This window comes from Panicum virgatum, chromosome 3K, assembly GCF_016808335.1.
Source record: "Panicum virgatum strain AP13 chromosome 3K, P.virgatum_v5, whole genome shotgun sequence".
Taxonomy (NCBI): Eukaryota; Viridiplantae; Streptophyta; class Magnoliopsida; order Poales; family Poaceae; genus Panicum; species Panicum virgatum.
The window spans coordinates 57415539-57487627 of NC_053138.1; the positions used below are offsets into that span (position 1 = coordinate 57415539).

The following is a 72089-nucleotide window of genomic DNA, read 5'->3' on the forward strand; positions in this document are numbered from 1 at the left end:
AGTTTGAGAAAGAAGATAATAGCGTCAAAGATTTAACAACGGAGAAAGCATCTTGTGGAAGGCAACGTATGCTATGCAAATCACCTTTGTATGTAAACTATGAAAACTTCATTCTGAACCACCGGATCGAGATCCAAGGGGGGGGCGCAGGGGGAGTGGGAGGAGAGATTTGCAAAAGTGTAATTACCTAATTCAAGGGTGTGCGGTTAATTGTAAAATTACTCCCCCTCCTCTTGCTCCTTGGATCTTGATCCGATGGTTTAGATTAGAGTTTTTATAGTTTGCATACAAAGGTGGTTTGTATAGCATACGTTGCTCTCGTGGAAATGCTAGCTTGATCGGAGTCCCATCGGTAGGAGCCACATTGGTCCTGTTTTTTTTCTCACGGACATGCATACGGCCGGGTTTGGTTGGGAGGTCATTGTAGTTGCACACAAAGTGGCATTTGGCAAACCCCCACTAGTCGGCGTCCCTAGTCGGCATGCACCACACCCGGGTCCAGTCAGAAAGCAACATGAATACCAACCAATGGGCAGCTGCCCACGCGTCGATCGGGGCTTGGGAATTACTAGGAAGCAATGCAATCAAGCAACTAGGTGTGCAAGAGCGGGCCTCGTCACCTTGTCACCAGCTAGGCACAGTCCCGTGTGGCCGTGTGACAGATAGGATCACACGTCACTTGACCCCACCAATGGCAACTTGGTTGTTCTAGGATTTGCGTGTGGGCCCAGACCCAGGAGCGCGTGGCGTGCAAATCGGCCTCTCTTTTTTTTTCTTCCTTTTCTAGAGATTTTTTTTTCTTTTTTTTAGGCTAACAGAGATGTACATGTGTATTTAATTTTTCTTCTATCAAGCAACGATGTTTTTTTTTCAAAAATAATACACATATTTTTTCCTTCCATAAAATAATGATGTCAATTATTATCCTTCCAAAACAAATAACGACACGAATTATGGGTGAGTACATGTGCAGAGAAAAGTAGAGTGTGTGCCAAAAGAAAAAAAATATGCGGGTATAAGAGGTGGGTAGATGAATGGTTGGTGTAAAAAGTATTAGAATTTTGGTGAAACATTTTTCTTATATCAATTTCGTAGGTCTACACCCTTTTTTGTTAAACATTTGGCCTGACAAGTGAGATCTCTGTGAGGTGTACGGTGGGTCTAATTTTGATGAGAAAGGGTTCAAATTATTTCAACTTTTATAGTATAGATATAGATAGATAGACTAAAAAACTATATATGTGTGTTGCTACGAATAAAGTAGGTATAAGTATCGGATACGTATTGGTGCCCGTGCGTTAATTTTTGTGGATCTATGTGATCGAGTCGTGGACGGAGGGGGTTGGTCCGACTCGCATACAGGATGAACAAAGATCTACCTGTCAATAATACGAGACGAATCAAACCAAAAATTTAGGTGAAAACTTTACTCGCATTAAAAACAGGTATAGATTGGGTGTACATTTCTATACTTGAACATCGTCAAAGAACTACTCCAATAATAAGCACACTCCTCTCTCTGCTGGTGTCACCAATAAGTGACATCTTAGGACAGTCAGTCATTTGAAACTATAGTTAAACTAGCACATTAACTTTACGATGATGGCATTAGCAGATTTGTCACGAAATGCAGCTTCAAAAATGTGCAGTTTTGCAAAAAAAAATTATAATTACCTTGTAATGAAAAGTCTTAGTCAGAACTGTTTTTTAAAGACCGGATCAGTGCTCGAAACGTTGTGTGGCCGGAAATTTTACTTTTCTAATTCTGATGTCAACATACGGTGACAACATTGTCTTTAGAAAGATGAGACAACATCTTCTTATTTGGCTCATTGCGCATGTTTTGGCTGACCTCAAACGAAGAACATGATACCACGAGACGGTACACGCGGCGTCAAAGTCAAAACAAACCACCCAAAGCACGGGTGCTACTGACAAATTGTTTTTTTAGATTAAACTGAGAAATTGTTGGGTGGCATATTCTTATTGATTTGAGCTGGAAGATTAATTATTTGGTCATTTTAGGCCCAACCAACGTTGGTTGGGCCTAAAATGACTAAGCCTGCATGTACTTCCATGTTGCTTTAGTTATGCGTTTATAATCAAACGATTCAACATTCTTTAAAAGTTAAAACATTAAAAATAATTAAGGAACCAATTTCCAAACAAAGAAATCCAAAATGGAGAGATGATGATGATGATGATTACCAAATCTAAACATAATTTGCTCAAAATAACAACTTTGTTTATTCGGTCATGCCAGGTGGAGGCGCCCGGCCGGGTTGGAACTCCACGCCTCGTCATGCCTGCCTTGCCAGCTCGCTAAGGAACGCCTCGGCGTGCTCCTCCTTTACCGCGAGCGCCAGCACGTTGACCCCGTCCTTCCCCCTGCACGGCGGGTACACCGTGCAAGTCGGCACCGCCGGCGGCCCGTTCCACCGGCAATGGGACATCACCCTCGCCGGCGGCCCGCTCCCCAAGTCGACCCCTTCGAAGCCGATGTTCCTCCATGACGACACATGCAGCATGTCGTACCGTCCCCCAGCAAATAATCTCGGCTGGGCGCCGCCGCCGCTCCCGTGCTCCTCCTCGAGCTTGTCCGTCAGTCGGGCCTTGGCGCGCCTGGCCATCCCGACGAGGTCCGCGAGGCCCGCGCTCGCCACCGCGCCGCTCGTCGCCGCGGCGAGCGGCTGGTTGGCGATGCAGTTGCCGTAGTAGCCGGGCCTGGCGCCCACGTACCCGCGCATGTTGGTGGCGAACATGAGGAGAACCGAGGTCGTCGTCCCCGAGCCGGGCATGGTGGCACGGACGCGGCACCGCCACAGCACGGCGAGGACGGCCTCGAACGTCGTGCACGGCCGGCCGTCGCCGTCGGGGCAGCTGCTGCGGTATTCTGCCTTGACGCGGTCGATCAGGGCCGAGGGGACCATGACCTCGAGGGGGACGAGAAGCTCCATGTCCGGTGACTCGGGGCACGCCAGCACGGCCTGCACTAGTGGATCCGACAGCGGAGAGAGGCACGAGACCGCGTCGTCACACCTGGCCGGAAGGATCGACGGTGACGGCAGCCCGCGGGCGAGCTCGCCGACGGCGGCTAGGAACTGGGCGATCCCAGCACCGTCGGCGACGGCGTGGTTCCATGTCACCCCGAGGACGACCCCGCCGCAGGAGAACTCGGTCACCTGCACGGACAGCAGAGGGTCGTCGGAGCCGTAGCTCCCAACCGGGTAGTAGACGGCGAGCTCGTCGAAGAGGGCCTTCCCGCCGGACAGTTCGCCGAAGATCTTGGCTTCCGTCAAGCCGCAGTCGACTGATCCGGTGATGAATTCCACACCCTTGCCGGTGCACCGGATGCTGAATCCTCCATCGTCTTCGGCTCCTGATGAAGAAATGCGACCTGCAAATGGGTAGTAGTGGACAAGTGCCTGGGACAGCGCCCTCCTTACGCCCTCAACGGCCTCATGGCCCAGATGCTCAAACACGAGCAACACTGTGAATGGAATCTCGACAAAAATCCTGTCGATAGATGTGAGCTTTACGGCAGCTCTCGTCGTCGTTGTCACCAGCTCCGGTGGCCTGATGACCGCCGGCGAGGACTTCCTCACTGCAATAATCATTGTTACAATGTTACTGTCTGTGCGTGTAGGGTGTCGTGTGTGTGTTACAATTGGGTTATCATAGCTCTTTAATTTGTACTGACTTCCCAGTTGTTTTTTAGTTTACGATTCCAACATTTAACCTTATCATATCCAAGTCAAACTCACGATCGAGATGCTTTGGTAGGGAATGATAAAGAAGCTAGCAATTAATGGTCAACATGTGTTGCATGCTCATATAATATATTCAAATATCCAAAACATGGAGATACTATCATATTCAGGTTCCCTTCACCACTGTTGAGTCTTTATATTCGGCTTGAAGCTGTGGAAACAAAGGAATGCTCCAGTTTTCAAGCTCACTAGCGCACAGGCTTCACTTCTCTGAAACTAGTTGAGTGCCCATACGTTGCTATAGGTGATAATTTTTTTCATAAAAAATATTTATTATAGTTGATTGCATTGAGTACATATGTATAAAAAATAATACACAATTTAACACCAAACACTCCAAGCTATTTCGATTAATGTTCAATATGGTGTAACACATTTAGTCAAATTGGTCTATGAGAAGTAAAACTCTTGCCGATAAAAGATTGTCCAAATTTGGGCATCCAGTTACTTATCTAAAATTTTGTATTCGAAAAATAGTATTTAAAACTTATCACTCCAAGAATAGTATTTAAAAAAGTCAAAATAGTGTCAACCTTTAGGCATCCAGTTACTTGTCTAAAATTTTACCATCGTACAACAGTCAATATAAACATCAGAAGTAATTCAGTACCAACCTACATCGTCAGGGTAATAGGGTATCCTACCAATGCTGCAATGCTTATATGGACAAATTTCATGATGATAAAATACCTTTGCTTTATGATCAAGTGAAATAGTTTGAGACTCCTTTTGAAAGTTTTAAAGGAACACTTCCCTCCTCCATATAATACCCATCGCATGTTCTATGCAGCTATTGGATGTACAATTGTCGGGCAAAGACTTCAGATCTTGGATTAAAGATATGAAAAATGAGCATGTGTTAGAAACTGAAAGCCTTTTCTACAGTAAAACCATAAAAGCCTTATTTTGAGAAGGTCAAAAAAGTCAGTTAACTTGGGATTCGATTTGCTTGAACTTAGAGGAGACCAAAACCTAAGTTATTTGATTAACTGGAGGGCAAATAAAACTTATATGATCCAAAGAAATATACAAATCAAAAGTTTGCAAGCTGTCGGTTTAATGTCAAAACCTTGTCCGGATTGTTTGCAAGTTGCTGCAGTGCGAAATCACTGAGAGTTCAGGCATGACCAAATAATGCATATGTTTCTACCCTTTTGGCAGCAGAACTATATGACTTCGCCAAAAAGGAACTATATGCTAGACAGACATGTTGATGTTTACCTTTTATCTTCTTTTTAATATTTTATTTTCCCTCATTTCTTATATAATAATTACTTTACTTTATCTTTCTATTTCATATTAAATTGCTTATTTGTTTGTTACCAGTATTTTTATTATATTCTTATTTAGTTTACATACTCCTTTACTTTCTATACACAACTTCATCCATTTAAACTTTTTCAAAGATTATAAGAGCTGTTGTTTGTTCATATAGTATTTGTTCCATGTATACAAATTATTGTTCCATAAATTTGTACAATTTGTTCCAAATGTACAAATATTTGTTCCTGAGTTCATACTATTTGTCTCTGTGTAACTAATTTGTTGGCAACGTCAAATTATTTGTTCGCTTTGTAGAATAAATTGTTTCGAGATGTTGACCACTTGTTTGCGATGTTCATATTTTTGCTATTTATCTTATACAATTAAACGTACGCGATGTGTAATATTTTGTTCGTTGTACATTATTATTTGTTCCTTATGTTTAATATTTTGTTGCAGAAGATAATTGTTTGTTCATGTTCTTAAAATACTTGTTTCCAGTTTCCAAAATCAAATATTTAGCACTAAAATAAGCTTTTAAAAAATATCATGCAAACATAGGCATGTGTCATCTTGTTTTAAAGATATTGTCATAAGAAAGATAATGGTGCAATCCAAATTTAATTTGGATGCTCGATTTAATAGTTATAATTTTTTTATTTTCGGACTTGCATGCATGTGAATGATGTGAGCACTTTTGTCAACTTCTTCATGCATTCACAGATTCTCTCCTGTTTAGCTGGACGGGCCCAAAACAATATACTGGGACACCATGGGGACCATGCGCCTCAGTTGATGGTTTGCGAACCATCATCTGAAGTGATGGATAACCGCACCCTAAACTACCACCAAAGCACGGGCGCTGCTTAGGAGTTGGGTGGCTTTGATTTGACCTGGAAGATAGTTGGGCCTAAAATGAACGTTGGTTGGGCCTAAAACGACTAAGCCCACGTGTACATGCATGTTGGTCTGTTAAGCGCCTATCTCTATCTATACATATTTCTAATCTAAAGCGAGTAAGGTTTCCACCTAAATTTTTAGTTTGGTCACCTAATTTTTTGGTTCGGTCTGCCTTATGTCATTGACAGATGGGTCTTAGTCCATCCCGTATGAGAGTCGGACCAGCCCTTCATCCACGACTCGATCACGTAGATCCCTATAAATCAACGGGCAATTATACGTATCCGATATTTATACCAACTTTGCCCGTAGCAATGCACGAGCATAATTACCAACTTTGGCCGTAGCAATGCACGGGCATAACTACTTCTCTATCTCTATCTTTACTATAAAAAGAGGCTAACCTCATTTTTTTTACCCTTTGTCATCCCCCTTGGTACGTCACCCCCTCCTCCCCCTTCGTGTGTCGCCCCTCCAAATCACGGTGCCCCCTTCCCCAGCGCCGCACGGTCGTGCCACCGACGTCGATCCGTTCGATCGGGCTTCTCCCACATCCTCCCCTTCCACTTTTCCCGCTCCGGCGGCCGCTCTGAAAAACGCTACCCTCCCCGATCCGCGTCCCCTCCTCGCACAACCCCCTCCCTCTCCCACCCGCACGCTGATCCGATACCGTGTCCGGATGTCCGCCATCCTTGTCCGCGATGCGCCGCGTTGAGTCCGTCCCTTTCCCTGCTCGCACTATACCGGAAGGTCGGTTGCCCCGATGGCCCCGCCACATCGTCGGGAATGCTCGACGTTGGGTGGTATAGCCACGATCGCGCCATCATCACCTACGACCACAAGTCGTCCCTGCCGCCATCTCCTCCATCTAGTCGCGATGTGGCCGTCGAGCCATCCCCAACGCTCTGTTCCCATTACTGCCGCGTGCCTCCGGCCAGCCGCACCGCCGCGGTCGCGTCGCCGCCATCGAGCCGTCCCCGACGCACCGTCCCTGCCGCCATCGTCTCCGCCCATGTGATCCGTACTTCGAGGGCATTATTGATACTTAATCCAGGGGAAGGGGCTCCCCGCTCCTGGATCTGCGGGCTTTGTGGCAACGGCGTGGCGGATGGATTCATGAGGCCTGTCTCAGTGGGAGTGTCATCGACACAGTTATCTAGACTAAAATCTTAAGAACTGTGCCAGTGGAGGGTCATCACCATAACACTCCTCTCACATTTCATGACACTCCTCTTTTTTCTCTCATACTATTGGTACATGTTACCAAATTTAATGTCATGACACTCTTATGACCCTAGCACTGAGACTGGCCTGACGACTACTGTGGTATTCATGCTTGCCCGCTCGAGTTCCTCACCGGTGAATCATCATGTGTTGTTTGATTGAGGTCCCCAATAAGATTTGAATACATCGTGGTACTATCAGGGCAGTCCCAACCCAGACTCTACCCATAGAGTCCATACCTCGAAGACTCTATCACAAGAAACTATGATCCCCAATGCAAAATTTGTAAGACTAGTTTCTATAGATGAAGACATTAATTTATCAGCACAAATGGAACCGATCAGCTCACTACTATAGAATAGGCCTTTGTTCCAGGCCATTTGTCCCGACAGCCTTTGGGCCCGGGACAATAGGTGGCTTTTGTCCCGGGTCCAACGGCTAGCCGGGCCAGCGGGGGGGGGGGGACAGGGGACTTTTGTCCCGGTTGGAGCCACCAACCGAGACAAAAGGGTGGCCTTTTATCCTGGTTGGTGGCTCCAACCGGGACAAAAGGCCCACGTGGCCTTTTGTCCCGGTTGGAGCCACCAACTGGGACAAAAGGCCCCCCTTTTGTCCCGGTTCGTGTCTCCAACCGGGACAAAAGGCCTTGGCCCCCTTATCCCCTTCCCTCCCGCCCCCCACCCGAGCCATTCAGCTCACTTGTTTCTTGCTGTTCTTGGCTCGGGAGAGAGGAGTTTTTGCTTATTTCTTCACCACATTTGTGAAGATCTTTGATTCCCCGTCCATCCATCGGTGCTAAAGGTTTGGGGCTTGTTTTTCTCTTCTTCCTTGGCTTGTATAGCTCATTTCATGCTTTAGAAATAGAGAAAATGTGTAGCTAGCTCATTTCTTGGACATTTAGCTAGATTGCATATGTAGGTGTGATTTTCTTTTAGATTTAGATGAGTATGTGGATAGTAGAAATTTTTAGAATGAGTGTAGACACTTCATGTGATGTACTTGTATATGACCATATTGTGGATAGTTGATTTTTGTATTCATGAATGAATTAATGAAATGAGTATATTAGAATTTTTTGTTTTATGAATGGATTATTTTGACACTCTAGTGATGTATTTATTCAGGCTCACATTGAAACCATCTAGAAGCTAAAAAATCTTTATTTCGAAACAAGTATACGTCGTTAATCTCCATCCAACGGTGATGGCACTACCTTTCGGGGATACACGATGCGCTATAAGGATGTCGCGAATCGGTTGGTCGCATCACCAGCACTTCCGATTGATAAGAAGACAGCATTTGACGCAGTCAGCATGGCCGTTGTTGTACTGAGAGCATATCAATGAGCACGCTGCCTGTGCCAAGTGTTGTGCCTATTAATCGTAAATGTTGGTGCTGCGACTGGCCGATTGGTGACATCCTTGTACCGCACCGTGTCCCCCCGAAAGGCAGTGTCATCACCGTAGGGTTGAGGTTACTGAAATATACATTTTCAGAAATAAAGATTTATTTTTCTTCTAGAGGGTTTCTGGATATTGAAAAGAGTGTACTACTGGAACTGAAGGGTGTCAAAGTAATTAGAAGTTATAGAGATTTCTTTCAATTAATTAGAGATTTCTTGAGGATTAATTATACATTTCGTCTTTTTATATGATTTCATTGTTATTTGCAAGAGTTATTAATCTGATCATTGTAATTGTAATAGTAAATAATTTTTGCATTGTAATGGTAAGAATTTATAATTTTGTGAAAAATAAAGGTATTTTTCAGTAAAATATGGCTTCAGCAGCTGAAGGGAGTGGCGCCGGTGGGGGTGATCGTTGTCCTTCTGGAGAGAAGGGCACAACTCGAGTAGGTCGTCGGTCCAAAAAACCTAGTGCTTTTCATAGGGCAGCGCTCCGTTATTTGGAAAAATAATATAGAGAATGCATGGCAAGGGCGAGGAACCTCCGTTTGATCTTGACTATTTATTGCAGCGTTACGGTTTGTCACCACCAAACTCGAAGGTTTCAGCTCCGCCATCTTCTTCTGCGCCAACTAGAAATCCGTTAGAGCATTCTGCGTTCCAACGCAAGGACGGTTGAAAACCTATGTGTTGTTGTCCGAATTTTTAAGTTTCATGTATAGTACTCCTTTGTTAAGTTCTGTAATGGATTAAGTACTCCTTTTAATTAATCAAGATGTATGAGGGATATTGTATATCTTTTAATTATTCATGTTATGTTACATTTAGTTTAATTTAGGAGGAGGAAGTAAGTAAAAAATTTGTTAATATTTGAACTCATATTTTAATTAGTCGAAATTAATTATCCCCTTTTTCACAATCCGCGGCACATGGTGGCCAGCCTTGCTCCCAGCTCCAGGCATGGGCTTTGGCCCACAAGGGCAAATCGATGTCCGACGTCACCTACAACCCGGAGGACCTGCCCGAGGCGTACAACAATGCGACCATCCACAGCCGCCTCAGTGAGTACAGCTCAATGGCAAGGGAGGTCCATGGGCTGAATTACGATCCGAGCACCCAGCCCCTTGATGGGGAAATCGTCATGAGGGTGGGAGGAGACAAGAAGCATGGCCGGTACTGGATTGGCGACAGCACGCTCGACACGACCAGTACTCCTACTCTCTCGCAGATTCGAGCTAGGAGCACCAGCTCAAGCCCGGCCATACGTCCACGGCCAGACACTGCACAGACCCAGATGGAGGCACTCTAGGTTATTTCTATTTTATCCATTGTTCATTGATTTTTACACACGTTTGCTTTGTATTCTAACCTTGGGATCAAATATTGTAGGCTCGGATGGAAGCTAACTTTAAAGCCCAGGAGCAGGAGATAGAGGAGAGGTGGCGGGCCGAGCGGGAGATGATGGAGCAAGATTTTCAGCAGAGGCAGGAGGCCAAGCATCGTGTACTGGAGTAGGCGCTTCAGTACATGCAAAGTCTGGTCATTCGCCACCATCGTTCACTCCACTTCCACCTCCACCTCCTGCAGCTACTCCTGTGAGTGACTTGACAAACTTGTAGTTTCATTTCTCATAGCGACTTAGCACTTTGAATGATGGATAAAGCTACAATGACTTAGAACTAATGACTTAGGATAGAACTACAATGACTTAGTTCGAATGTTTCTAACCTAAATATTGTCTAACACATGCCATCTGTTTACCTTTGTGCACAATCAATCGCCGGCATCCAATGATGAGCCAGTCAATCCAGACATGTCACCTCGGTGGCCGCCTCAGCCGTCTCAGTGGCCGCCTCACTGGGCGTGGTCGCAGCACCCGCCGTGGTTGCAACCGCCGCCACCGCCGTCGCCGGCCGAGTGAGTGGTTTGGACTTGCTTAGTATGGACATCTATGCTTGCTTTACATTTGGACTCGTATGGACTTTGTATGGACTTGTACGGCTTATTGTATGGACTTGTATGAAATTTGTATGTGGACTTGTATGGCTTGTGGTTGTGGATGCTTATTGTTATATATGAACTGCCTGTGATGTTTATTTGTCATATATATGAACTACATGTGATGAATATTTGATTGGGGGTACCATATACATGACCGAACAAAAAAAAACAGAGAAATATGGTCACTTTGCCGTGTGCTATGATCAATGACACGGCAAAGAGGCCATTCTGGCATTCTGGAAAACTCCTTTGCCGGCACACGGCAAAGGAGGCGCCTTTGCCGTGTGCCTGAAGGGGCACACGGCAAAGGAGGCATCTTTGCTGTGTGCCGGCATGACGTGGCACACGGCAAAGGAGCCATCTTCGCCGTGAGCCGCGCCGTCAGGCACAAGGCAAAGACGATTGTGACCGTTTAGGGCTGTTACCCTATGTTTTTTTTGCTGTGGGCCCATGAAGCACACGGCAAAGCCTTTGCCGTGTGTTCGAAAAAAGGCACACGGCAAATGTGGTTTTGCCGGCCGGTATTTGCCATTAGCTCTTTGCCGTGTGCAACACACGGCAAAGTCCCTTTGCCGTGTGTTTTAGAGGCTTTGCCGTGTGCTTTGCCATGTGCCTCTGGCACACGGCAAATGAGGTGAATCTTGTAGTGATCCTAGGATGTTTTTAAAACGAATTATTTCCTATTGGTTGGGGAAGAATAAATGGCATACAAATATGCTTCAAATAAGGTACTAAATGGGGGTACATGCGTCATTTCCTCATCTCCTTAATTTGCCGTGAAAATGCTAGGACGCACGTTTAAGGACGGAGGGAGTAAGGAGCTACTAGCTAGCTAGTATACTTTGGTGCATCTTCATGGTACATTTGTAAGAATTTTTTACCTGCTCTCGATGCAGCATACTATAGTTACCTTGTGCCCGGCCAGAATATGACTGCTTATTATGGAATGGAGAGACCACGGATCAATCAGTTTCTACTACATTCAGCGACCTGCTGTGGGCTGTGGCCGGCCGCTAGTTTGCTCTGACTGTCATGTATTAACTGCTTGTCCTTTCTCGTCTCTGCCCCGCCGTAGCATGGGCCAGTGGCGCGAGTACGAGAACGGCGGCGGCGTATGCCGGGACGCGGGAGGAGGAGATCGCACTCCGATCCGGAAGCACGTACGCACAGGCTCATACACCTCTGCGGGACGCGTCGCGACGGGCGCGCACAGGGCGAGCGTCACCGTCCTCGCCGCGGACATGGTGGCCGCACCGCACGCCCGTCCTGCGAAGGCGTGCGTTGGCACGTCGGCAAGGCTCGGCTCGGCTCGGCGCGGAGACGACGAGCAGGCGTCGACGCGTTGCTAGGCTCGGCCATCTCGTTTCCCTCCGCGTGGCACGGATGCACTTGTCTCCCGGCGCCCTCCTCGAGCAGCGGCGCCACCCGACCTCCGGCATCCACCATGTGCCTCCCGAGATCGGAGGGCGACCGAGTCACACCGCGGTTCATGTTTAATTCCAGTTGGTTCATTCTTCCGTTAGCAGAGGCAGGCTGGAACAAGCTTTCTGAAGCTCAAGTATCACGCGGAGCTCATCCTCACCGTTGCAAACTTCGGCCTATGGGAGCAGCGAGGTCGCCATAAACAGGAAGAACAGGGAATCAAGGGATGAGAGGTCCGCCGGTGCGTGGCGGTCAGCGCTCCGGCGAACCGCGGCACCAAGCAGAGGAAAGTTAATTTCCCGTCATGCGGGAGGAGCATTGCAGTGGGGTGGTAGCTACCTACGGCCGTGGGCGGGGGACCGCCGCCATGGCTGGTCCTGCTACAGTGCTACTTATGGGTAGACGGGGGCTCGCTCTGGCTACCTGGCCGCGGGGATGGCGGAGGACGCCGGCGCCATGGGCCTGAGCGTTTGGCTCGGAATATATATTCGCAGAAACGTTCCTGGATTGGATATATATTATTTCATAATACCTCTACACTTTGCAAGTAGACCCCTCATTCGGATTTTTGCATAATACCAGAGTGTACTCGAGCAGCAGTCGTCATGCGCCACCCGAACTCCGCCATCTGGCTCCCGGGATTGAAGACGACGCAGTCCGACTTCTACGGCGCCGGCACATGTCGGATCCAACGGCCCCCACGGAGGCACGGACTCAAGGGGTGGACGGTAAATGAAATACCGTCCACCCCCGACCTGTGCAGGGCCTTCACCAGCGCTCCGTCTGCTTGGTTCCTCGGCTTGCCGGAGCGCCGCCGCGTTCCAGCTGCTACCCTCCTCCGTTTCCTTGCTCCTAGCGCTCCGAATCCATGGTTTTCCCGCTAGCACCGGCCGAGGACTTCCCTGGGCAACCGGCCTCTGATGAAGGCTCGCCACGGCCCACTGGCCTCCAAGAACACGACGAACGACCCCGCCACGCCACCAACGAGGCCTCACCGGCACCGGACGTCCTGGACCACTCCCCAACTCATGTTGCTGCAGCCACGTTCAGTTATAGGTTCAGTTCAGAATTGACCAGCACCGGCCTTGGTGTTCCAGGCTTCCAGCCTGCACAAACATTCACGCTCAGTTCAGAGTGCTTCGTGTTCATTCTTCAGTTAGCAGAGGTGGGCATTGCTGCGAGTCACGTCTTTTGCTGGAACAATCTTCTTTCAGTCTCGATCGCGCACCAATCCCTGCCGCATCAGCTTGCACTAGCAATATCTCCGGTCCGCTGCTCCTCACTACTAGAAAACGGGCCTTGGGCATCGGCTGAGAAAGTCCAAAGGCACCGGTTTCCCAACCGGTGCCCCGCAACCGCGACCATTGCCCTCTACTTAAGACACCGGGTTTTTCAACCGGTGCCTTAGGCCTCCATTGGTACCGGTTGGAAATACCAGCCGGTACCAAAGAGGCTGCCTCGCTGACGTAAGGTGGCAGCCCCTTTGGTACCGGTTGGTATTTCCAACCGGTACCAATGACCTTTTCTTTTTTTTCCCAAATCTAGTTTTGTTTGTTCTATTTATTACTGTTTATTCTTTTATAATTGCTAAACGCACTCAAACTCTACAGAACTCTACGTTCATTGGTTGTTCGTGTTCGTTTTCAGAGAATATTTGAAACTAACTAAAAGTGAAATGCGAGCATATAATTAAGCTAATTACATGAACTAATATATTTACAAATTTACAAACATCAAGGCATAATGTTTAAAAATATTTACAAATGTACAAGTCATGTTAGCCGTCCAACTACTAGTCCCCTCAGGATGTCGATGAAAGTCCTCTATCGATGTGACCGTCGTGGTAGAACTCGCCTCTAGGATCTAAGATCTCGTTCAAAATGAATCCGGCGAGCTGCTCGCACACGGCGTTGATCCGATCAGTAGAGTAACATTCATCCCCCATTTGAGACATCTATCATTTAGTAAAAAAGCATTAACATTCTGTGCTTTAGTACAATTATGAAAATATACTAGTGAACGGTTTGGACGTACTCTCGTTTCTTCATCAGTAGCCTTCCCGCATGGAGTCATGATGTGCAAGTAGTCGCATACGTAGTACCCGCACCAATCAGTTCCTTGTTGTTGTGTTGCACACTTAAGGAGAAACAAATAAATTACTCAATTTAGAATAATTTGGGATTATATACTTAACTAGACAAATCTTTATGAATGACCATACCGGATAATCCATGTTAACGTTCAGTTCGGGCCTCCATTGACCACGTCCTCTGTTATTTTTCACAAATTTTTTCCAAACCCTACGCTCAAAGTTAAGTTTGATATTCAGGAATTGTTATTAACAGAAAAAAGATTTGATTATGCAAATTGAACTTACCTGTTCAAGGGGTCTATGATATGTTGGATTGCGGAATATGGATTTCTCATTGAGTCAAAGACTATAAGATTGCCGGTCTCTACGGAAAATTTGAGTAAAATCTAATGATAACTGCAGATATAGATAGGATATATACATAACTGTATTAGACAACTTAGTATTTATTTAGTAATATAACAGAGGTTTGAGTCGATCAAGGCTTACCCAAAGTTGTATGGTATGAATATATAGGATTTGTAACTTTGCCTAGTCAACGAATCGTACATGTTTTCGCACGTTTCCTTGTAACTTTCGTTGATCAATTTCTGGTTGACTAGCAAAGGAGACATGAAGCCGATCTGATGGTGCCATCCATGTTTTCGGCTTCTTTGGATCTCCTGTCTAAACGATGCAATACAAATTTTATAATGCACACATATAATTATATTCTTGTTAACAAAAAGTATTAATGTAGAGGTAAGTGATACTTACAAAACCCAAATGGTGATGATAGAGGCGTCGAGGGCTTGTCGATGGTAAATGTGATATAAATTTTGGAAGTACACCCAGAAGTCGTCCTCCCCGCGGAAGAAATCATGGTCACGATACTTGACTCCAAATATTTTTCCTTCGTCTTTCGCCATTCGCAGGTATCATCTATGCAAATTGAACATCTGCGTGCCTAGACTTTTCTCCTCTTCCTCAGTGACAAACGGTTTTCCATGCTGGAATGGAGTAATAGTGCGAGCGACAGGGATTTTTGCCTCCACATGCCCCGTTGCCTCCTCTAGCGTTAATCCAGTTTCAGAAAGAAATATTGCGGCCTGTAGGTCCACCTGGAGTTGTACGTCCGTCGGGTGTAGGAGTGGCAACCCTGGCACCCGGAGGGGCTCGAGTTCTTTTTGTTGTGTGCCAAGCTGAGGAATGGTCTTGCCACATTTTTTCTTCAGATTTCTCACCTTGTGTGCCTTTGTCAGAGTACGATCATAGTCCGAGGGTAAGCTTTTCGGTTTTGGTGGGTTGTCTAGGTTTGCGAGAAGCTTTTTCCCTAGTTCTAGAGGTACCTTTTCCCTCGGCGGGGGGACTTTAGGCTTCAATTGTTCTTTTATATATCGAGCAGTCTTCTCTTCCAACTCCTCAGCGGTTTTCTCGTAGGTTAATTGTCTTTCGACCGTTTTCTGCTTCTTCTTTGAGGGTCCAGCCGCTGGGAGGGATGCTGTCTTTTTCTTTCCCTTTTCTAGTGTAGGAGGAGTTGGAGTACTCGTGGCCCTTTGCGCCGGCGGAGACGGTGGTGAAGGAGGTGGTAGTGGGGACGGCGGTGAGGTAGGCCGCGGAGACGGGCGATCGGTCTGCACGGGAGCCGTTGTGCTTGCAGTAAGTTTGATGTCGGCCTTGCGCCATAGAACGACCCCGTGCAGTGCGTCTCCCAATGTCTTCTCTCCATCCCCTCCAACGAAGTCGAGCTCAAGATCCTCATTGTTTCCAACTATCTGCTCGACTGTGACGGAGGTGTAGCCAGGAGGTATCTGCCTTCCATGAATTGTAGTAGAAGGATTCAGGGGCAGGGCTGACCCGTATGCGACATGAATGGATATATTTCTTGCTCGCACATGAAGTTCGCACGGTGTCGGCATGGTGACATCATCCACTGGATACCTCTGGTCATCTACCGCCGTTGGCTCAATCTGGGGTTGCTGTTCCGCTTGTACGTCGGGCGCCGCCGTGGATGCACAGCTGCTGCGTCGCTGAGAGGCCGAGCTTATCACAACTTCCGGGTGCGACCGAGCAGTGCCCCTTTGGCTCAGAGCTAGCTGCACTGCCTCATTGACCCTGGCGTCCATCTGAGATTCCAAGGACGCAACCTTCTCGTTCATCTTTTCTTCTATGGCACGAAGTTTCTCTTCCTGTTCGGCTTTGCTCTTTCGGTGAATCTTGTAAGAGGGATTTCCGGCCCAAGCAACTTTCCATGGGACCACGCCGATGCCGCGGGCTCGTCCAGGGTGTTCCGGATTCTTTAATGCCCTTGTCAGCTCATCATTCTCCCTTTGAGGATGGAATGTTTCTTGTTGAGTCTCATCTATTGCAGCGACTAGATCGCGGGACACTTCTTGCATATGCTCGGGCACGACCAAACTTTCATCCAACTGGTTTAGTGTCACGCCATTAGCAAATAACCACCACTTGGATCTATCCGGCCAATCCCAAGTCGTCGGCCTGATGCCTCTATCGATAAGGTCCTGCTCTATCTTCTGCCATTTTTTAACTGACTTCTTGTACCCGCCAGCCCCAAGGTGGTGGCTGTACTTCTTATTTGCAGCATTCACCTTGGCTTGTTCAGATTTTTTTTGGGCGTCCTCTGATAGTTTGTATTGTTTGAACTCCTTCCAGTATGGTTTAACTTGAGGAAGATCGTTCCAGTTCGGCTCCTTATCCTTCTTGATGTAATTGGTGTACAACTTCTTCTTGAAAGTTGCAATGGCAAGGGCCATCTTTCTCAAGGCACATTTCTTCACAAGTTCTTGGTCAACTCCTTCAGAAAGAGTGAATATATCCTTGAGTTCTGCCCATAGCATTTCCTTCTGATGTGCAGGCACAGCGTGTTACTGTTCTTCGGGTTTGGTCGTTTTCCATAGTCTTGTGGTGATCGGAATTCTTGCCCGAACAATAACCCCACATTGGTTGACAAATTTTGTGCTAGCATCCTCTGGAGCACTTGGACAGCCCTCTGCGTCCACTTCTCTGATGACCTGTCTTCCCTCCATTTTCTTGGTTGGCCGGCGTCTCCCTTTTGACTGGCTCAACGAAGTCGATGCGGAGGTCGACTAAATTACAGAAAAGATATGTTAATCGCAAAACTAATCTACTGAAGATACCATGCATATAGTTTTAAGATTCGTACTGGAACATGCTGCTGTTGATTGGGCGGCGGCGCAAAGTCATCATCTTCTTCATCGGCATCTCCAGACATATTCAGGAACGAATCAGCTGTCCGAGCATCTTCTTCAGCGATTGGCTGGGTGGTGTTGGTCCTCGTATCTTCGTTTATTGCGTCCAACATGTATTGCCCGGTGGCCTGCTCATCACCGAAGGGGTCCATCCTTAATTGAAACCGTAAAAATGTGTTAGAGTATGTGTCCATCCTTAAATGAAGCAGGAGAATTCAATTCTTTGAACGAATATGCGTGTTTGAGAGAGAGAGAGTGTGTGTATGTTAGAGGGACAGAGAGAGAGAGAGAGAGAGAGAGAGAGAGTTAGTGTGTGTGTGTGTCTGTGTGTGTTAGTGTGAGTGTGTGTGTGTGTGTTAGAGTGTATTAGACAGTGTGTGTGTGTGTGTCGTGGAATGGGGTCGAGGAACCGGTTTGAGGAACGGGGTTGAGAAGTGAGGGTCAAGGAACCGGGTCGAGGAACGGGGTTGAGGGTCGAGGTCTAGAGTTGAGGGTCGAGGGATGGCGAATGCGTGAGTTAGAGAGCGAATACGAAATTACTCGTCATCGTTACTCGTCGTCGTTACACGAGTTACATGATAAATACATGAGTTACAAAAATACATGATAAATACATAAATACAAGCATTATTCACTCTCTATTTAAATACATGTTATACTTGCCTTCCTCAAACTGCTCCTGCTGCTCAAACTGCTCAGAAGATGGCTGCTCCGGGTACTGGTACTGGGGCTACTGATCAGATGGATCAACGTCTTCTCACGAACACATGGCCAAAAACAATACACAACATAAACATACATGCAAACAATAGCAAAAACTAAGAAACAGTACAACAATACATGAAAACAGCAATCAAAACTATGCTAGAACTATTCTACGCATTACAACGATCGCGTGGACACAAAGAACGCCTAAAATGGAGCTAGAACGTAAAAACTTCGCTTAAAACAAGGTCTAGGGGCTTTTCTGCAAGAAAAACTAAGTTTCTAGGGGTTTTTTCTGCAAAACCAGGACCTATATGTAATTAAAGGGTAGACCCGGGGGTTAGGATGCAAAAAGACCAGGGGCGACGGTTAGGTGGACCGCGGGTTAAATTTTAAAGAAGATCAGGGTCTAAAACGTAAAAGCAGGGGTGGATTTGGAAATACTTTTCAACTAGCATGGACTGCGGGTTTATTTTGAAGAAGCTGAGGGACTCTTTAGCAAAACACGTGGGCGCTGACCGTTATCCGCCTGGATTGACTCGGGCTTGGGTGTTTCCGGCCGTTGGATCAAGATCGGGCGGCTGAGGTCGGTTGGGCGCGCGGGGCGGCGGCGCGAGTCGCCGGAGACGACGCTCCCGCGGCGGAGGCTCACCGGAGATGGCCGAACTCGGCCCTCTGGGGGTCAAATCGACCGGGCTTTGGGTCTATGATGGACTACGCGGTATGCGTGATCCACCTATGGCCTGTGCGGGGCTAGGGAAGGCTCGGGGCGGCGGGTTCGACGGCGGTGGCAGCTCTGCGTGGCGGCGCTCGCCGGGGCGTACGCGCTGGGCGGCTTTGGGGCTCGGATCCGGGCGCAAAAGGATGGCGGGGCCTTGGGGACTTACCGAGGCTCGAAATCGAGCAAGGCGGCCGTGCAGGGGCGGTGGCGTCGAAGGCGAGCGGTGAGGGCGGTGTGGTGCCCGTGGACGAGTCGATGCAGGGGTCCTCTGGGACTCTTGGCTCCACGGGAAGCTTCGGGGTCGAGCTGCGAAGCCGGTGGAGGGGTCAGGGAGGTCAGAATCGCGCCGGCAACGTTGAATTTCACGGGCGGAGCACTTACCGGCGGCTAGAGCGGAGGAGGGGCGGGGGCCACCGGTGCGGGCGGACGACGCCGGACCGAGCGCAGAGAGGAAGAGGCGGCGGCGTGACAATGTGGCAGCGGCGGCACGACTATGCGACGGTGCGCGCGCAGAGATGGAGGGCGGCGGCAGTCGACCGGAGGAATGGAGGAGCAGTGGAGAATTGGGAGGAAGAAGGCAACAGGTTTATACCCCTGGCCAAATGCACCGGGTCAAAAATTCAGCCGGTACCTATGTAGGCCTTAGGTACCGGTTGTATCTCCAACCGGTGCCTTAGGCGAGACTTAGGTACCGGTTCTCCGCACACCCGGTGCCTTAGGGCCCAACGGGCGGGAAATGAAAAGCCGCTATGGTACCGGGTGGATTAACAAAACCGGTACCTTAGGCCTTTTGCAGTTCACTTTTCAATCTTCTTTGACCCCCTTTGAACGGAATTCGTCAGTATCTCAATGGTAACTCGCGGAAATTTGGGCTTCGCGGCCACGGTTCGACCCCCGCGCGACGCCCCGCTTTTTTTTACCCAAATAGGACCCTAAGGTACCGGCTGGATTTTCCAACCGGTACCAAAGGTTATCTTTTCTTTTCCCCTTTCTTTTTCTCTTGTAAATCTATTAATTGCCTCATAATTCATAATAAATCTGATATTTGCATAATAAATCTGATAATTGCCTAGAAAATCAGATAATTATCTAATAATTTAAATAATTGTCTAATAGTTAAAATAATTGTCTAATAAATTTGTTATTTGCTCAATAAATTTATTAACTGCCTAGTAAATCATTCAACTAAGAAAATATTAACTATGGTTTTAGGTGCACAATAATAAATCATTTAAATGTACAATAATTTTAATTACTACATAATAAATCATTTAGGTGCATAACTAATTATTTTAATTGCATAATAAATCAAATAATTGCATAAGAAATCTAATAATGTTCACAGAAAATATTACAAGACATAATCATTCAACTAAAGGAATATTAACGATGGTTCGCTTTACAATCGTCCCTTCATTATGATCATGACGTGCGTACGGAGCCTCCTCTTCGGCTAAAAGAATACTTGTGTCAACCTCCACTGCGAACGGAGTCATATCTTCAACCTTATTGTATTCTTCTTCATCTGTGACATCATCGACTCCCACAATTTTTTTTCCTGCCAGAACAATATGGCGCTTTGCCTTATCTCCGGCACCTACAAAACTTGATTTATTCCTAGACTTGTCCTTTCTCGTTTTGCTAGACATGTACTGCACATAGAAAACTTGAGTGACATCTTTAGCTAGGACGAATGGTTCGTCTCGATAGCCAAGCTCTTTGAGGTCTACCGTTGTCATTCCGTACTCGTCGATATCGACACCTTTTCCTGTGAGTTTAACCCATTGACAACGAAATAGAAGTATCTTCAACGGCCCATAGTCGAGTTCCCAGATCTCTTCAATGTAACCAAAATATGAGTTCGTTTGGCCACTAGAGTCGGTGGCATCTATACGGACACCACTATTTTGATTGGTGCTCTTGTTATCTTGGGCTCTTGTATAAAATGTGTAACCATTAATTTCATATCCTTGGTACATCAGAATTGAATTTGCCGGACCCCTGGCCACCCAAGCTAGCTGCTCATGAATTTGATCGTTGGCCATGACTTCCTTCTGCAACCAGGTGGCGAATGTATCGTTATGATGTTTTGTAATCCATGTCTTAGACTTCAAAGGGTATATACTTCGCACAATTTGCATGTGCTCCTCCATATATGGAGCCACCAAGGCTGATTGTTGCAGAACTGTGAGATGTGTTTTGCTCAACGTGGCATGATCTGTGGCATTTACTGATTTTCTTTCAAGTGTGCCCTTTCCAATCAGCCGCCCCTCATGACGTGATACTGGAATCCCAATTGGGCAGAGTTCTTCCACATAGTCAACACAAAATTCAATGACCTCCTTTGTGACGTAACCCTTCGCAATGCTTCCTTCTGGACGAGCCCGATTACGAACGTATTTCTTTAGTACTGCAAAGTATCGTTCAAAAGGGAACATATTATGAAGGAAAACAGGGCCGAGAATACCAATCTCTTTGACCAGGTGAACTAGAAGATGCGTCATAATATTGAAGAATGTTGGAGGAAATATCATTTCAAGACTGACTAAACTTTGGACAACATCCTCTTGTAGCCTGCTTAAACTCGATGGATCGATTGCCTTCTGAGAAATTGTGTTGAGAAATGCGCATAGCTTTATGATTGTTGCTCGAACATTAGATGGTAGAATACCTCTAAGTGCAATTGGAATCAATTGCGTCATCAACACGTGCGAATTTCTTCTCTTTCAAGTTCAGTAGCCTCTTTATATTCGAAGAGTAGTTTGATGGGACCATGATACTGTTCAAACAGTCGAACATACTTTGCTTCTCTTCCTTACTAAGAGTGTAGCACGCAGGACCTAGATAATGACGTCATTTATCCCTTTTTTCTGGATGTAGGGCAGCCCGTTGTTTCATACGTTGAAGATTTTGCCACGCTTCCAATGTATCCTTTGCCTTACCGTAGACACCAAGGAAACCTAGAAGGTTCACACAAAGATTTTTGGTTAGGTGCATCACATCAATTGCGTGGCGGATGTCTAAGACTTCCCAATAAGGTAACTCCCAAAAAATACTCTTCTTCTTCCACATAGGTGCACGTCCGTCATCACTCTGCACTGATTTGCTGTTGGGTCCTTTTCCGAATGCTACTTTTATATCTTTGACAATTTCAAACACCATTTTCCCACAACGGTTCCTAGGCTTGGTACGATGATCTGCCTTTCCATCGTAGTGAGCATGCCTCCTCCTTAATGGGTGCTTGATCGAAAGAAATCGACGATGACCCATATACACGATCTTCCTACAGTGCTTTAGGTACATGCTGTCGGTTTCTTCTAAACAATAGGTGCATGCCCTATAACCCTTATTGGATTGTCCGGAGAGGTTACTTAGTGCTGGCCAATCGTTGGTGGTTACGAAAAGCAATGCACGCAGGTTAAAATGATCCTCTGCATGCGCATCCCACATACGAACACCCTCATCTTTCCACAACAATAGAAAATCCTCAATCAGTGGTTTCAGATACACATCTATATCGTTACCGGGTTGCTTCGGGCCGGGGATAAGCACCGGCATCATAATGAATTTCCGCTTCATACACAACCAGGGAGGAAGGTTGTATATACAGAGTGTTACAGGCCAGGTACTATGACCACTGCTCTGCTCACCGAAAGGATTCATGCCATCCGTACTTAAGCCGAACCTTATATTCCTCGCTTCATTTGTAAATGTTGGGAATGTTCTATCCACTTTTCTCCACTGCGACCCATCAGCGGGGTGTCTCAACATATTGTCTTGCTTACGTTCTTCTTTGTGCCATCGCATCAATTTAGCATTCGTTTTGTTCATGAACAAACGTTTCAGACGTGGTATTAGAGGAAAATACCACATCACCTTGGCAGGCACCCTCTTCTTGACACGCATCCCCTCAACGTCGCCTGGATCATCTCGAGGGATCTTATACCGGCATGCGTTGCATACAGGGCATGAATCCAAATTTTCATACTCACCTCGATATAGGATGCAGTCATTAGGACAAGCATGTATCTTCTGTGCCTCTAATCCTTAAGGACAAACAACTTTTTTTGCCTCGTATGTTGTCTCCGGCAAGGTGTTACCCTCAGGGAGTAAGTTTTTAATAAGTTTCAACAACTCCTCGAATCCCTTGTCAGACAAACCATTTGATGTCTTCCATTGCAATAATTCCAATGTGGTACCCAACTTCTTTTGGTCTTGTTTGCAATCAGGGTACAATAATGTTCTGTAGTCCTCCAACATACGCTTCAGATCTCTCAATTCCTTTTCTGTTTCGCAATCTTCCTCAGCTTCGCGCAGCATCTGACCAAGATCTTCTACAACGTATCCTTCAGTATCTTCTTCAGGCTCACCCATTGCAGTGTCGTTGAAAAAGGAATTATAATTGGCTGCAAAGTCAGGAATCCTGTCCTCTTCTTCTACATTATTATCCAGCTCAATTCCTCTTTCGCCATGCTTGGTCCAAACATAGTAGTTTGGCATGAAACCACTATTGAACAAGTGACTATGGATGGTTCTTGATGATGAGTAATCCTTCTCATTCTTACAGAATTTGCATGGACAACGAACGAAACCGTCATACTTGTATTTCTCGGCCGCTTCTATGAATTCATGCACGCCATCAATGAACTCCTTTGAACGCCAATCGGCCATGTACATCCATTGCCGACTCATCTAGGTCCACAATACATTTATATACATCATTATAGTGTACAAATAATACATTTATACTATATTAAATTTGAATTCAAATATATAATTGATAATGCTTATAACTATAATAAATAGATACTATTCACTTATCAAATAAATTAAATGATAACTGTTTCTAAAAACCAATTGCTAAGTTATGGAGAAAAATAACTAACCTTTTTTGAAGAAAAAAAAATCGCCTCCCCTCCCCTCACTCAGCTGCCATGAACAGTGAGTTCACGGCAGCTTGGAGTGGGAAGGGTTGGGGTATTTATAGGCGTGGCTCAAAGGCACCGGTTGGTGCTCAACAACCGGTGCCAAACAAAAGACATAGGCACCGGTTGATGTTACTAACCGGTGCCTTTGTTGTGGGCACGTGGCAGCACCGGGCCATGGCAAAATTCGGTGTCATTGTCCACCCTTTAGGCACTAGTTGGTTCCACCAACCGGTACCTATTCCTCCATGTGCTTTTGGTACCGGTTGGTGGCACTAACCGGTTCCTATATTGAAGTTTTGGTACCGGGTGATGCTTTAACCCGGTACCAAACACCTTACTTTTGATCGTCGCTGGCCAAAGGTACTAGCTGCTTTTGCAGCCGGTACTGATGTGTGGTATTAGTTATTAGTACCGGTTGCAACAGCAGCTGGTATTTTTGGCCAGAATCTTTGACGTGTTTTCTAGTAGTAGTGCTCCAGGCTGCAGCTACGACCGGACGGCAGACACCGGAGGCGCGGCGCCGCTCGCCGTGTCCGGGCCACGCCGCGCTTGTGCTCGCTCCGGCTGGGCATGGGCACACGGCGTGCATGGTACGCACCTCGCATTACTGCGTCTCAAGTACGAACGGGAGCATAGTGGCTGCCTGGCTGGTAATCGTTGTGACATCCCAGCCCAATGGGCTAACCGGGATGGGCCAAATTTCAAATACCGAGCTCGAGGAAGGCAGTAACTCTAGCTTAATTTTTTTTGCGCGAAGCGAGTACGAAAGCACAAAAAAAATTATTTAGTAGGTGTAATCTACTCAACGTGTAGAGTAGATCTTAACTGTTTTCCTGAGCCGGGTTGTTATAATCGTCTGCAACTGCAGGATGCTGAATTGCTGATGAACCTGCTGAATTGCATTCTGATGACACAATTGGAAGTTTTTGTCCCTTGTGACCAACGACTTGAGGGTTGTTATTTCAACACATACAGTTTCCGTACCTCGCAGCTTCTCGTTTTTTTTTCTTGAGAGTTGCATCGGTTATCCATAGTTGAACCAAAATAAGATCTAGTTTTAGTCCACAATATAATAAAGAGTATGATAAAAATGCGAGTAATTCCAGCAAAACTGCTAGTCTGTCAACTCGGACAGGGTAGTACCGTTTTGCTGAATGGGTTAAGTTTTTGACTCGCATAAATCTTTTTACATACAAACACTGTTGATTGCTACATCGTCATGTTAATGACATGTTTGGAAAATGATAGTGGTATAAAAGGGTTACAGCCGGCATTATTGTAGTATGTCATATTTATCAATGGCATAAAGTACAAAATGAAATCTCGCCCGGCATGGACCTTTTGCCACTACGTACTTCCATGGGATGCGTGGTTGATTATGTATAAATACCTGTTGCTGCGGTGAATAATTAAGATCATCATGAGGTACTGTACATGTGGAGCAATAATAAGCGATGCCGTGGACACGGTGGGCGTCGCAAATTAAAAGGACGATCGGCAAACTTGGTGTTGGCGTAGCTGACGAGGACGAAGTCACGGCCATGTGGGCCCTGGTCGATGGGGAAAAAAGGCAGCATGGGTGCTGTTGATGAAGAAATCTCTATAATACGAAAGCTGAACCATTCCACGGGTGGTGGATTGGGCCACGTCACTCATAACCTGTTAATCGTCAGATTCCCGCAGCATCCATTATCGACCGTCGGATCGGGCCTCCCGCCCGTTAACCCTGTCCCAGGCAGTGGATCGGGTCGGGCCTCTCACCTGTTGGCTGTTCAGGCCTCCCGCCCATTAAGGGAGCACGCGAAGCATCCAGAAATCTAGACATCCCCCTTCCCTGTGAGAACCGCCCAATTTGATACTATTTTAAACAAACCGCCGGTCATTATCATCCAGATGAGAGTTAACACGTGCTTGCCAGAGAGCGTGCCACGTGTTATCCCACATCTAGAGACGAATAACCGACACGTCATTCATTCAAAATAATATCAAATCCGGTAGTCCCGGTATGTGCTCCAACATACGCCCAGAATCAGCATATGCACATACCGTTTACAATCGAATACATCGCCAAAAATCCACAAAGAGCAGTTTTATACAATCAGAGTTCACAGCTTAATATTACAAGTTCAACATAGATGGGTTTCAAACTTCACTTACAAGCCTTGGGCTCACGAAAGCTATATTAAACAGAAACATAAAGTTTATTGCATTTACATGCTCTCGCGAAGCTCGATTACAATAAAGACATACTAAAGTAATGACGCCTTGCTCAAGGATATCATTACATCACGACTTCCTTGAGTGAGATTCAGAAATTCCTTCTTCTTGATGTCCATGATACCCTTGGGAATATGGAAGGAGCGAAAAGCTGTGCGGAACTCCTCCCATGTGAAGCGGTAGTTGGCAGGGTGAGATGCCATGAAGTTCCGCTACCATGCCCCAGGGGCATCATAAAGTTGGTGAGCAGCAAATAAAACCTTCTCATGGGGCTCACACTCAATAAGACCAAGCTTCTCTTCAATCACATTGAGCCAGAAATCCGCATCAAGAGGATCTTTAGAGCCATGGAAGATGGGAGGATTGGTGCGGAAGAAATCCCCAAACCTGTTCACTTGAGGCTCAGCTCTTGGATCATGGTTGCCAACATTGCCCATCTGATTGACTATAGTCGCCATAAGTTCAGTTTGTCGGGTCAGGACGTCCGCGAGGTTTGGGTGAACTGGAGGATTAGGAAGGGGATCCTCGTTGTGGCGATTGTTGTTGCCACCCGAACCATTGGCACCATCCCTTTCGGTTCCCGAACGCAACACCATCCTATTAATAAACAAAACGGTTAGCGGTCAGGAATGAAAGATAGGGAATGATACACAAAGGCAGGGTGGAAATACAATGTGTAGATAAAAATCTAACACACGATCAACACAAGAGTAGTAACTCTAAAAGATAGAGTAGATTTGGTCCACTAAAATGAACTAGAACCAACTAGGCAAGATCTTGATAGCAGCACACTAAATTGATCTAAGTACAAATTTAGAAACCACAGGAAAAAGTATGCATGCATGCAAGGTATGAATGCAATATGTCATCTCCTCACATCGTGAGCACGCCTTAACGTTCTAGCACTCATGACTCGAAGCAACCGCATTGCCCAACAGCGCTACAACCCTCCTACTAGCGCTCAGGACAATGGGTGATTCCCACCTTCTCAGCTCCGGTAAAAGGCTCAAAAGGTTTCCAGCAGGTGAAAGGGGGCCCCTACGCTCCCGCTACTCATGAAGACAAGAGGGGTTAAGCATGTCTTGATTAAACAAGTGAAGCAGTAAGAAAGAATTAGCTCTAAGACATAAGAAGAAAGTTAGCATTTTACCTTAGGTTCAAATTTTTAATCAAAGTAAATCTTAGTGCAAGTAGTCAAATTTTATTTGACTCTCAACCCACTACACAAATTTTAGGTTCACTTCATGGAAACTCAGCTCTGATACCCGTTGTGAGAACCGCCCAATTTGATACTATTTTAAACGAACCGCCGGTCATTATCATCCAGATGAGAGTTAACACGTGCTTGCCGGAGAGCGTGCCATGTGTTATCCCACATCTAGAGACACGAATAACCGACACGTCATTCATTCAAAATAATATCAAATCCGGTAGTCCCGGTATGTGCTCCAACATACGCCCAGAATCAGCATATGCACATACCGTTTACAATCGAATACATCGCCAAAAATCCACAAAGAGCAGTTTTATACAATCAGAGTTCACAGCTTAATATTACAAGTTCAACATAGGTGGGTTTCAAACTTCACTTACAAGCCTTGGGCTCACGAAAGCCATATTAAACAGAAACATATAGTTTATTGCATTTACATGCTCTCGCGAAGCTCGATTACGATAAAGACTTACTAAAGTAATGACGCCTTGCTCAAGGACATCATTACAGCCACCACGACCTATTCTTCCCCCGCGTTTGGATCAACGGGGTAGAAATGGCCGAACACCACTTCGGGCTCACCTGCAACTAGGTTTAGAAAGCAACCTGAGTACAGAAGGTACTCGCAAGACTTACGCGATTACATATACAAGGATCATGCAAAGACTCAAGTAAAAACTTTAAGGTTAAGTAATTATTGCGCAAGCACTAACTCTCTACACTAACACATATCAAAAGTATTTAATCTTGCCCAGCCCAAACACTTTTAGTTGATTAAGAGAGTAACATAAAAGCCAGTAGATCATTGACAAGACCTGATTCTCAAACCAACAATACCGAAACTCTCTAAGAGGAATTCGGCGAACCAAGAGCTTACTCATATCCGAGAGCGCGGATATTCGAATTGATTATAACCTTGCAAGGGTGTACTACTTTACCCACACGACGCGAGGACCATACGACTCACCCAACCGATCACGCCGGGCAAGGGGGTACTCACGTCAACCGTTCCCAACAAGGCTCAACCGTTGAGGGTACGCCCAGCTTGCGCGTGGAGATTTAGTTCCACAGGAGACTTCTCTAAACTTTCCTACACACAGTTCCACCTGGGACACACTAAACCTCCCTGCATAGCCCTTGGCCACGCATCTGGGACCGGGCCCCAATGATCAAGTCAAAGAAGGTAATTGGCTCATCCGTTCGATTATATTGGATATGTGGTAGCACGGAAAGGTGCTCAAGGCCGATGGCATCCACTCGGTCCTTAATCGACCCAAGCGGACTATGCCCATGTGACTTCATTCTCTAGGCCCTACCATTCCGCTCGAATCTCGGTACTACCAAACTCTACTTGCCCCAGCTCAAGTGCGATCAAGGATAAACAAGTAAGTGTGATACTCCAAACCATTCCTTTCTAGCAAGCAATAGAAGTATCCTAAGCAGTGCTAAGCATCTAGTCAGATTAAGTTATTAACTGTCTAACTAGTGCCAAGGATATATATAAACGAATCAAGGCAGGAGAATGCATCAAAGTAGGTACAAGCATGCAATACATACATAATATATAACCCAACATTACCCGGTGAGATAGCTAAACTAAATCAGATTAAATAGGTACAAGGGATATGCTTAGCTGCTTGCCTTGGTTAACTTCCGACTCGACCACGAACGGGACTCCAGGCTCGGGCTCAACGGACTCGGCGGGTTCCACGGGTTCGTTCTCCGACGGCTCGGTCACTAAAATGCATGAATGCTATGCAAGAATTAAGAAATGAACTAAACAACAAGAATAAATCATGAAATAATTTGAGCATGCAAAGGACATTGCAAAGAACTCATGAAAATTTGTTTAGCAGTAAAAGAATTTTCCTATAAATAACCATAAATAAAACAGTTTTCAGACACTCTAAACAAAGTAAAACAGAAAATGAATGAAAAATAAACTGAACAAATCCAAGAAAATTATCATGGAAACTAGGAAGGAACACAAAGCTAATAAAACTGGTTTTACTATTTTCTCACTTTCCAGTAAAAAGTTCTATATTAAACCATATTTTGGACAGCAAGCATGAAATTGAAATAAAACCCTAACAAACAGCAAGGAAACAAGTGAGCAAGTTGCACCACTGAAAACTACACATTACAAGGAGTGTAACAAAATTTGGTTTGACATTTTTCGAGTAGCATACAAATAACTAAGCAATAAACTCACTTTTGCAAGATAAATCTATAGATAAATCTACAACAAAGTAACATGCATAACAATATTTTTTATAAGTAGATCTCAGCTAGTGGAATCCAACAAAATAGGTTTCACAACTTTTGGAGCTATACATGACTTTCTAGAGATTTTACAAGTTTGCAGAAATATAAAACCTAAAGGAACCCTAGCTAATTTGCTAGGTACACCCGGATCAGGCCACACCCGTCAGCCAGAGGCCGGCAGGTGGGTCCCATGGGCCAGCGACCCACCCGCCGGGTCAAGGCATGCCACGCGCCTTGACCCGCGCGTGGGCGCGTCCATGGTGTCGTGCGTCGCGCGGAGCGCGCGCGCACGCGCGTGCGCGGCGACGGCGAGCGGCGGCGGCGCGATGGGGCGGGGCTGAAGCAGACCGGGGGAGGCGTGCACGGGAAAGAGGAGGCGGCGGCGAGCCTCACCGGCGGTGATGCAGGCGAGGAGCGGCGGCGGAGGGGCGGCACGATGAGCAGAGGCGGCGGCGGACCAAGGCGCTCGCCGGCGGCGCTGCAGGAAGGGAGAGAGGGCCGGGTGAGGGCCAAAATCGGAGGAGGAGGGGGAGGAGAAGCTTCCCGTGCGAGGGATCGAGGCGGCGCTCACCGGAGCGGGCGAATCGCGGCGGCGACGGGAGCTTGGGGCGGCGCGGCAATGGAGGATGGGGGGAACGGGTAGGGTTAGGGTTTGAGGGGAACGGGGCCGGGCTTGACGCGGATAAGGGGAGGGCGATGAGAGGAGGGAGGGGTTGGCACGGAAGAGGACGATGGCCGGCACGTGGCACGGAAGCCGGAGTTGATCGGCGGCGACGACGCGGGCGCGCGGAGGAAAAACAGAGAGAGGGAGGGAAGGGGAGACTGACAGGTGGGGCCCGGCGGGGATTTTTATTTTATTTTCTTTTTTTTCTGGGCCGTGACAATCTCCCCCCCCCCTTAAGAAAATCTCGTCCCGAGATTTAGGTAGACAAGAGGAGAAGGATAAAACTCGGACTAGGTTGAGGCCACATTCACCTAGACAAGATAAACATCTAACAGATGGTGCACAAAGACAGGGATGACGTGGTGTGAGACATTCCTATGGTTTTCTTGATGGTGATTGTGTACACATATAACAGTATCCAGAAAATAAGCTTCACTAAGAAAGTGGAGGTGATTGAGAGAAAACTTACTCATCGGAAAAGAATTCCGGATAGTCTTGACGTAACCGATCCTCACGCTCCCAAGTGGCTTCATCTTCGGTATGATTGCTCCATTGAACCTTCACAAATTTCACCATGGTACACTTTAATCTTCTTTCATCACGATCAAGAATAGCAATTGGGTGTTCCTCGTAGGTAAGGCCCGGTTGAAGATCAAGTGACTCGAGGTCGACGGCGTCAGTTGGAACACGATGACACTGCTTCAATTGAGAGATATGAAAAACATTGTGCACTGCGGAGAGTGATTGAGGGAGTTCCAACTGATAAGCCACTGCTCCAATTTTCTTGATAATCCGAAAGGGTCCTACATAGCGTGGCGCTAACTTTCCTCTGACTTGAAATCGGCGAGTGCCCTTAAATGGAGAAACCTTGAGATAAACATAATCACCAATTTTGAGATGGAGTTCTCGGCGACGACGATCAGCATAAGTCTTTTGACGAGATTGAGCAATGCGAAGATTCTCACGAATAATCCTGACTTGCTCCTCGGCATCTTTCACCAAATCTGGACCAAAGAAAGGTCTTTCTCAAGATTCGGACCAATTGATCGGAGTTCTGCACCGTCTTCCATAGAGAGCTTCAAAAGGTGACATTTTGATACTTGCCTGATAACTATTGTTATAAGAGAACTCTGCAAATGGTAAGCAAGTAACCCATTTCTTCTCATATATAAGAGCACAGGCTCGCAGCATGTCTTCTAAGACTTGATTGACTCTCTCGGCTTGACCGTCGGTTTGAGGATGATAAGCAGTGCTGTAGGTGAGATCAGTTCCCATGGCTTCATGAAGACTTCTCCAAAAGTGAGCGACAAACTGAGGACCACGATCAGAGACAATTTTCTTAGGAACACCATGCAGACAGACAATGTGAGTGAGATATAACTCCGCATATTGCTTGACATGATACGTAGTCTTTACTGGAAGGAAATGAGCCGATTTTGTCAAGCGATCCACGATTACCCATATGGAATCATATCCTTGAGAAGACTTGGGTAATCTAGTGATGAAATCCATTCTAATTTCTTCCCACTTCCATGATGGAATAGGTAAGGGCTGAAGAGTACCAGCTGGTTTGAGATGCTCGGCTTTAACCCTTTGGCAAACATCGCACTCGGCGACATGTCGAGTGATTTCTCGCTTCATGCGGGTCCACCAAAACCTTTGCTTGAGATCTTGATACATTTTGGTACTGCCCGGATGAATGGAGATTTGAGAACTATGGGCTTCATCAAGAATAACTCGCCTGAGGTTATGATCATTTGGCACCACAATTCGCTTCCCAAAGAATAGAACTCCTTGATCATCCGTAGAGAAGCACCGAGCTTTACCCTCATTCATTAACTCCTGAATTCGAGCCATACCCTTATTCTTCTTTTGGACTTCCTTAATTCGATCCTAAAGATCAGATCTGACTGTAAGAGTAGCAAGATAGCCTTCCTTGACCATAGAAATTCCGAGTTTCCGAAGATCATCACAGAGAGTATGCACAGGAGGAGCTATGGTCAAGCAGTTGCATTGAGCCTTTCGGCTTAGTGCATCGGCGACGACATTCGCCTTACCAGGATGATAGTGTACTTCAATGTCATAATCCTTGATTAACTCAAGCCATCGACGTTGCCTCATATTGAGATCAAATTGAGTGAAAATATACTTGAGGCTCTTATGGTCAGTATAGATATTGCAATGATTACCGAGCAGATAATGACGCCATATTTTTAGAGCATGGACAACAGCTGCAAGCTCTAAATCATGGGTAGGATAATTTTCTTCATGACGCTTGAGTTGTCGAGAAGCATAGGCCACCACTCGGCCTTCTTGCATAAGAACACAGCCAAGACCGATGCGAGAAGCATCGCAATAAACATCGAAACTCTTGGAAATATCTGGCTGAGCAAGAACTGGAGCAGTAGTGAGACGATCCTTAAGGGTTTGAAAGGCTGCTTCACAGGCAGGGGACCACTCAAACTTAATCCCATTCTTCAGTAGCTCAGTTATAGGCTTCGCAAATTTAGAGAAGTTCTCTATGAACCGGCAGTAATATCCCGCAAGTCCCAGAAAACTCCGGATCTCATGGACATTCTGAGGTTGCTTCCAATCAAGAACATCTTGCACTTTGCTAGGATCTACAACAATACCATCCTTGGAGAGGACATGACCAAGAAAAGATACTTCTTCAAGCCAAAACTCACATTTGCTGAACTTGGCATAAAGACGATGCTCTCTAAGCTTTTGGAGGACGATATGAATATGATGAGCATGATCTTCTTGGGTCTTGGAATAAATGAGAATATCATCAATGAAGATGATCACAAAGACATCAAGTTCCTCCATGAAGATGCTATTCATCAGATACATGAAATAAGCCGGTGCATTGGTGAGGCCGAAAGACATGACAGTGAATTCATAAAGACCATATCTAGTAGAGAAAGCCGTTTTCGGAATGTCTTCAATTCGAATCTTGATTTGATGATAACCCAACCTTAAATCAATCTTGGAGAAAAATCGAGCTCCCGAGAGTTGATCAAATAAGATATCAATCCGAGGAAGAGGATATTTGTTCTTGATAGTGACTTCGTTTAACGGACGGTAATCAACACACATCCGTAAACTATCATCTTTCTTTTTCACAAAAAGAGCCGGGCATCCCCAAGGAGAGGAGCTCGGACGAATGAAACCCTTATCCAACAGAATCTTGAGTTGTTTCTTCAATTCTTTCAACTCATTGGGAGGCATTCGGTAAGGCTGTCTAGAGATAGGAGCAGTTCCGGGCTTGAGTTCTATAATGAATTCCACCTCACGATCAGGAGGCATACCCGGTAATTCTTCTGGAAAGACATCCGGATACTCACAAACCACGGGAATATCTTCCAACGCCGTGGCTTTGGTACCCGCCAAGGCATATAAACAAGATTCCCTCTTGGCAAGAGAGAGTAAAACTCTATTCCCTAAGGGATGCAAAAGATCAATGGTGCGGGGCCCACATTTGATAACTCCGTCATGCTTACCCAACCAATTCATCCCAAGAATCACATCTAACTCCAGCTTGTCTAGAATGAGAAAATTGGCTCGAAAAGTAACTCCCTCAATGAGAATTGGAACCTCACTAGCAAAGTGTCTGGCAATGATTTCCCCACCCGGTGATTCTATATGGTATGGCACTTGTAGGTTTTGCATCTCAAGCTTACTACGCAGCATAAATTTCTTGCTGATGAAAGAAAAAGTTGCTCCAGAATCAAAAAGAACCATAGCAGGGTGAGATTTGATTAGGAGCGTACCCATGAGGACTTCAGCATTCTCCAGAATTTCTTCAGCGGTGGTGTAGTTAAGACGGCCACGCTTAGGAGCTTGTTGTGGCTTGGCTTCTTGGCGTTGTGCTTGAGGTAAATGAGTATTGGGCCTGGGTGCATTGAAGGCACCACCACGCCTCGGAGAGGGGCAATCCCTGGAGATGTGACCTAGGCCACCACAATTGAAGCATGGACCCTTTGCGGTAACACCTGGGTTGTTCCAATAGGCATTGACTGGCCTAGGAGCTTGTCCTTGAGGAGGTTAAGGATGACGCACAATCCACATAGGACGGGGAGGTTGAGTACCCGGTGCCCGAGGTGGAAAAGGAGAAGGCCCCAGACGTGGACGTGAGGAGCTACCGCCTGTCGAGGCAGGAGTAGGGCGCTTGTTCTTTGCCTCAAGATTCTTCATCTTGTGCTCAGCTCTGATAGCAATATTCACCAAGTCATTGAAATCTTCAAACTTGGTAGTGGAGAGCTTGTCTTGCAACTCTGCAGAGAGCCCGTCGTACAGGCGTTCTTGCTTATTGGCATCGGTGGCCACTTCTTCAGGTGCATATTGGGAGAGAGTGTTGAAGGCATTGATATAGGCCATCACATCATGACTTCCTTGAGTGAGATTCAGAAATTCCTTCTTCTTGATGTCCATGATACCCTTGGGAATATGGAAGGAGCGAAAAGCTGTGCGGAACTCCTCCCATGTGAAGCGGTAGTTGGCAGGGTGAGATGCCTTGAAGTTCCGCCACCATGCCCCAGGGGCATCATGAAGTTGGTGAGCAGCAAATAAAACCTTCTCATGGGGCTCACACTCAATAAGACCAAGCTTCTCTTCAATCACATTGAGCCAGAAATCCGCATCAAGAGGATCTTTAGAGCCATGGAAGATGGGAGGATTGGTGCGGAAGAAATCCCCAAACCTGTTCACTTGAGGCTCAGCTCTTGGACCATGGTTGCCAACATTGCCCATCTGATTGACTATAGTCGCCATAAGTTCAGTTTGTCGGGCCAGGACGTCCGCGAGGTTTGGGTGAATTGGAGGATTAGGAAGGGGATCCTCGTTGCGGCGATTGTTGTTGCCACCCGAACCATTGGCACCATCCCTTTCGGTTCCCGAACGCAACACCATCTTATTAATAAACAAAACGGTTAGCAGTCAGGAATGAAAGATAGGGAATGATACACAAAGGCAGGGTGGAAATACAATGTGTAGATAACAATCTAACACACGATCAACACAAGAGTAGTAACTCTAAAAGATAGAGTAGATTTGGTCCACTAAAATGAACTAGAACCAACTAGGCAAGATCTTGATAGCAGCACACTAAATTGATCTAAGTACAAATTTAGAAACCACAGGAAAAAGTATGCATGCATGCAAGGTATGAATGCAATATGTCGTCTCCTCACATCGTGAGCACGCCTTAACGTTCTAGCACTCATGACTCGAAGCAACCGCATTGCCCAACAGCGCTACAACCCTCCTACTAGCGCTCAGGACAATGGGTGATTCCCACCTTCTCAGCTCCGGTAAAAGGCACAAAAGGTTTCCAGCAGGTGAAAGGGGGTTCCTACGCTCCCGCTACTCTTGAAGACAAGAGGGGTTAAGCATGTCTTGATTAAACAAGTGAAGCAGTAAGAAAGAATTAGCTCTAAGACATAAGAAGAAAGTTAGCATTTTAACTTAGGTTCAAATTTTTAATCAAAGTAAATCTTAGTGCAAGTAGTCAAATTTTATTTGACTCTCAAACCACTACACAAATTTTAGGTTCACTTCATGGAAACTCAGCTCTGATACCCATTGTGAGAACCGCCCAATTTGATACTATTTTAAACGAACCGCCGGTCATTATCATCCAGATGAGAGTTAACACGTGCTTGCCGGAGAGCGTGCCATGTGTTATCCCACATCTAGAGACACGAATAACCAACACGTCATTCATTCAAAATAATATCAAATCCGGTAGTCCCGGTATGTGCTCCAACATACGCCCAGAATCAGCATATGCACATACCGTTTACAATCGAATACATCGCCAAAAATCCACAAAGAGCAGTTTTATACAATCAGAGTTCACAGCTTAATATTACAAGTTCAACATAGGTGGGTTTCAAACTTCACTTACAAGCCTTGGGCTCACGAAAGCCATATTAAACAGAAACATAAAGTTTATTACATTTACATGCTCTCGCGAAGCTCGATTACGATAAAGACTTACTAAAGTAATGACGCCTTGCTCAAGGACATCATTACAGCCACCACGACCTATTCTTCCCCCGCGTTTGGATCAGCGGGGTAGAAATGGCCGAACACCACTTCGGGCTCACCTGCAACTAGGTTTAGAAAGCAACCTGAGTACAGAAGGTACTCGCAAGACTTACGCGATTACATATACAAGGATCATGCAAAGACTCAAGTAAAAGCTTTAAGGTTAAGTAATTATTGCGCAAGCACTAACTCTCTACACTAACACCTATCAAAAGTATTTAATCTTGCCCAGCCCAAACACTTTTAGTTGATTAAGAGAGTAACATAAAAGCCAGCAGATCATTGACAAGACCTGATTCTCAAACTAACAATACCGAAACTCTCTAAGAGGAATTCGGCGAACCAAGAGCTTGCTCATATCCGAGAGCGCGGCAATTCGAATTGATTATAACCTTGCAAGGGTGTACTACTTTACCCACACGACGCGAGGACCATACGACTCACCCAACCGATCACGCCGGGCAAGGGGGTACTCACGTCAACCGTTCCCAACAAGGCTCAACCGTTGAGGGTACGCCCAGCTTGCGCGTGGAGATTTAGTTCCACCGGAGACTTCTCTAAACTTTCCTACACATAGTTCCACCTGGGACACACTAAACCTCTCTGCATAGCCCTTGGCCACGCATCTGAGACCGTGCCCCAATGATCAAGTCAAAGAAGGTAATTGGCTCATCCGTTCCATTATATTGGATATGTGGTAGCACGGAAAGGTGCTCAAGGCCGATGGCATCCACTCGGTCCTTAATCGACCCAAGCGGACTATGCCCATGTGACTTCATTCTCTAGGCCCTACCATTCCGCTCGAATCTCGGTACTACCAAACTCTACTTGCCCCAGCTCAAGTGCGATCAAGGATAAACAAGTAAGTGTGATACTCCAAACCATTCCTTTCTAGCAAGCAATAGAAGTATCCTAAGCAGTGCTAAGCATCTAGTCAGATTAAGTTATTAACTGTCTAACTAGTGCCAAGGATATATATAAACGAATCAAGGCAGGAGAATGCATCAAAGTAGGTACAAGCATGCAATACATACATAATATATAACCCAACATTACCCGGTGAGATAGCTAAACTAAATCAGATTAAATAGGTACAAGGGATATGCTTAGCTGCTTGCCTTGGTTAACTTCCGACTCGACCACGAACGGGACTCCAGGCTCGGGCTCAACGGACTCGGCGGGTTCCACGGGTTCGTTCTCCGACGGCTCGGTCACTAAAATGCATGAATGCTATGCAAGAATTAAGAAATGAACTAAACAACAAGAATAAATCATGAAATAATTTGAGCATGCAAAGGACATTGCAAAGAACTCATGAAAATTTGTTTAGCAGTAAAAGAATTTTCCTATAAATAACCATAAATAAAACAGTTTTCAGACACTCTAAACAAAGTAAAACAGAAAATGAATGAAAAATAAACTGAACAAATCCAAGAAAATTATCATGGAAACTAGGAAGGAACACAAAGCTAATAAAACTGGTTTTACTACTTTCACACTTTCCAGTAAAAAGTTCTATATTAAACCATATTTTGGACAGCAAGCATGAAATTGAAATAAAACCCTAACAAACAGCAAGGAAACAAGTGAGCAAGTTGTACCACTGAAAACTAAACATTACAAGGAGTGTAACAAAATTTGGTTTGACATTTTTCGAGCAGCATACAAATAACTAAGCAATAAACTCACTTTTGCAAGATAAATCTATAGATAAATCTACAACAAAGTAACATGCACAACAATATTTTTCCTAAGTAGATCTCAGCAAGAGGAATCCAACAAAATATGTTTCACAATTTTTGGAACTATACATGAATTTCTAGAGATTTTACAAGTTTGCAGAAATATAAAACCTAAAGGAACCCTAGCTAATTTGCTAGGTACACCCGGATCAGGCCACACCCGTCAGCCAGAGGCCGACAGGTGGGTCCCACGGGCCAGTGACCCACCCGCCGGGTCAAGGCAAGCCACGCGCCTTGACCCGCGCGTGGGCGCTTCCACGGCGTCGCGCGGAGCACGCGCGTGCGCGGCGACGGCGAGCGGCGGTGGCGCGAGGCAGCGCGACGGGGCGGGGCCGGAGCAGACCGGGGGAGGCGCGCACGGGAAAGAGGAGGCGGCGGCAAGCCTCACCGGCGGTGATGCAGACGAGGAGCGGCGGCGGAGGGGCGGCATGACGAGCAGAGGCGGCGGCGGACCGGGGCGCTCGCCGGCGGCGCTGCAGGAAGGGAGAGAGGGCCGGGTGAGGGCCAAAATCGGAGGAGGGGGAGGAGAAGCTTCCCGTGCGAGGGATCGAGGCGGCGCTCACCGGAGCGGGCGAATCGCGGCGGCGACGGGAGCTCGGGGTGGCGCGGCAATGGAGGATGGGGGGAATGGGTAGGGTTAGGGTTTGAGGGGAACGGAGCCGGGCTCGACGTGGATAAGGGGAGGGCGATGAGAGGAGGGAGGGGTTGGCACGGAAGACGACGATAGCCGGCACATGGCACGGAAGCCGGAGTTGACCTGCGGCGACGACGCGGGCGCGCGGAGGAAAAACAGAGAGAGAGGGAAGGGGAGACTGACAGGTGGGGCCCGGCGGGGATTTTTATTTTTTTTCTTTTTTTTTCTGGGCCGTGACATTCCCCTCCACATGGCCGGTTGGGGGAAGCAGCGGCCCGCCCCACCTTCACCGCGTGGCGGGCAGTAGCCAGAGCTCGCCGGTGGACAAGCAAGTGGGAGCCCACGCATAAACACGACCACCACAACCAGCCGAGGCCGCGCCGCTGGGGCTGCAACTCGCCATTTCAGCCGTCGTCGTCGCCGCACGGCAGGGGTCCTTAGTCACAGGGAACGCGGAACGACCCAGCGTTCTGTGTTCCGAGAATTTCGTTCCCAAGCGAGGAACGGGAAGGAAGCGGGACGTTTGCTGGTACGCGGGAGGAACGGCGCTTGGATCGTCGTCCCAACCTCCCAGATGCAAGCGGAATAAGAACCGCTCACTATTGGTACGCGGCGGCTGCCTCGACGCACAGTTGGTTCCCTGGTGCCGACGACGCCGCGGAAGCCGTGGGTGGCCGCCGTAGAGGGCCACGACGCCGGTGCCATCGATAGCTATAGCAGCTGATTTGGTTGGTCAGGCTGGGGGATTCCAGGGATTGGTGTGCGGTGGTCTGGGGACCGACGGGAGGAAGAAGATAAGGTGTGCTGTGCTTTGCTGGTGGTAGCCTGTTAGATAAATGGACCGCTACCTAAGCCCAGCCTAGGAACCAAGGACAGCATCGCTTCTTGTTTGGATTTTTTTTAATATGGAACACGATCCAAAATATCGTTCCAAACTAAGGGTGTGTTTAGTTTATTTTAAATTTTAAATTTTTGAATTTTGGAAGGGAATCTTTCAATATTTGAAGTATTAAATGTAGATTAATCACAAAATTATATATAGATCTCGTCTGTAAACTACAAGACGAATCTAATGAGTCTATTTAATCCATCATTAACACATATTTATTGTAGATTTACTGTGGCCATTTAGTGTCTAATCGCGCCCTAATTAGGCTCATTAGATTCGTCTCGCGATTTACAGTCCATTTGTGTAATGCGATTTATTTTTCAACTATATTTAATACACCATATATACTATTTACAAAAATTTTAGATTTTGAGATTTTGGATCTAAACACGGCCTAAAATGGAACACATTTCACGTTCCAAAATTATTGTTCTCCAGAGGTATCCCTCCCTCGTTACAGGATTCTAAAAATTAGCGAACCATGTTCCCCGCGGGAATCCAAAACAGCAAGCGCGCGCTGCCAACCTTCCTAGAGCGCGATGCTATAGCTGCCGCGAGCTGCACTCACCCACGTGAGTGAGTGACGTGACGGTCCAGGTATTTATTTTCTTTTTTCATTTCTATTTTTTCCTTCACATTCCATTGACAACTTTTGCATGAAAATCATACTAAAAGATTATACCGAGACTTGTGTTTGGAAATTGTATGATAAATTTGAGCGTAAAAAGTTATACGAGAAATGTTCCAGATAACATCTTTATACAATTTATGCTAAAATGTTGTCCTCTGTAAGTTATATTTATAAAAGTATACATTAAGTTATATATGTATCATGAAAGTTGTGCTAAAAATTGTATTTCAAGTTATTACGAAAGAGTTGTATGTAAAAGTTATGTACACCATAAAAAGTTATGATGAGAATTTTTCCTTTTCAGTTGTTCTCTTTTTTTTTATGTTCTATTATGTGTTGAAGTTCTCTTGACAACTTTTTTTTATAAAAATTGTTGACTATTTGTACTCAAAAGTTGTATGATGAATTTTATGCGTAAAAAGTTGTATGATGAACTTGTGTAAAAGAATTTGTACGAGAAGTCTCCCTGATAAAGATAACATTCTACAAGTTATGCTAAAAGTTAAGTACAAGTTGTACTAAAAAATTATTCCTCAAGTTGCTAGAAAAAAATTATACGAAAAAGTTATGTATATCATAAAAAGTTATGATGATTATTCTCCACTGAAGACGCGCAAAAGTTATACTAAAAATTTATATTTACAAATTATAAATTTCTAAAAGTAGAAAAATGCAGAAAAAAAAACTTTCCAAAAAAAGAAAGATTGCTGCTGTCGGAGATCGCGCGCCAGGAAGCCTCCTGGGGCGCGCGCGGACTAGCATGGCCCTGTTCCCCGTTCCCATCGTCCCGGGAACGCTTCCACTGGTCGGGCACCGGGTTACCTCAAGCCACAACAAGTCGTCGGCGCGGCGCCGGTGGGGCTACACCGCTACAGTACGCTCGCCACCAGGACGTGTGCCCAGGGCGGCAGGGCAGCAGCTCACCACGGATGCACACGGGGCATCGCATGCGCACGACGGGCACACACACAGGCCTGCGCAGCCCTCGGCCCGTCGCTACCTGTCGTCCTCCTCCGACATGGAGACTGCTCAATGGAAAAGACAGACAGGGAGGCGTGGAGGTGGAAGAACTGCAGCAACGAAAAGGGGATCAGGAGGCAGGGTAATCGGCAAAATCTGAGAGAACAGAGCTGGGGGTGTGAAGCTGCTGCTCCTGATTTTTTTTTTTTGAATGGGGAACAAATAGAAGAATGGAGCTACAGTATTCAAAGCGTAAGATATTTGAAAAATCCAAGTGTTGGAATTTCATAAGCTTTCAGCTAATTTGAGTATCAAACTAAAATTAAGATAAGTAGATATTTGTCTTCAATTTTACTAATATGCACACTTAGGACAATTTCAAAATTGAATTTTTCAATTTATCACGAATACAGATCTGACGCTTACAAATGCAAGTAAGAGACCAGGCTGGCTGAATCTCAAGATTAACTATAAATCACTATGGCTGCATCGTTATCGAGTCGAATGTCGCCTACAACTGAAAATGCAAGCATCATGCCAAATCTGGATGGACAGGCTCCACCACAATAAACATAACCGACTGAGCTATGCTCAATTTGTAGTTTGAAAATTGATCAACTTTAAAATAGGTCGATCAATATAATTAAGCTGAAATGGCTGAAGTTTCTTTTACCAAATGTTAGATAATTCAAAAATAACAATAATAAGTAAGAATAATAATGATATTAGTATAACAATTTTAAAGAATATTTTTGTTCTCAAATAACCTAGCCCAAAGTGAGATTTTTAAAAGAAAGAAAGACCTGAAGAGAGAGGAGGTGAATAGTAACACAACTTAAAAATAAATCATGACTTAGCGTCTCAATTGGATTCCAATGTATAGCTTTATCAAATGTATATTAGTATTTAGTATGCAACAAATATATCTACCAAGTCTGATCATCCATATTAACACAACGAGTACATATGTCAATGAAGAGCTATCATATACTACACCCATTAGGTCAACCAAATTAGATCATTTATAAGAAAATAACTGTTTCTACGTTAATATAAACTTATGGAAATCTTGCTATTATCTAATTTGGTCAGCTGCAGAGAGGATGAGGCGAATGGAACTGATGTACTTTAGATATAATCTGTGTCTATAGATTGAAAACATATGGCCAATTCAATTTGTACACAGAACAAGTCTATCCACGGTAAAACAGGCATGTCCACAGGTTATTCGCGGCAACGCCGCGACCTTTTCTAGTAATTAACAATAGAGATGCATGCATGAAAAATGCAAACAAATTAAGTTGCACATGAAGAAATAACAATATATATATATATATATATATATATATATATATATATATATATATATTAGCTCTATACTGTACCCTAGGTATAGAATAGGGAATTCTGTACCCGAGCCAACCTACCAGCGTCCCGATCCAACCCGCAGCCGCGCCAGCCTCGACCCGCCCTGCGCCCGGTTTGGCCTAGCATCCGATCCACCCGGCCAGTGCTCGGCTTTGACGACCCACCTCCGCGGCGGTTTTTCTTTCCCAGTCATCACCCCGTTCCACCAAGCCGATCAATTCGCCCCTCATCATATAATAATAATAATAATAATAATAATAATAATAATAATAATAATAATAATAATAATAATAATAATAATAATAATAATTTCGCCCGTCGCACCGCCGCCCGTTCCGAGCTCCGCGAGGTCGATCCGCTCTGTCGCCATCGCCCCTAGATCAGATCAGTACCTGCCGCCGCCATTGCCGTCGACCGCCGGCCGGAGTCCCGCGACCCAATCCTAACGCGCGGGAACTCATTCATCATCTTGCCATCGTGCGTTCCGAGCTCGGCATGGTGATCCACTCCCGTCGTCATTGCCCACAGGTCAGTAGCTGCCGCCACCGTTACCGTCGACCGCCGGCCAGAGTTCTGCAACCCGATGCACCTAATGCGCGGAGCTAACCCATCGCCCTACCTTCCGCTCCACAGGAGCTTCTTCGATGGTGTAGCATTCGGGCGGATCCGGCACGGCGGCCCACTTTGGTCCAGCTGCACGCGATGTGTGGTAGAAGCATCCCCAGGCCCCTGCCCAGCAATCTGCTCTTCTGATGGATGAGGTATGGATGAGGTCTGATTCTCCCCGCCAACGCAAGGTGCCCTGTGTCCTTTTCCGGTCTGATTTTAGTTGAATTTGATTGATTTCTCGTGGTGGTGCCAATGATTTATGCAGATAGTACATGAATTTTGGCTGTCGATTGTTGCAATCATGGAGTTGCAGGATATTTTTCCTATTTCCCATTTGATTCCGTGAGGCAGCACACCAGGGTGTGGAAATCAAGGTTATCTTTCTGACATGATTCCGATCTGATTCATTTCGGCACACTTTAGCTTTCGAAGTCGTATAGTGTGACAGAAGTACATTTTTTATCCAATTTCAGTTTTGTTCTTAATATTCAATTCCATCTTGCAAGACAGTTCCAGGGTACAGGTTCCTCTAGCTCAGGTACGACAGGCCTGTGAAGCAGTAGTGCAAGACAGTTCATGTCAGCTCACCTTGCAGCAGTCGCAGCAGCCACGTCTCCAAGGGATGGAACCTGGCAGCTCATCTGCTGCACCAGGATCAGTGCCACCCCGTCCAAGGGAGCCCATCCGCCATGCCCGTAAAGTGTTTGACAAAATGCTCAGGAGGGCAAGTAGTGCTGTGATATTTTGACTGAAGATTTTGCAGTATCGTTCCTTTCAGGCATGCTCTTTCTTTCACTTAACCAGCTTGACAAATTGGAACTGTACGAATTGTTGATTGTTCCTTAGACAAAGCAAAATTTTGAAGGTATTTAGACAAAGCAATGCTTAACCTGTTTAGTCGACTTAAGCTGTCACTGGTTTTGTATTCTAGAATTCCTTTTGTCAGTATAAAAATTGATATAGTGATGGCTGATGATGGAGGATTTCTTCACTAGTCAACGCAAAATAATGGGCTAGTGCAGATAATAAGGATGAAAAAAATTAGACATGTAGGTTCTGAACTCAACCAGGATAGAATTCTCACTCCCTCATTGTCAGTAAATAGTCAGCTAAAAAGATCGTTGAGAAGGAAGAAAGTCCAGACTGTATGTAGCACCATGCCGTTATACATAGCTATCGAGCCTGCAAGAAACCGTAATTATAATAATGAAACAGGGAAAATGGGACTAGAATAGGTGAAAAAAATTAGACATGTAGGTGCAGATGCAGTAATACTCAATATAGCATTATCTTCTTATGTGAAGCCAAGAAAAATGGCAGTCTTGATCTTTACTGGAAAATGAAGTTGCCACAACAAACTGAAAATTTGGTTACATGAATTAATTAGAAATGTCACTGGCCACATCGATTTGAAATTTGAAAAAAGATAACTACAGTGAATTAATTAGAAATATGGTCGCCACATGTATCTGAAAAATTGGCTATAATGGATTGTTCAGAAATGTGAACTCCAATCTAGAGAACTCGATCAATCATCATAACCGTATACTAGTCATTTATATCTCATTTATATGCTGAAATTTAACAGCAAAGGATTGAACGTACCAAGGAAACAGCTATAATCAGCACATAGGACCCGATTCCATTTTGGCCATCGCACGCTAGTTCTCTTTCCAGCAATCGATCCGACAGCCGCGGGATCCGGCGCGCGGGAGCGCGCTCTCCTTCCCTTTCCGTGTTCCATTTTTTGTTTGGCCCAATTCGCCATCCTTTTCATTTTTTTTGCGGCCCAGTTTGTTGCTGGCGGCGTGGCCCGTCATCGATTCATTTTTTTTTCAGCCCACTTTGTTGCTAGCGTCGTGGTTGCTGGCCCAAGTAGTCAACCAAGTTTTTAGGAATATTGGAAATTGAAAATATGTGGGGTCCACAAATATCAAGCACTCAAAGACCACAAGCGGCGGTGGATTTTTGAAATCTGTGCTTTCTTAATTATTAATCTATTTTTCCCATAATCTTGTTAGTAACCTTCTCTTAACACCAATTTTTTTACATTTAAGTTATGTGACAAAGAAGTTATCAATATATTTAATTTGTACATAATTATGTGACATACTTTTGTGTTTTTTCATAAATAACTTGAAAAAAGTATTGACATGTTACATACATAACTTTATATTTTGCCACATATAACTTATTGACACCAGAAATTTTTTACGTACAAGTTATGTGACACATAAGTTATCATTACATTTAATTATACTTAGCTTTTTTTTTCTTAACACGACATAAGTTTTTGTTTTACATAGTTATGTGTCATACTTTGTGTTTTCATAAATTACTTTTCGCAAAAAAGTATTGACACGCTTTTTATATTTTTATCATATATAACTTTGTATTTTATCACACATAACTTATGTAAAAATGTATATTTTTCTTTGGTATTGACATATTTTGTGTTTTTTTCCCAGATTTGTCACGAAATGATGCAATCATTTTGAGTTCGAATAGCAACAAACGGGTAGTCTACATTATTGATAATGATAATATGTGTGAAAAATTATCACCTGTTTTGGTTTTTCTCTACATACTTATATATGATACTATTTTACGTCATCCAGCACGTTGTGTTATCGTTCTATATATTAAACTTATGCAAAAAGGATGTAATAACTTATCCACTAAAAAAATTTATGTATATAACTTTTACTTGAACATATTTAGATATATAACTTTATACTACATACGCAGAACAGTGAATGATTGATATAAAAATTTGTATACACAACTTTTTCTTATAACCCATATTAACTTTGTAGTGCATCCAAGAAAAAATAGAAAATTATGTATATAACTTTTACTCGAACATATTTAGATATATAACTTATGCTACATACGCAGAACAGTGAACGATTGATATAAAAATTTGTATACACAACTTTTTCTTATAACCCATATTAACTTTGCCAGTATAGAAAATTATGTATATATCTTTTGTTCGAACATATTTAGATATATAACTTATGCTACATACGCAGAACAGTGAACGATTTATATAAAAAATTGTCTACACAACTTTTCCTATAACTTATATATGTAACTTTTTTCTAGTGCATCCTGGATAAATAGAAATTAATATTTTTACTAAAATTATTGTTTTTCTCATTTTTCTAAAAATAATTTTTTGGTTTGAATCTAACTTTTATTTCACATCCCCCACCCGTACTACTCCCTCTTTCCCACATTCTCAGGGAAAAAAAATTATGCACCCTAAAAGAGAATTGTGCCCACGGCCCAACAAGAAAAGGACCTGTGCAGTGAAAAGGGAAGGAAAATCAACGTGGGCGGCATTTGCTGCGGAAGATCTAAAAAGAGAAAGGGAATTAACAGGATGTCCAAAATAGATTATACTAGGTTGTCCGATCGTTTGCTAGTTGCTCTGCTGGGGCGCGTGCGAATTAGCTATGCCCCACATAGGAAGAGCTTCGTTTCTGCCCATTATTAGAAGATAGTGACAGTCCTAGCTGATGAAATCCTCAATTCTTAAATATAAAAATCAAATAACAAAAAGGTCCACATCGTGCCTTTTGCCAGATTCATCTGGTGACGCAACGTGGCAGCACGGGCACTGGAAACCGCCTGCTGGTGGAAAATTGGCGAGATCGAAGAGTCCAGCACCCAGCAGTTCCAGGACCGGGCGCGCTCACACGGGAAAACCCGGCGGGGGCCTCGGACGGAGGCGCGATGGTGGGTGCGCTCGGGTACCGAATATTATTTACCCAGGGTATGGAATAGGAGTGTCCTATATATATATTACTGCATGCTGCTGCAATAAATAAATGAATTTGCATATATGAAAAGAAATAAATGCAGGACAATTAATTAATGAAAGAGGATGGAGTACGTACGGACCTACTAGTGAGCAAATTTACTCGATCAACTTTTCCGATCCGGCCTCAGCTTCACTCTCGTCGATCTCTCCCAGCATGTGCTTATTAAGTAGTATGCACCTCCTCGCCGATGGGATGGATCTCTTAATTAGCTAGCTAGCCTGATGTATGTATAGTAATTAAGTATATGATCGGAATATATATATATATATATATATATATATATATATATATATATATATATATATATATATATATATATATATATATATAGTATGACAGATCGGCAAGGGAATTGAACCAAGAGGTACAGTACATATACATACCTGCTAATAATTAATTAGTATCAATAAATGCGAAGAGCAGGATGGTTGGGGTGGGCAGCCGCCTCCTGCTCAAGCTTCTCTCTCACGCCCTTGATCTTATCTTTTCTGGCTTCATCATCTCCGAAATAATAACCAAGGCCAGAAACAGTGACACTCCGAAGGGACGGGAGGTGGCCAAGGCCCAGATCCAGATCCTCAACGGCCACTCTCCTTAATTGCGGCCATCCCATATGGAACATAAAGTCCTGGAGCATGAGCATAGCGCCTCGTGGGAATGCACATGGGAGCACGGCTGTTCCATCCCATATATTAAATTCACAGCTTACCGCATGTTGGAAAGCATCAGCCCCAACCGCACATCTTTCCACCGCTCCTCCTTCCACTCTGAAACTGAGATGACGAAGACACGGCAGGGTGCCCAGAACTCGGAGGTCGTCCCTTCGCTCGTGCTTCACCCATATCTCCAGGTAGCAGAGGTTGGGAACCAATGCAGGCCTAATCCATGTGGGGCTGTGGGCACCACCTTGATGAAACGAACAAAAAACCGCCGTAGGTTGCATAGTGGCTCCGCCATTGAGCCATCGAGATTAATATATCTGCAAATTCATGAACACGAGTATGAAGACATTCAACTTTGGTCAGTTTGCCTAGGGATCCCAGCGCCGTCCATTCATCATCATCAGCCTCTTCTGTAGATAATTTGACCGTGGCCTCAAGTACCCTCAGTTTGGTCAGATGGCCCAGCTCTTCAACAATGCATTTAGACGTCACAACCACCCCACTTAGCACTTCAAGGGAGGTCAGCTTCTTCAGCCCACCATCTGGCAGCCTTGTTGCATCCAAGCCAGTACTACTACCTGTACGTAGGCACATCAATTGTCCTAGACCTGTAATAACACTCAATGCCAGTTCTTCTACTCTAATTTTCGATAAATCCAACGTCTGCAGAAAACGCAGCTTCCCTATCTCTATGGGGAGCTGATCAGTTCCAGAACTAATAATCATATTGCGACCTCCTAGACCTAGATACCGCAGGTGAGATAAGCTCCCAACAAACCGCAGGCTTGCAAGGTCGTAATAATTGCAGTCTAGTAGATCCAATACACGTAATAGGGAGGGTGTCATCAAATCAATTACTGGATATCTGAAGAACATGGTAAGGGACCTCAGTTTTGGCATCTTCATGGTAGGCCAAGTAGTACTATTGTTATGCAGAGATAACCTCCGAACCTTGCTTTCCATCCCATCACCTAACACAGTGGTGACGAAACATTCTTCTACTGACAAGGAAATAATGAGATCAAGCATCGTATCATGCACACGGCAAGCACGAGGTGTACCGTCCACATCATCCATGTCCGCGGGCTGGATCAGACTTCTATTTAGAAGCTCATTGAAGTAACTCTCCCCAGTCTCAAGGAAACTTTGGTCTCCGGCTGCTTGTTGGTCTTGTTGGACAAAACCTTCAGCTACCCACCTCCATATCAACCGATCCTTTTTAATCTCATAGTCTTCTGGAAATATGCTTAGGTACAACAAACATGTCTTCATATGGGAAGGTAGATCATAATAGCTAAGCAATAGTATCTTCCTCATATCATCCATACCAGAATTCCTTCCAAGCCCAGAACCAATTAAGTTACACACATCATTCCACACTCTTATATCCTCTGATTTGTTAGCAAGCATACTAGATGTGGTGACGATAGCTAATGGGACACCTCCACATTTCTTCAGAATAGTTTCAGATACTTCAGAAAATTGCCTCGGACATTTATCTTTTGATCCAAATATTCTTCCATAGAATAATATTTCAGAGCTCTCATCAGAAAGTGGTTTGAGCCTATAGGAACCGCCGACATGCTCAGCAACATCAATAATGCGGGTGGTTGTGATTATTCTACTTCTCATGTTATTCTCCATCAGAGCAAGTCCTATTACCTTATCCCATGGTTCTTTATCCCATATGTCATCAATAACAATGAGGTACCTATGTTTATGGCAATGGATAAGGTGTATAATAAGTATATAGTTAGTAGCAATAATTCAAGTAAAGATAATTTATGTAGCTTTTTTAATATTCCAACTTCAATTTTTTTCCATGCATGCTCCACTAGTATAGTACTATAGTATTTTCATCAAATCAAAGAAGGCGCACGTGCAAGTGCAACTTCTAGCGTGCCCCGCTCATCATGTATTCATGTGCACGTACGCAAGTAAGAAAAATATATGGCCGGGCATGTATAATGAATTGCAGGTACCACATGTAAGGAAAATAATAATAAATACTAGTACACATGTATGACGAGATGGCAGGCGCACGTACCTCTTGTTACGGAGAAAATCACGGACAAGATCAATGAGGCGCTTTATTTCAACCAAATTTGCACCAGGATGTCCTCCTCCGTGAAGCTCATACAAAATGTCCTTGAGAAGCTTCTTTGCATCAGGATTACGAGACACCGAAACAAAACACGTGCAATCAAACTGTCCTTTAATCTCATCATACACTGCTTTGGCAAGTGTTGTCTTGCCGAGTCCTCCAAAACCAGCAATAGAGACTATCTTTTTCTGCTGGCCACCATCTCCCTCAGTCAACCCCGCGATTACTTCTTCTTTTGCTTCTTCAATGCCGACAATCTCAGTCGCCTCGGTGTACAGTGCTTTTAGGCGAGGGTCAACAAGGGTTTTCTTAGAAGGAGCAATATCATCAACCTTGTACCTGCATGCAGTCCGAGGAAACCAATGCAATGAAGACGGTTCATATATACTCCCTCCGTTCCAAAATGTAGGTTATTTTTGACAAATCTAGATGCATAGATTTTGCAATGCATATACAATGTGTCTAGATTCATAGCAAAAATTATGCATCTAAATTTGCTAAAATGACCTACAATTTAGAACGGAGGGAGTAACAAGTAGAGAGCTAGGAAACTAAAATAATAGATTAATTAATGTCAAAAAGAGGCTACTAATTGAAATGCTGCAGAAAGAAATAGCTAACATGTCACGTCGCTCGGCCAGCTCCCTAACACGCTCCTTGATGTCCTTGATCTCTTTGGCGACCTCACGACGAGCCATGGCCTTGGTGACCTTCCTTATCATCTTCTTCAACATCTTTTTGGCGCCCCTTTTGCTTGGGGGATCAGGACCCTCGACGTCCACCATGAAGGTGTCGACGATATCCTCCATGTCGTATGACAGCTCCCTGACATCCCGGGCCCAGATCCTTTGCAGGTCGTTGAGCTGCTCTCTTGGCACCTCGCTGATTTTGCGGAGGGCGGCGTGCATGGCCTCGAGCTCCCTGTGGAGGAACCCGATGCCCTTCTTCGCGCCCTTGTGCAGGTTGTACTCATCCTGCAGCAGCTTGGCGAGCTTGGGGAGCAGGGTGCTCGCAAACTCCATGGTGGCGGTGTGCTTGCTTGTTGATTGCGTTGCTTGTCCGCAGCAAGCGGTGTGGTGGTGGAGCTGATCTGGATCCGCCGCCACTCCCCTCGCCTTTATTTGTAAATGGGGGGAGGACGCAGCAGAGCGACCAGCCGGGCATCATCAGAGTTAGTAGTGGGGAACTGCTGATCTGGATCCGCCGCCACTCCCCTCGCCTTTATTTTTTTTCTCGAACACGCAGGAGAGCTGCGTATCTTTGTATTAATTTGTATTAAGAGGAAAAAAGTTGGTCCAATTACAATAGACAGCTGCGTATCTTTGTATTAATTTGTATTAAGAGGAAAAAAGTTGGTCCAATTACAATAGACAACACATCACCTTGAACCAGAATGAGAGCTGCAAACTCAGTGGACTATTACAAAAAAGAGCCTAGGACCTGACCACACAGCACCTAACGTCCTAAACTTGCTCAATCAACCTTCCTGGGTTCAGGGCAGCAAGCCCCTTAGCCCCAGCAAACCTCCAAAGCAGGGATTCATCCTTGAAATCCTGGAGTGCCCGCTGCAGATTTGGGGTCATCCCATCAAAGACACATGCATTCCTATGTTTCCATAGAATCCAAGCTCCAAGAATGCATAGGGAGTTGAAGCCCTTCCTATTTCTTCCAAGACCTTCTCCACCAATCAGCAAAGGAGTCAATGCTACGACTGGGTATCAGGTGGGATAAGTTTAAAGGTTGCAGGACTTCAAACCAAAATTGACACGCGAAAACACAAGAGGTAAGAATGTGCTGAACATTTTCCTCTTCTTGGTCGCAAAGAGGGCAACGATCCAGATGGGGAAGACCTCTTTTTTCCAGCCGGTCTGTTGTCCAACATCGATTACGAATTACTAACCAAACAAAAATTTTGCATTTGCTAGGGCCCTCGCCTTTATTTGTAAATGGGGGGAGGACGCAGCAGAGCGACCAGCCGGGCATCATAAGAGTTAGTGGTGGGGAAGCTCTAAAAAAAGAGAGTTAGTGGTGGAGAACCTTTATACACTTTTAATATAAAGCAGAGTTTGATAAAAAAAAAGGAATAAGTCCATTTTTGACCGCTTAATTATTGGGTTTGTCCAACTTTAACCCCCAACTACAAAACCGGACACAATGGACACCCTAAATTGTAATACCGTGCAACTTTGGCACCTGTGCTCATTTTCAGTGATTTTGCGCTGATGTGGCGGCGGTTTTGGACACGTGGTGCTGACGTGGCGGACAGAGGGAGGGACTCAGAGAGAGAGAGGGAGCAGAGCAGAGCCATTGCCGCCACCGCCGCGTCCGCCGCCCGCACGCTCGCGCCACCGCCGTCGAGGCCGGTTCCTGTAGCTCCTCCCCGATCTGCCCGGCCTCTGCTCCTGCTCCCGAGCGTCGCGTACCTCCAGCCGCGTGCAGGCGTGCGCGCCCCCACCTGGTCCTCCTCCTGCACGCCGTCGTATGCGCCACCGCCACACGTCCTGCACACGCCCGTGCGCCACCGCTCCTGGCAGTGCTGCCGGCTACTGCGCCGCTGGGCCCCAGGCCCCTGCTGCCGTTGGACCAGCTGCCCGCGCCGCTAGACCCCTGCGTGCTACCGGCGCTGCTCCGGCTGACCGCCGCCGCGCTTGCCACCGTAGCTGCCCGATAGAGTGGACGCCACCTGCTCCTATGCCCGCAGGAGGAATGAGAGGAGTGGAGGTGCAGGGGACGAGGCGGCCCCATGGAGGAGCAGGAGCCGATGGATCTTGCCGCGCGGGGTGCCGGGCGGGAGGAAGAGGCACGCCAGACGCTGCTCTGCTCTGCCTCGCTCCTTCGTCGCACGCCGCCACTACGCCCTCAAATCCGCCATGGCAGAGGACACCATGGCGGCAGCGGCAGGTAGGGACGCCGTGGCCAGCGGCACGGCAAAGTTGGGGAAGGCCCCGCTCTTGAGGTGCTCGGAGCTGTCCGCGACGCGTTGGACGCGGAGAAGGTGGCGGAGCAGAGCACGCAGCAAGCCTGGCCATCTTGGGTGGCGCCCCGGCGGCCGGCGGCGGCAAGAGGACGGGATCCAGGTGCGCCCAGTACAGGCGCCCTTCCCCTTCACCGCCTTGGTCCGCACCCACACTAGAGAATGCCGCGGCGGAGCGTGCGCGTGCCGGCGGCGAGCGCGTCGCGGCACGGACGCCCTCAAGCCCAGCACTCCTGCCGCGGCGGGCCCCAAACCCGCTGCCACAGCTGCCAGGCAGACCGGGGAGGAGCGCGAGGAGAAGGAGGACCCGCCGACGCGCCCGCCAGAGGCGGCCAGCGCCGCGGCGTGCGGCCCGGCGGACGACGCTGCGGTGAGCAGCGAGCCGGCCAGGAGGAGCGCGAGCGCGGGCCGCTTGAGCACCGCGAGCGCGTCGAGCGTGGACCTCATGAGCGCGTTGAGGGCGAGGAGCGGCTGGGTACGCGCCGGCTCCCCTTCCTCCTCCTGCCTCGCGGCGGGGGGCGGGAGGCGGCGGTGGACGCGGAGGGTGGGCAGGTGCGCGGGCCTGAGGAGGAGGAGGAGGTGGAGGCCGGGGCGGGCGCGGGAGCAGGGAGGACAGGAGGCGTGTGGCCTCGAGGAGGGAGGCGGCGGCCATCATCGGCGGCGCGCGGCGTTCGGCGAGCACGGCGGGGCCTCGTCGGCCGCAGGGGCGGCGCGCGCGAGGAGACAGCACGCTCTGCACCCTCTCTTTGAGTCTCTCCCCCTCTCCCCCCAATGGCACGTGGGCCTCGGGCCCCACCTGACGGCCATCTCAGCGCCACGTGTCCAAAACCGCCACCACGTCACCTCAAAACCACCGAAAACGAACACAGGTGCCAAAGTTGCACGGTATTACAACTTAGGGTGTCTATTGTGTCTGGTTTTGTAGTTAAGTTGGACAAACCCAATAGTTGAGAGGTCAAAAATAGATTTTTTCCTAAAGAAATAAAGCAGAGTTATCTCTTTTTTTTCTAAAAAAAAGTTGGTGGTGGGCACCTCTCACCTCCCTTGCATTATTGGACCCCTGGCCCTACGTCCCTTCACATGCCCGGCCGTGACACACGAAAGGACTTTGGCAAAGCATCGCTCCTGTATGCACATGGTGGATGTCGGAGGAGATAAAGCAAGTTGAGATGGTGATGGGCACATGGTGGATGTCGGGGCCGTGCTATGCGCCGTTGACTCCAAGTCCACCACCATCTCATGGTGTGTACTATTTTTTTTTGAAGGAAATTCATGGTGTGTATTATTGGAGGATAAGCAGCAATCCCGCCTGTGCTTGCTCGCTGCCTATTATCTGCTCAGTTGCACTGACGATGCAGTTAGGCACTGTTTAGTTGAAACGCAAATTTTTTTTGAAAGAATCTTGTTAATTTGAAGTACTAAATGAAGTTTATTTATAAAACTTTTTGCACAAATGGGTTATAAATTGTGAGACGAATCTAATGATAATAATTAATTCATGATTAATCTATAATCAGCGGATGTTTACTGTAGCATTACTGTTGCAAATTATAGATTAAATAGGCTCATTAGATTCGTCTTGCGATTTACGGCCCATCCATGCAAAATTTTTTGTAAATAGACTTCATTTAGTACTCCATGTATATATCGAAACATTCGATGTGACGTTTTTTCGTGTTTACGGAGTTTATGGGGTGGAAACTAAACGGGGCTTATTGCCTCGATCTTCAACTATAAACTCACATCTCTAGTGCGCAACTTCACTGCAAGTTCCATAATCACCGGTACGATCTGACGAGTCTGAAGTCGACTGTGGCCAGTTTCACGGCAAGTTCAGATGGCCACACATGGTGGATCGATGCATGGGCCACACTGCACGCAGTTGACTCCAAGTCCACCATCTCATGCCGTATTGGAGGATAAGCGCAATCCCGCTTGTCCTTGCTGGCTGACCATCTCCGCTTGCATACATGCAACTCGATTGCATATTGTATCACTATCTAGTAGGTACCGTGATGATGCATTCTTAGCTTGTTCCACATCTTACCTTACGATTCGCGGCCAATTCTGAGGCCTGAGAAGCAGGCCACGTCGCCATCTTTTCCCGGCCGTCGGATCGGGCGCGCGAGCGGCCCGGATCTCGCGTTTTTCAGTCATTTTGCATAAAAGTCCTCGAACTTTCTCGAAATACAACCCGCCGTCCACTCCCCTCTCTCAAATTTGTTTTCGAATAAGCTCCTAAAGTTTTCTGAAATCAACCCGCAGTCCACGCCACACCTCCTGCCGGCCACCGCCGCGCGCCCCACGAGCCGCCCGCCGCCCGCCAAGCCCCGCGAGGCCTCGCCCGCCCCCAGCCCGAGCTCACGGGAGAGAGAGAGGAGGGACAGCGGGGGCAGAGGAGCGTAGGCCAGCACGGCATCGTGCGTAGCCCTCGGCCGCGGCGAACTGCGCCGCGCGCCCCACAAGCCGAGTCGAGCTGCCAGCGTGCGCCACCTCGGCCGCCGGCGGATCCGCCGCGCCCGCCGCACGCATCCGTGCTCATGGCCGCCGCCACGTCTTCGTGGTCCCCTTTAGGAGAAGATATAATTATTTGTGTTTCCTTGGCAATAGTGACATTGTTGTTCGATGATAACGGTAAGTCTAACCTTGATTACAAAGATTGCAGCAGATATGATTTTGCTTCTCTTGCAAAAATGGTACAACAAAGATTTTAGTCTCTTGTTAATTTGCATTCATGCAATAAATTATTAATTCCTGCCTATGCAATTTAGTATGTCATGCATGGTTACATCATGAATTAATTGTTTCTTGCAAGGATGCTTTGACTGTGTCCATTCTTTCATGAAAAGAGACATCGCAAGATTGGAGATGACGAAGAGGCTGGTATATATTCATTTGCAAATTTGCAGTAAATGCACAACCATCTAGAGGAAACTTGAAACAGGTCTATGATTCATTGCTTGTATGCATGGAGTTTCTATTGGTTTGAACTTTAGAGTTGGTCTTTCACGCCATTTTATGAGATATGGTTATACTGAGAAACAATAGTTCGATCATGAAAAGTTCCACTTTGTAAGGTCGATTTCACATTTGAATTTGATGGGTGATGGATACAAATAGAATATGCCATAAAAATAGCAATGATCAATCATATGTAGATCATGCTATTTATCTTATTAATTATATTGGACGTATGTCACCAAGATATATCGTGGACATATTTGTCAAGATACAAGCATTCAGGAGATATTTCTACAATTGAAATTAGTTTACAAAACTTGATTTGTCTAATTTTCGTATATGGTATCAACATTTTTTCCTTGCAATGAATCCTATCACAAATATAATATTTCTGTATTTCAACCATTTGATCTATTCCATCATACATATGGTTAACATTTCTGAAACACTCTGCTTAAAGTAGGATTTTGTGGTCTACTCTGAATGATTACACCATGGAGAATTATGCTTTATGAATACTCTTAAATATACCAAGCATGGTTATAACACCTGAAGTTGCCCTATCAGAAATCATGCAATCAGTAAACATAAAAGATTACAAATGATGAGAGCAGTCTGAAAATCTGAAACAATAAATATTATATGCACGAATTAAAGTTCGCATCAACTATAAACATACGTGCAAAATATAGTTCACACACTGGTCATACGCGGCAACGCCGCGACCATTTCTAGTAAATCCTATTTGTGGTGCTCTGCTGGTACACCTTGAGATATATATACTTTTGGGGCCCAATTAGATCCTGATAGACTGGTAATAATGCCAGGCCTCGCGACCACTTGCTGTTCGTTTAAACATTAGTGGGCCAAGAACCTTACTAAGCTATAGTTCAATATTGCGCACACTATGAGCTCTTTCTGGTCCAAATCATGACATAGATGTGGACGTAGGATGGTCTGGAATCACACGTAGTTCCATTTGTCACGTTCTTGCCCTCCTGGGCAGTTGGGTTAAAACATAATTTCGCGTTACTTTTTTATCCGAATTCTCTTTAAATTTGAATGCTACACCCTTATATGCTAGCTTTTACATCACTGTTCCGATAAAATGGTCACAGCAGCGTTTACAGAGGACTTGGACAAGTCTCTTGTATTCCACGCAGCATAACTCTAGTTTCTCTTCCTTCTTCTTGATTCTTGTATAGAATAATCCAATCCTAAATTGTATTTGAAACTTTTGACAATAAAACCTAGCTCAGGAAAAAATGGTGTTAATTGGATTTGTTTGAAATTTATCTAGTTATGATTTATTTTCCAAACTAAGTACTGAATGAAATTATGGGATCCGTGCCGGTCAAACTAATTCAAGTTTGACCAAACTTATAGTAATTAGTATTAGCACTTATATCTCCAAATAAATTTATTATAAAAATATATTCTATAACTAATCTAATGGTACTTACTCCCTCCTTTCACATTTATAAGGTATAGTGGAACATGGTACGGTCTTCTAAACAACACTTTGATCATTTATTTATTATATATTATATCACTTATGGTTATAAACTTATAATCATTGTAAACTATATTTAATTACGAATCCAATCATATAAAATTTATATTATAAAAAATGAAAAAATAATAGTCAAATTATTGGTAAAAAGTGGGAAGATTTGAATCTTGGTATGCGTGTGTGCCTTATAATTGTTAAAGGAGGAAGTATTTTGTATTATAAATATTATTATTTCTTTATATAATCTTGGTCAAAGTTTAAATCGTTTGACTTCTCGAAAAGCTCATTCTTTTGTGGATGGAGGAAGTAGAAATCAATTTGGATTCAAGCCTCTGTGTGTACGGAGTGGGGAAGCTAAGAGTGCGATTTCCTGTTCTGGGTCCTCTGTTCTTGTCACTAATCCGATCGGGTACAATTTCCTGTCCTGATCTGTGAAGCCTCGAATTCTCAGTCTTGACCTAAGTGACTCTTGAATGAGCGTCTGGATTGGGGAGTAGGTATTTAAACGTAAGGGGTGGGCTACTGGGGGGATTTAGATGGCCTAGAACAAGAGTTTTGTGTCGCCGATTCAATTTGGCCTCTTTGTTTTGATCGCTGAATTAATTTCAGTATCTTCGTTTTTGCAACTCTGTCCGGGAGAGTCGCCATAGACTCTGACTTCCAAGTCCATGCCCGACCCCATGTCCCTCTAGCAATTCCTGAGTTAACCCACATGGTTCAGACCCCAATCGCGAAACCTTAATTCTTGCGCGCCGCATACATGTCCGTCTTCTGAGCAATGTATTGTGGTAAGCCATCCTCTCCATGAGCAGTGGTCAGCGAGGTTAGGTGCGTAGCGAGACAGGGCAGAGGCCGCAGGCACGTTCTACTCAATGTCTTGCTAGAGGGAAGGGGAGTCACACGCATCTTTCATACAACCGTATACATTTCAAGAGTTGCTTATTACTGAGTAAAACTTAGATCTTCACGTTATGCTACATAATGTATGCATTGTCTTTTTACAGATTAAGTTTCGTCAACAACTCTCCAATTTGCTCAGCACATCCATGATGGCTTCGCTGGCTCCCAGGCCGGGGGGCTCCGCCAACCACTCGGCATGACTTCGGCGACTCGTCTAGTTCCCATATTCGGGGGCTGGACACGACCTCGGCGATTCATCTAGTTCCCATGTTCGGGGGCTGGACGCGACCTCGGCGATTCATCTAGTTCCCATACTCGGGGGCCTGGACGCAACTTCGGCGGCTCATCTAGTTCCCGTGCTCGGGAGCTGGGCGCGACAGGATACTCGACACGACTTCGGCGGCCCGTCTGGCCCCCCATGATTGGGGCTGGGCGCAGGAAACTTTTGGGAAGATACTTCAGTCATTTTTTCAGGGATTTTATTCCGAAAAAAGTGGCTCTAAATTTCTTCCCAAATCACATCATCGAACATGTTACTCTGAATATGCCACGATGTGTTGGACCCTTCTTTCCGAATTCTGAAAATTCAGATACAAAGCTCGGGGGCTACGAGATACGTGTCATCAAAGATTTATTTTTAAAAATATTTGAAAGACATTTGATTAAATTCAAAATTTAAAATGGACCATCAGTCCGAATTCTTCAATTCAACCTAAGGCTCGGGGGCTATTCCATATGGAGTGTGATTGTTGCGATTGTTCATCGCACTCCATAATAAAGATTTTCATCGAGGGCGTCAAGACTACTCGAGCAAGAGCACCATGCAGCCTCGGTACAGTTCAAGAAGTACTCGGAAGGCATGTTCTACGTAAAGTTCAGCAATTACTCGATGACAGCTTCAGAAGTACTCGGAGACCTGCAACTACTCGGTTGCGAAAAGCTCGGGGGCTTGTCAGACTCGGGGGGCCACAGGATACCTGATGTGGCACGGTTCAGTACTAGATATGAGATGGGGCCTGTCTCATACCCATTCGTCATGTAACTAGTCGTATAGACTTAGAACTAGTCGGTATAGAAGGAAACCACCCGAGTAGTACTCGGTGCAGACTCTTGGGCTCGTACCGATCTAGGATTTCATGTAACTCTGCTCCATATAAGGGCGGGCTGGGATTTCTCCATAGCATAGGCTCAGTCAAACGCACTCATCTACATCTAAAGCAATACAAACCATCCAATAAGACGTATGATATTACGCAACTCGCGACCCGAACCTGTTTAAATATTTGTGTTGCTTGCACCATCGTGTTCTTGATCTCGGCATCTTTCCACGATCATTCCTCTACCTAAGAGTATCTCTAGGTAAACGTGATGATAAAACATCGATATAGTCCCAACGCAGCTGAGTAAGATAGTTTCTTGCGATTTATAGGGCTGCCACGTAAGGACGCAGCTGACTAAGTCCATGCAATTTATAAAGCTGCCACGTAAGAATTTTATTTGATGATGTGGCGAGACCATTAAAGAGGAGAGAGAAGGAATACAGAAACGGTGTCGATACGCGCTACGAGGAGCCAAGAAACCACCGGTTTCGCGTTGGCGCGAAACATCCCGTTTCCACCATTATGGGGCCCACGCTGCAGTGCTCGCCGCCGCAGTTAGATTGAACCCTCCGCCGCCCAGCACAAGCTCACTGGCGTCGTCAGCTCCCGCAAGATCTCTGCCGGCGCCCTGCTCGGTGTTCGCGCGCAGCCGCGCTGGCCCGCGAAGGTCCGTCGCCGCCGCTTGCCCGCAAGACCTCGAGTCCTCGACGCTGGCCGGTCGCGGGAGCCACGGCGCCGCTCGTCCCGTGGAGGTCCGCCGCCTTGCCTGCCCGCCCGGGACCTCGGCGCTGGCTGCGCTTGATATCCCAAGCCTAGAGCCCTTCCTGCTGGTGCCCTCTGTTGCTCGAGAAGAACAGCCGAACAGGATGGGGCTCGTAGGACAGAGAGCAGAAAGATTGGGAGAGGAGAGCAGTGGCCAGAATTCTTTTGGGGACCACATAGAGAAACGCTTGTGTTGGGTAGAGTAGTTTGGTGATAGAGTTTCTTGCTGATTTGGAAGCTATGGAAACTGCGAACTGATTTCAGGTTGGGACTGGCGTAAGAAGACAAAAAGATATGATTGCACTGACACAGAAACAAACGTGAGGCTTTCAAAAAGAATGGGGCACCTGCCCATGTGCGCAAGATATTGGCGGCAAACTGCAGCGAGGGCCGCGTTCCGGCCATCCCGGCCGCGGAATGAGCCGGCCAAAGGCCCCTACTCCATCTACACTCTCCTCAGGCCCGTTGAAGGCCATGTGCGAGATTAGCGATCGCACAGGGCCTCCAGAATTAGAGGGCTCCAAATTATTCTGTCAAAGTTCATAGCAGATAGTAGTTTAGAGCAGCAACAGCTCATGTCTGCTGGGACTAGAGGGAAATAAAACAACAGTGGCATATTGCCGGTTCCTTCCACGTAGGGGTGGTAATGGGCCATGGCCCTAATGGTCTCTTCATAATTCTACTTGGCCCTTAATTTTTATCTCAAAATAGAATAAGATTGGAGTCTGGTTCTTTTAAAGTCCGGCACTTAGATTATCTAGACAAAAAAATAAGACCTTTTACTACCCCTACTTCCACGCGAAGACACCGTCGCCGCCTTCATTGGCTTCATTCAACCGACCGACATAAACATTGACACCGTACCACGCCATTGCCGAGGGCCTCCAGTTGTGTTTCGCACACGGGCCTCTAAATTCTAGAGACGGCCCTGACTCTCCTCTCCGACTCCTAACCACCCAAAACAGACCCACCGCCCTGGGAACCCTTTGCTCACCGTGACTCTGTTCTTTCTATGCGCCGGCGGGCGGAAGGAAGAAGACGACGGCGGGAGGGATGCTGCGGCGAGGGATTTGGCTCGGGAACGTTTCAAATGGATCTTTGAGGTAGTTTTGATGCTGGTGGTGTGAGGAATTGGAGGGAGGTTGAGCGACAGCGACGAATTTGGCTGGAGAAGCAGGCTCGGCCGAAAAGGGGAAGAAGAGCGGGAGAGGATGAGATCGACCGATGGGCATGGTATTTATTTGAATCCTTACCGCCCCGGTCTCCACCGTCTCATGCTTGCATGCCTGCTCGTGTCCCTGCTCCAAATCGACGCGTGTCATAGTGGAAATCTCCCGCCGGAGATCTGAATGTTTCTGAATTGAGCGATGTACTGCGCTTCATCCTCTGAACCAGCAAATTGGAAGACCCCCCCCCCAAACTTTTTTTACTCTCAATTTCATGTACAAACTGTCGGCGCCAATCTAGGGCCAATACGCAAATGCGCTTGATCGCGCGGTGAGCGACGGCACAATTGCAGCGCCGATGCTCAGACCGGTTCGCCGGTGTAGAACGACGAAATCCGACGAACGCTCGCCCGGGAGGGACCCGTCAGGGCAAGCTCGCGTAGGGTTGTTCTAGGATCGGCAGGCCTCCTAGAACGCCTTCAGACGTCACGGAGACGAAGGAAGAACAGTAGAAAAAGAGTTGGAAGGAGCTAGGGTTTGGAGATAAAAATAGAAACAATAAAGAAAAGTAATGTATTGATGTGTTTTTTGATCGATTGGATGTTTCAATCGACCGTGGCCCTTTATATTTATAGGGTGGGTGGACTTGTCCCGCAAGAAATCCTATTACAAGATCTAAATCTATGAAAATATCTAGTTGTACTTGGACTCTGCTTGGACCGGTCGGCTCCTGCCGGATCGGCTACATCGTCACAGACCTGTCAGACCGCTTGGGGCGACCGGTCAGACCGGTTGGTCTAGTCTACTGCCAATTTTGGTCGTCAACATATGCCCCCCTGTTCTTTGGCAAAACTTGCGTGCCAAAAAACACTCTTCTAGACCAAAATTGTCTAAGGACGATGATTAACGTCACATCGGCCATTTTTTGTGCTAAGGGCAATAAATAATTATTGGCCATATCTTGCTTAAGTTGATGTTGAAGCAACTTGTTTCGGCCGCCATACCTTCTTCATGATTGTTGATGTCTTTGGCTCGACCTCTACTTGTTGCCCCATTGTCTCCTTCTTGCGCATACGCTGTAACCTTCTCTTCTGGGTATGAGACAAGCCTGAAGGACACCACTTCGGCTGTAAATATTTTGAGTCTCGCTTTGAGCCTTTCTCATCCGCTTTGCTGCAATCAATATCCTGTTTGACCAGATCGTTGCTAGAAACAACCGGTCTTTGTGGTAAAGCATAATTTGGATACATAGGATGATATTGAATATAATATGATTGCATATAAATCCTACTATAATCCATAGGCAAATAAGAGTATGGAAACCAGCCATACCACGGAGTAACTGGTTCATTGGATGGCGTATCAACTTGTCTTGGATGAGAATCCGATTGCCCCTGATGTTTCGTCGAGGACTTCATATCTTTGACTTTACTTGATCGCCTCTTCTGAGCAGTTCCCTCCTTCTCATATTTGGCCAAGAGTTCCTTGAAACTCAGACTTGTCTTGCTTTTGGAGGAATTCCCAGACTTATTGGGCGTACTGGTCAGACCGCCTTTTGAACCGGTCAGACCGGTCGACTCGCTATCGGCCCCCCCCCTTTTCCTTGTCCTACCACCCGAGCGTTGAAGCCTCTGCAGCACCTTTTTTTCATGCCTTTCCTCACCGACCACCACATTTTCCCCTTTAGTCGATTCGGCTTGATGCAGCCGAATCAATACTTTTGGATTTGACAACTCAAGTGTATGAACGGGAAAAGGATTTTGATCAATTTGCATCGCAGGAACAACCAATCGTCCTTTATTTATAGCCGATTGTATTTGTCTACGAAAAACATTGCTATTATTAGTGGCATGAGAAAAAATATTGTGTAACTTACAATATGCACGCCACTTCAATTCCTCCGTTGATGGAATAGTATGAGAGAACTTAATCTTCCCAAGCTTTGCCAATTCATCAAAAATTCTATCACACTTTGTCACATCAAAAGTGAATTTAATCTTATCTTGCCGATTTTTAGAAATCGGCTTTAAAGAAGTACACGTGCTGGGCTTATCACTAGATGACCATACAAATTCAGCAGCATATACTTCATTACCCTCATCGTCTGAAGATTCTCCTTGTAGCATATGCATACTAAGATGATCGGGTTTAAATTTTGCATCTTTACTTTGGCTTTCTTGAGCCAAAGCCCTTTGCAACACTTGATTAATGGTTAGAAACTCATATCCTTCTAATTTTTTTTAATATGAGATCTCAAACCATTAAGAGCTAATTCGGCAAGATGCATTTCAAAAATAACCAAACTATAACATCGGTTTTTTGTATCTCTAAATCTTCTAACAAATTCAACAACAGATTCATCATGTTTTTGCTTAACCGATGTTAAATGACATAGCCTTAATTCACTATCACCATTGAAAAAATGCTCATGAAATTTACGCTCTAATTGAGACCAAGTTTGCACAGAATTAGGAGCTAATGCCGAAAACCATGAAAAAGCAGTGCCAGATAAAGACAAAAGGAACATTCTAATTTTCAAATGATCAAGACTCCCATAAATTCCCATTTGTGCATTAAACTGACTAACATACTCCCATGTAGTTCTACTATCCTCTCCAGTGAATTTAATAAATTCAGTCACCTTGAAATTCTGAGGATATGGTATGGAATCAAAACTCTCAGGATATGGTTTTTGACAAACAGGAGTTTTATCCTTAAGTTCTATGCCGAAAGACTCTTTAAACATAACAGCCAAATCTTTCTTATGTCTCTCAAGTATTTGATTAAAATAAGAATCATTTGGCCTCTGAACATTGGCGCTAGAACTATTCGACATTTGCAGTGCATGATTTGGCTGTGTATATAGTGTTTGCTGCGAATAACCATGGTTTGGCATTGCACCATATGAATAGCCCAAACTTTGGGGAGGCATAGTATACGGATTATAAGTCATAGTGGCGTGTGGAGGAACACCATAACAGTAAACCCATTTGTTCGGCTAAAATCAGCCTGAACGGGAGGCATACTAGTAATAGGTTCAGGAGACGACTGATACGCCACCAGAGCACCAGGACCGGTCTGACCAGTTGGAACCGGTCCATCGAGACCAGTCTGACCGGTTTGTGCAACCGGTCTGACCGTTCCATTCGTGTACTGCTCTGGAGGTTTTTGACCATCATAAAAATTCATCGGCATGCCGTACTGTGGTGCAGGTATCGCCGATGATTCAGGAGGCATAGAGTGATTTTGAAAAGTAACATCAACACTAGACATAGGAGCACTACTATCATTGGCCAAGGGTTGCTTTCCTAAAGACTTATCAATCATATTTTGAACAGTAGCTAGCATCTTTTCTTGACCATCAACCATTAATTGAGTAAATTGCTGCAAAATATCAGGCGACGCTGAAGTACTTACATTATTATTTGCTTTGGCTTGTTCTTCTTCATCCGAAAAAATGACCACCTCCTTATCCTTTAAGACTTCACCCTTCCGGTTCCTGGAGAAGCGAAACAAGAACCACTGACGCTTCTCTTCGATTTCTTTCTCTTTGCGCCGTGTGTTCTCCTCTTTGCACTCCTTGATGAAGGCTTCATAAGCATGACGATCTTCAGCCGACAGTTGATAAGGAGTCGGCCTAACGATGTTGCTGGCATCAATATCACTACTTGACAGCTTCACCATGGTAGTATGTGGAATAGATTAGATCGGTTTAAATAACCAAGATCTTTCTTCCCCAGTGGAGTCGCCAAAATATGTTGGCGCCAATCTAGGGCCAACACGCGAATGCGCTTGATCGCGCGGTGAGCGACGGCACAATTGCAGCGCCAATGCTCAGACCGGTCAGACTGGTCGGGGTAACCGGTCAGACCGGTTCGCCGGTGTAGAACGGCGAAATCCGACGAACGCTCGCCCGGGAGGGACCCCGTCAGGGCAAGCGCGCGTATTGTTCTAGGATCGGCAGGCCACCTAGAACGCCTTCAAACGTCGCGGAGACGAAGGAAGAACAGCAGAAAAGGGTTGGAAGAAGCTAGGGTTTGGAGATAAAAATAGAAACAATAAAGAAATGTAATGTATTGATGTGTTTTTTGATCGATTGGATGTCTCATTCGGCCGTGACCCTTTATATTTATAGAGTGGGTGGACTTGTCCCGCAAGAAATCCTATTACAAGATCTAAATCTATGAAAATCTCTATTTGTACTCGGACTCTGCTTGGACCGGTCGGCTCCTGCCGGATCGGCTACATCGTCACAGACCGGTCAGACCGCCTGGGGCGACCGGTCATACCGGTTGGTCTAGTCTGCTGCCAATTTTGGTCGTCAATACAAATATTAAAATATGCCAAAATAAAAACTGTAGAGGGTATATCCCTCTACAATTCTCATGTTGGGTACTTCTTCTAATTCGGACTATAAGTCGTTCGATTTCTGTCTTGAACAATGTTGTTTCACTGAATTCAGGCCCAAATGCAGAGTTTCACTCGTTGTGCTCAAGTCTGCCATGCTTGAATCAGATTATCTCCAAATTATGTGTGTAAACATCAAAATGGTCCTTAATCAAAGTTCTAGATATGACATTCCTCTAAAATTTTCAATACAGGCACTTTCCTTGATTTGGCTTCGAAACCATTCCAAAACTGCTCTGAATATGTCGGGTTCATAAAAAAACTCTTCAGTTAACTTAAACCAGCTGAATTTGAGTAGTGGTGCTTTTTGATTGGCTATGGCTTGGTCTGTGGTGGTGACATTTTGTGAATTCACTACCGGATTCACTGGCTTTGCCGAGTGCCGGTTACACTCGGCAAAGGCCAGTTTGCACTCGGCAAACTCTTTGCCGAGTGTTACACTCGGCAAACGCCACTCGGCAAAGCCTCCCACGGCAAAGGGATCTTTGCCGAGTGTCGGATTTCGGGCACTCGGCAAAGACTTTGCCGAGAGCCTTGGCACTCAGCAAAGCAGTCACGTGGCGGCACTCTGGGCCGGCACTTTGCCGAGTGCCAGACGCCGACACTCGGCAAAGTTTGTAACTTTGCCGAGTGTCGGCGTCTGGCACTCGGCAAAGTGCCGGCCCAGGGTGGCGCCACGTGGCCGCTTTGCCGAGTGCTGGATTCTGGCACTCGGCAAACGTTTGAAACTTTGCCGAGTGTCAGGGTTTTAGCACTCGACAAAGTACTGTCGTGCTGTCCTGTGGAAGGCCACTTTGCCGAGTGTATTGGATTAAGCACTCGGCAAAGTGGCCTATTTTTCTTTTTTTGCTTCTTTTTTCTCTGTTTTTCGATACAAATACAACAAATATATATATAAATGCAGGGGTCATTACAGGCAGTTATAACGACAAATATATAATTGTCAATTGCGACAATAGCATCGATACAAATAGCACAAGATAATGTCCATCACATCACATAAAACGAGTCTGAAAGTCCATCACATAGATAGAGTCCAAATACAAGTCCATCACATCACATCACAAGTCCACAAGGGTACTACAAGTCCATCATATCACAAGTCCAGTAGGGTACTACAAATCACTCACGTCGCCCTACCCATGTGAGACATGGCGTACGGCGTGAAGTCGTTGCAAGACTGGCCTGGATGAGACTCCGACTGCCAAGAAGTCAACAAGATGATTAGTAAGAATTAAAAATATAGCTTTAGAAAGAATGAAAAAATTAGTGAACTTACCCAAGTATTCTTGTACTCGCCGAGGCTAAAGCTCCCGTGATGATGTGCCGGACCCGGCATCACCAAGCGGCGCTCCCGGCATAAGGCGTGCTGGCGGGCCCAATCCTCGCTGATCCACTTGTCCACCATCATAGACCAGCACTCGGCCTTGTTTGCGCATCAGTTCGGAGACACCTAAATGTAATGAAGTGCATGACATATTGTAATATCAAATACAAGATAAATGCTGCATCGGATTGAAGAAGGCGGGTGGAAAGATCTTCTCCAGCTTACATAGAAACATAGGGGCCACTTTTTCCATGTCCGAAATGATGACCCGAGATAACTCCTTAGCACACAGCTGGCGGAAGAAAATTGCTCAACTCTGCCAACACTCGCCATATATTATCAGGGAGATAGCCTCAAACCATCACAGGAAGAAGCCGCTCAATCCATATGTGGTAGTCATGACTCTTCAGCCCATTGATTCGCATCGTAGTCAAATTAACTCCCCTCCTCAGATTCGCTGCATACCCATATGAAAATTGTAACTTTTGGATCCACTCTAGTGCTTCCTTTTTTTGGGGGCCTCGTTAGGACAAAATCCGCCGGAGTCTTCCTCCATTGTCTCCCTGGTCTCGAAGTCTTTATTTCGTATCTTGGTCTATCGCACAACATTGCCAGATCCACTCGAGCCTTGACGTTGTCCTTCGTCTTATCAGGAATGTCCATGACAGTTCCAAAAAGAGCATCGCTCCAATTCTTTTCAGTGTGCATGGCATCAATATTGTGTGGAATGGGGAGATCATTAATATAGGGAAGCCTCCACAAGCCAGAGACCTGAGTCCTGGAATGTTCTTCGCCATATCCCACAAAACCACCAGCATCATTGACCTGGAGAGCATCTATCTGAGCATGAAGCACGGCACCCGTCAGCATCTGCGGTGCAGATTGTGTAACTATGACACCTTTCGTGAAGTTCTTAATGTCTCTTCTAAATGGATGGTCAGCAGGAAGGAATTGTCGATGTTTGTCAAACGACGAATACTTGCCCCCCTTTCTCAACCAAATGAACTGCAGAGTTGTCTTGCAATTTGGGCATGGGAACTTTCCATGAGTACACCACCCGCAGAAAATGCCATACGCTGGGAGGTCATGCAGAGAGTAGTGGTACCACACATACATTCTGAGGTTTGTCTTTGTCACTCGGTCGTACGTCCACACCCCCTCCTCCCATGCTTTGATCAACTCATCGATTAGAGGCTCCATGTAAACACTCATTTTATTCCCTGGGTGCTCAGGAATAATCAACGACACAAATATGATTTGTCGTTAAAAGAGAACGCCGGGGGGGGGGGGATTCAAGGGAATAACAAACATGGGCCAACATGAGTACGATGCGGCCATCATACCATAAGGATCGAACCCATCGGTTGCCAGCGCAACACGTACATTACGAGCTTCTTTACCTTTCTCATGATGAATCTCATCAAAATGAGTCCATGACTCACCGTTGGAGGGATGCACCATCTTATCTGGGTTGTATCGAACACCTTTTTTGTGCCATGTCATATGTTTCGTGGTTTCCTCGGTCATATAGAGTCTTTGGATCCTTTGAATGAACGGAAGGTAACGTACGATTTTCACAGGAATCGTGAGCTGCCTCTTAGGCTGACCGTCACCAGCATCCACCTCCAGGAATCTTAAAGCTTTGCATTTTGGACAGTAAGTTTCAGCTTCGTGCTCTTTCCTAAATAAGATGCACCCATTAGGACAAGAATGTATCTGCTCATATGGCATCTTCAGTGCACTAAGGATTTTCGTCGCCTGATACATTGTCTTAGGCAGAATGTGATCTTCCGGAAGCATGCTCCCAAAAATGGTCAACATACTATCAAAGACGTCTCGGCTCAGGCCAAACTGGGACTTTAAGGCCATAAGGCGTCCGATGCCGTCCAGCTGAGAAACCTTTGTTTGGCCGTAAAGAGGTTTCTGTGCCACCTCCAACATCTCGTAAAACGCCTTTGTGCTTGCCTCTGGCTCCTCCTCCTGCGGTCCTTCACTGAAATGTGCCTCCTCATAGTCGTCTAACATGTCAACAATCCCACCAGCAGCATCACATTCATCGATGCATTGCCTCACGACCTCGTCCCTCTTACGATGGGCTTCACCGTGAAAGATCCACCGGGTATAGTCTGGCGTAAATCCATAATTGACAAGATGTTCGCCCATGACCTTCTTTGTCTTTCGTTTCTGGTTTCCACAACTATTGCAGGGACACCACATGAATCTCGACCCTTCAGCTTGCGCCCATGCCCCTTCCAAGAACTCGTTAGTATTCTCAATCCATTCATTGGTCATGCTAGCTCGAGTTACCCGGTCGGTGTACATCCACTCACGATCATTCATCTTCCAAGATATCAGCGACTACTATCAAAATTCGGCTTAGACTCTAGTAGGTAAAGATAGGTCCTAATACCACCCGACCATGCGTAGATAAGATCAGCTTCCATGATCCACTCCTATCCGAGACAGAATTTCGGCAGCACCTCCCCGCTGTTCTCCAGATACACGTCTCGAAAGGGAGATTGTGTATCCCGAGAACAACAGGGAGGTGATGCCGAAACTCTGACTCGGATCGGAGCGGACCATAGAAACTGACCCCATCTATGCATCCTCGGGCTGTCCAAAGAAGCGTGGACAATTCAAAACAGATACGATTAAAGATATGCAAACATCTGCATATCTCCAGTCGTATCTCTTCCGAACGGGAGATGCCTAACTGGTTTACGCGATCTACGAACATGATTTACAAAATAAACTAAAAAAATGGCGAAAATATACTAAATCATACTTTAAAACTAAATAAATATTTAAATCAGACTCTAAATTTTGAATTGAATTATCTAATTCATACTTTAAAACTAAATCATACTTTAAAACTATCTAATTTTGAATTGAATTGTAGATAACATCTAACTAATAATATAAATAGCAATTTAACTAAATTCAATCAGAATTAAAAACTAACTAAATATTTAAAAACTAACTAAACATATAACTAATATTCTAAATAAACTAATTAAACTAATAAACTAATTAAACTAAATACACAAATACACTAATTAAACTAAATAAATGAACAAAATACACTAATTAATTACCTTGCCGTGGGGGTCGGGGGCGGCGGGGCGGAGCCGAGGCGGCGGTGGGGCGCCGCAGGGCCCGGGCGGCGGCGGCGCTGGCCGCAGGCAGCGCGCGGGGAATGGGGCGGCGGCGGCGCGAACGCAGGCGGCGCGCGGGGCCTCAAACGGCGGCGGCGTGGGGCACGGGCGGCGAGCGCGACGGCGGCGGCCCTGGCGCGTGGGACGGCGGCGGGGGGAGGCCCGGCCGCGGGCGGCAAAGGGCCCGGGGCGGCGAGCGGGACCGCGGCGGGGGAAGGCGCGGTCCGGGGCGGCGAGCGGGACGTCGGCGGCTCGGGCGAGAGGGGCAGCGCCGGCGGGCGCTGGCGCCGGCGGCGGCGGTCGCGGGCGCCGGCGGGCGCGTGTGGAGGCGGCGGCACGGGCAGGTGTGGAGGAGTGTGAGAAGTGAGAGAATTTCGTGATGGGCACGGGCGCTTAAGTGCCAGGACATCCCTCTTTGCCTAGTGCCCCGATCCAGCACTCGGCAAAGAAATTTTAAAAAAAATTCGAATACAATCTTTGCCGAGTGCTTAAGATCCAGCACTCGGCAAAGCTATTAAAAAAAAGAAAAAAACCTTTGCCGAGTGCCCGCGACCCGGCACTCGGCAAAGTATATAAAAAACCCCAAAAAAAAAGTTTGCTGAGTGCTTTCCCGTACAGCACTCGGCAAAGAAATTTTCCTGCAAAATCAAAGAACTCGCTTCAAAAAATGATATTAATGTACACCTTCAACAAAAAATCTACTATTTCATGCATTATTATTTGTATTTCAGATTAGAACAGCTGACTTTTCATTTTTCATTATTTCATGCAAAAAAATATTATTCCATGTATTTCATAGTTAAATTTAATTTATATCAACAAAATTGTTTTGATCAAGTGTTTTACAAAATTTTAATGAGTATCAATTAAAAAACTTTCCAACATTAGTCAATAATTTATGGATCATAATTTCATGAAGAAAAATCTATTATTTCATGGGTCTAAAGTTAAAATTCAAACTAAATACAATTATTCCAATGAGTGGCAAAAAAATATAACAAATTCAAAAAAATAACCCAAATTTCATGTGATACATACTTTTTTATTATTTGTCTAAACAAAAAATTTCAAATTTAAATTCATATGCGACTTTTATTTTGAGTATAAATCTATTCGACTATTCTGCATCTCTCTGAAACTTCTTCGGAGATCCTCTGGTTTGTAAGCAGTGTACATTATCACTTGTCCGAAATGCTTTGAATTTTTTTTCACACTATCCCTGCACGAAGCCATGACATCTCAACAAGTCCCATGATTTTCAGACTTTGTTTGCTATTTTTAGTTTTTTCCTGAACGTCCGTGCGCAATATTGCGGTCAAGAGTTTCGTGATAAACATGCTTCAACTATTTATTTCTTTCATTGATACGTCATCAGTTTTCATCCAGATACATGAATATAACTTTTCCTTTCAAAGATTTTGAAATTTCGAACCACTTATAATTTATACATAATTTCAAAGAATATTACCGCAAACATAAATAAATATAAGAATATAGTAAAATAATTAATAAAAGTATCATATGCTACCAGGGATTAACTTTTCAAATTTGAGTTGATAATAAAAAAGTTTGAATGAAAAAAAATAAAAATAGAAATTGTTTGCCGAGTGCCATGTGGATGGCACTCGGCAAAACTGGCTTTGCCGAGTGCCGCCTAGAGGCACTCGGCGAAATTTAGTCTTTGCCGAGTGCCGGCCTTGCAGCACTAGGCAAAAGCTAACGGCCGTCAGCCACCCTGACGGCCGTCGCACGGCGGACGCGCGTGCTGGGCATGTGAGCCGTCTTTGCCAAGTGCTCGCCCGCTGGCACTCGGCAAAGGCGAGCTATGCTGAGTGCCTTTCTTTGCCGACGGCCGGCACTCGGTAACGTTTTGGCATGCCGTGTGCCACATCTTTGCCGAGTGCCCGTGGTCTGGCACTCGGCAAAACCGGAGACACTCGGCATTTGTGCATTTTCCGGTAGTGATTTGCCTAGATCTTGTATGTGCAATTCTTTTCAGCTAATTAGCAAATCATTCAAAGACCGATCTGCCTTTTCTCTTCTCTATCTCTACAGGACAACAACAACGGCGGTAATATTATGTGCTGCAGTTTAAAATTATGTTGGCGAATCAGTTCAGTCAGTTCTGTACATTTGTCTTCCAATCATTTCTGGTTAACTCTCTGTGCACCATGATGCATTTCTCCTCTATTTTTGTACGGGGATGGTTAAAACAGGGGGTATTTGTTAGAGATTGAGATGTCGAGCTTTCCTGCCACCATTTCATATGCGACCATTGATCTGTGATTATGTCTGAGCACTCCTATTTCATATGCAAATTAATGTTTTGTTTATTGCGTGTAAAG

At 45.7% G+C, this 72089-nt stretch overlaps 2 protein-coding genes and 2 long non-coding RNA genes across 5 annotated transcripts; 2 read left to right on the top strand and 2 right to left on the bottom strand.

Annotated features, from left to right (window-relative positions):
* Nucleotides 1-2264: 2264 nt before the first annotated feature.
* LOC120701564 (acyl transferase 15-like) lies at nucleotides 2265-3621 on the bottom strand. The gene has a single exon (XM_039985563.1). The coding sequence runs from the start codon at nucleotides 3615-3617 to the stop codon at nucleotides 2301-2303; it is 1317 nt and encodes a 438-aa protein (XP_039841497.1). The 5' UTR covers nucleotides 3618-3621; the 3' UTR covers nucleotides 2265-2300.
* Nucleotides 3622-24804: 21183 nt separating this feature from the next.
* On the bottom strand, nucleotides 24805-50675 carry LOC120699848 (disease resistance protein RGA5-like). Of its 2 annotated transcripts, none has more exons than XM_039983936.1 (5): nucleotides 50101-50675; nucleotides 49423-49818; nucleotides 47097-49086; nucleotides 46793-46931; nucleotides 24805-25222 (listed from the first exon to the last, which is right to left on the bottom strand). In XM_039983936.1, the coding sequence occupies exons 1-3, from the start codon at nucleotides 50499-50501 to the stop codon at nucleotides 47592-47594; spliced, it is 2292 nt and encodes a 763-aa protein (XP_039839870.1). In that variant the 5' UTR covers nucleotides 50502-50675; the 3' UTR covers nucleotides 24805-25222; nucleotides 46793-46931; nucleotides 47097-47591. The 2 variants fall into 2 exon arrangements, with proteins under 2 accessions (XP_039839870.1, XP_039839871.1); XM_039983937.1 differs by lacking the exon at nucleotides 24805-25222 and having other exon boundaries at nucleotides 46789-46931; nucleotides 47097-47341; nucleotides 47423-49086; nucleotides 50101-50664.
* LOC120699849 lies at nucleotides 42591-43261 on the top strand. Its single transcript, XR_005685666.1, has 3 exons — nucleotides 42591-42802; nucleotides 42908-43035; nucleotides 43149-43261. It is a non-coding gene; the product is annotated as an uncharacterized LOC120699849 (long non-coding RNA).
* A 4350-nt stretch (nucleotides 50676-55025) lies between the features above and the next one.
* LOC120701565 lies at nucleotides 55026-55515 on the top strand. The gene is made up of 2 exons (XR_005686158.1): nucleotides 55026-55087; nucleotides 55269-55515. It is a non-coding gene; the product is annotated as an uncharacterized LOC120701565 (long non-coding RNA).
* Nucleotides 55516-72089: the final 16574 nt, after the last annotated feature.

What these genes read in the sequence shown, in the direction of transcription:
- LOC120701564 (XM_039985563.1), bottom strand. Translation starts at nt 3,617, where the DNA reads ATGATTATTGCAGTGAGGAAGTCCTCGCCGGCGGTCATCAGGCCACCG.
- LOC120699848 (XM_039983936.1), bottom strand. Translation starts at nt 50,501, where the DNA reads ATGGAGTTTGCGAGCACCCTGCTCCCCAAGCTCGCCAAGCTGCTGCAG. An exon ending in CTGGCCGAGCGACGTGACAT is followed by an intron (nt 49,819 to 50,100) that starts GTTAGCTATTTC and finishes GACTGCATGCAG; the next exon opens with GTACAAGGTTGATGATATTG. An exon ending in GATTTTCTCCGTAACAAGAG is followed by an intron (nt 49,087 to 49,422) that starts GTACGTGCGCCT and finishes CCATAAACATAG; the next exon opens with GTACCTCATTGTTATTGATG.